Consider the following 72,089-nt stretch of genomic DNA (forward strand, 5'->3'; position numbering starts at 1 on the left):
AGCTCCAAACTGGAAGTGAGGCACAAACTCTCTCTGCCTTCGGCTTTTCCTTTGATCTAACCAGGACCTCTATTGTTTCCATATTCCTTCCTCCAAGAATTCCAAGCAGTGGCTCAACTGCTCAATTGTAGTGATACCTGTTTCAGACCTCTCAACGTTGGTACTGCTCGTGCTTTTATGTATTATCTTAGTTGCAAGAGAATTCCAATTCTGGTGTCATGTTCTGCGTTTTCTCTATAAACCTCTGAGCTGTGCTTTTGAGGCCACCTCTAAACTTGAACAAATAAATGGAATCCAACATGTATGATCTTCACTTTGGACTTCTTCTCAGTGAGTTTAGGTTATAATATCCTTAGCTGGCCATGAGCTGGTAACTGTTATTTGTTGGCATGTGGGACAGAAGAACAGGCTGAATTTATACTAGTTACTGAAGACATAATTTGGAAGAAATATTTTGACAAATTACCAACACCCACTTGTTTGGCTATGATTTACCTTTTAATTATAAAAGAAGAGTGCTGAAAAATATTGCCGGCTATATTACCAGTCTCCCATTTTAGTTGTTTGGCAACCAGTCACTCTCATTTAATTCCCCAACAACCTACAGAGTAAGTATTAGAACCTCTAGGGTCAGAGAAGTGAAAGGACTTTTCTAAGGCCACCGTAGCAAGTCTTACGCTTCCTAGCTGCAGACTTGTCACTAAGTATAGAATGCTGACCAAAAACAGTCTGAAAATGACTCTGCAGCTCATTCTGCCTGCTTGGACAATGAGCTTGCAGGGACCAGAGAAGACCTCCCAGCAGAAGGGCTGCACCGAAGCCCAGCTTTCCATGAAACCGGTGTCCTGCCCACTGCAGGACTGCAGCATCCTTTGCACCTCAAGGTCCCCAGGTACTAGGCTGCTGGCTTTCCCTGAAATTCCTATGAACAGCTGGGCCCCAAACCCAGACTTTCCGAACCAAGCAGCTTAAGTATTCCCCCACTGACAAGGCAGCCTTTTATACTTGCTTTATAGATAAAAGGGCAGAAGGGGAATATTGTTCCTCTACTAGAATATAAACCCATACTATATTTTGCAGAGCACCCTCACCTATCTTTCTGTGGAACTATGGAAGACAGAGAACTCATGTCTTCTCTAAGTGATCTGCTTTTTAGGTGTTCCTTTTCCCCCAATAAAGCCTATCCCTTAACCCAAACTGGGAGAAGTTGTAGAATTCATTCCAAAACTGATGTAAAACAGGCGACAGAGAAGAGACCTAATTTGCACAACAGGCAGACAGCTACTTCTTTTATGTAGGTGGAAGGATGTACCATTCAACTGAATCTGTGTGGAGATTCAAAAATGTCAAAAACAAAGTACAATGTAAAGTTCTGCCAAGGCCAAGTTAAAAAATCAGGGCTTGTTACCATGGGACAGTTCTGATCCCTGTTCCTCAGGTCACAGTAGCCAGAAGCTAGAAATAGGATCAAGGTCAACCATCACCCCAAAATGTTTCTCTTGCTCCAGCCTTGCTTGCACTATGGGAATGTCAGTTCCCTCAACGTCCTTCAGTTTGTGTGGGAGGCTTGAGAGGATGACTCGTGTACTTGGGAATGAATCCTTTCTCCTGCCTTGACGTGCTGAGGCTGCAAATTTCTCCTGAACATTCCATCAAAACAGGTGTCAAAAGATCTGTATGCTTGCCACAGGCTGATTTCCATTTCCACATCAACTGCAGTCTGGAAGTATGCTTGGCTCAGCCCTCCCTTTCCTCACTCCCCTCCCCTCCCCACCAGAGTGGACCCAAATGAGGAATGCCATCACCCTCTAAATCCCCATGTCTCCCTTCCCCAGAAACTTCACCAAAACCTTACTGTGTGCTTTTTACTGCAACCTCCTTGGGTCATGGATACAGATCATAGGGTCAGGGCTGGGGCCAGCTGAGGGACAGACAAGGACTGTGCTAAGGTGTACCCATCCCTATTACTAACTGAATGTCCTTGAACAATCTTGTGCCTTTCTTTTTCCTTGTGATGAGTTCCCATGTCCCTGAGTTTTTTTGGTCCTTCATACACACAGATCCATAACTATCTCCCCTTCCATTTCTTCTCAAGCAAGACTGAATACTAGAGAGATCCCAGCTGAAGCTAACTAGATGGAACCCTAGTTTCCAATAACAAATGGATGCATACTTCCATTTATGTTGCTGTTCCTTCCACCAAAAAATGGAGTCTTATCTCTTCACTTCCTTGCACACGAGCTTAGCCATGTGGTTTACTTAAGCCAATGACACATTTGAAAATGTGACAGAAACAGAGGCTTGGAAAGAGCTTGTGCATTGGCGTCTGCTCTCTTTTGCATTATTTGGAACCCAGTGGCTAGTGAAAGCCTGGGGTAACTTGCTAGATGCTGCAGACACATGATGCAGTTACCCCTGTGCAATAGCCAACCACCAGACACGTGAGTGAGGCCATCCATGTTCAATCAGCTTCTGGCTGAACTGCCAGCTGACTGTAGCCACATGAGTGATTCCAAGAAGGAGCAGCAGAACCGCCACCTGAGCTTAGTTCAAACTGTCAATATAGTGAGCTACATAGTGGTTGTTTTTTCCTAAGTCACTAAGTTTTGGGGCTCTTTGTTATGCAGCAAAAAATAACTGATACATTATTCGAAAGGTAGAAGAGGGAATGTATAATTGATCAAGTATCTATAACTGATGGATGAGATCTAATCTTCAGGCACTGAAATTCTATGATTTGATGAGAACATCCCAATGTCTACAGCAAGTGCAATGCATATAATTTAAATTTCTAATTTAAGACCATATCCTCTCTTCTCTTCTATTTTATATTGTAAATCTCAGAGATATACAATGTGTGAACATAAAGAACTATGACTGGATTATCACCATACCAATTTCATTACTTCCTGACCATACTTTGTCCTGTTGCTGCCAAGGCGGTATCTTTCTTGAATTGTGTACTATTCATAAATGTTTGTTTCACATGATTCACATCCCAATCTTGGATAAAAGTTATATGAAACAAGAGTTGAGACTTATGTATACATTTTTTAAATAAAAAGATACTGAAATCTCTTGCAGTCACATACGGCTGTAAAAGAATGCAGTTGCCATAACACTAAAGGAAATTACCTTTAGGCTTCTATCCAGTACAATGCAATTTTCAGCAACTATGACAGAGGCTTTGAAAATAAGAGGTAATAATGGAAATGCTGACAAACTCTTAACTCCGACTGCTGAATAAATGGCAGAGGAAGACCAGAATAATGACACAGTGTGAATTCCCAGTGTTTTGCAAGTGACTGAGCAGGTCTTCATAATGATATTATAATTAAATTACAAACTGTTTATTTAAATAATTTCTGAAAGGAAAAAAAAAAAGCACTTTAATTTTGGAGAAGAGTCCATTTCACTTAAGTTTTTGCTTCCCATAAACAAGTCAGAGATGTCCCAGATGGGACACCACCCTGTCCTGGTTTACAGACCTGGAGTCCACCCTCGGTCACATGGAGGGAGATGCATAAGAGAGACAGATGCATTTTTATACACAGCATTTTGCACTGAGGACTGAGGTCCTGGGGTTCTGAGAACACATCCTCTTTTAACTCACTGTTCTGTGCTTTCCCCTTTCCTGGCTTTGACATAGTTTTCCCTTTGAAGCACATGTACATCAGGAAAGAGTATGGACTGTTCTCATTTATGTTGTCCCCTGCCTCCTCTACTTGCGATCCCCAGATGGCCTCAAAGTGTCTCTCCCTTCAAATATCCAGAGCTGACCCAGCAGGAAGGGCCGATTGATTTGAAGGTGCCGCTGCCCTTATTCTTTACAGAGTGTCTTCTCTTTTTATCTTGCCTTTTTTTAGCCTGAAAGACAAAGACAGAGAGAGGAGTCTTGATTTTTCTCATTAGTCTGCTCCAGCTGGTGGCCTATCCAACTTCTGAAATTATTCGTGATGCGCCATCTATTATTTGTTTAATGCTAGCATCTCATTTTATCGGTAACAGGATAAGAATTCAGTATAGAAAACTTTTGATGAACAATCATTCACACAAATAAAAATGAGGACAAGGAGAATAACTGTGATGAGCAAAACTACAGCAACAAGAAAACAGCCTGATATGCCAAGAATGTACATGAATCATGTTTTCCAAAGGTCTCATAACTTCTCTGTCTTGTAATGACGTGGAACGCCCTCCTCACCAAGTCTCTCTTGGGCTTCTTAGTTGTCCAAGGCTTACTAACATCTCACCTGAGAACGGTGGACACATAGAGCCTCAGACTTCATTTTGGGTTATCAGCTCCATCGCTTCCCCTATTCTTATTTGGGAGTTGGAGAAACAAAGATGGAGAGTATTTATGGGTTGAATTGTGTCCTCTGAAAAGATATGTCAAAGCCCTAACCCCTAGAACCTGTGAACACAACCTAATAAAAGAGTCTTTTGCAGATGTAATCAAGTGTAAAATGAGGTCATTAAGGTACCCCTAATTTTATAACTGCTACCTTCACTATAGGAGAAGATATACTGGCACAGACACAGAAAGGGAGAAGACTAACGACAGAGGAAGAGGTTGAACTGCTGCAGCTACAAGCCAGGGATTGCCAAGGATTGCTAAGGATTACTGGTCACCAGCAGCAACAAGGAACAGGCAAGGAAGGATTCTCTCCTGCAGGTTTCGGAGGGAGCACGGCACTGCTGACATCTTGATTTTGACTTCTGGCCTCCAGAACTGAGATAGTACATTTCTGTTGTTTTAAGCTAAACAACTTGTTACAGCACCCCTAGGAAATGAATACAGAGAGTTTAGGCAGATTGTCCACAATTTCGTGGCTGGTGTCTACAGAGGACCCATCAGAACAAAACCCTTGTGAGTCTCACTGCAAAGTTTCATCCATTGTCTGGAGTTTATTCCTCTGAGGTGTCACAACTCAGTTTTGTGCATGTGTTATCTCACATCTTTTATTTTTGTAAAAAATAATAAATAGAGACACTTTAAAATGGAACTGGAGCTTCCATGCCAGAGGAATTGCCTTGCTGCAAACCTTTACAATGTTACAACAAGGCAAAATTACCTTTGGGGCAACCTTGTGCCCCAAAGAACTGTTTGCAAGGATAACAAGCAAGCAGTTATTATGACTACCATACTAATGTCTACCAGACTGAAAATTAAGAACATTCTTTAGAATAAATATTGTTATGCTATCTGCACCAATTAAAATGCCTTCCTTCTATTGATGCAATTGTTCCCCTTCTCTCTCTCATAAATACCCGTTGCTTTTGTCTCCTAATCAAAACATTGAGTTTTGACCTGAATCAGTGCTTCCAGAATAGCTATTCTTTGATCTCGAATAAACGCTGTTCTCTCACTTTGAAAGGTTTTTTATTTTTAGGTTAACATTTTCATTCCAGATTTCTATAATAAATTCCCTTGAATAGATATTCCTTGTCTCCTATCCCTTTTATTTCGAAAAATTTGAAATCTGCAGATAAGTTGAAATAATACAATGAACACACATATTCCCTTCACATAGATTCCGCAATTAACATTTTGCCATGTCTGTCTCTTCACGTATGTTTATTTTTGTCTTAAACCATTTGAAAGTTGCAGCCTTCATGACATTTTGCACCTAAAAATTTTAGCATGTATCCCCTAAGAACAAAGATATTCTCCTTTATGACAATCAGATTTAAAGAACTTAATACCAATATAAAAGGATTATCTAATAAATTAAGACTATATTAAAATTTCTCCAATTTTTCCTCAAATATGCTATGATTTTTTTTTTTTTTTTGTCTTTCACAGTATTAGTATTTTTGCAGAGTCCAAGCCAACTGCCTAACAGAATGCTCTGCAATCTGGATGTCTGCTTTTCCCCTCATGGTTAGATTCTGGTTAAACATTCTTTGGTAAGAATGTTACCAAAGTGATGTTGTGTACTTCCTTCCCATTGCATCTCGTCAGGGAGAACATAATGTCAGTCAAAAATCACCATCATGGATACTGTTAGAATCACTGGTGACAGTGGTATCTGCCAGATATTCCCACTGTAAAGGTACCATTTTTCCTGTTGTAATTAATAAATAATCTGTGTGGGATATTTCAGAGAAGACTTGCTCTTAACTACTTAATACAGTGCATCTAGAGTTAAAAATAAATGTTGACTTGGTATTAGATATCACTCCATAGCTGAAATGCAACACCTAATGTGCCCTACTTAATCTACTGAATGTTTTTTACAAGAGTTGTTGGAAAGCAGGGTTTGGGAGGTTAAGGTTAAAACTAACCCTCCTCTTTCACAAACCTCCAGCCAACAAAAATCTGAAGGTCATTCTCGAGGCTTTACCAACACATGTAATATTATCCAAGTTTTGCTTAGCCAAGATTTTGACTCATTAAAATGTACACTGAAACTTAAGAAGGCATACCAAAAAAAGTTAAATATATCAAAAAGTATAACCCTATGTAGGTAACCTCAATGCTTAAAGAACAAAATTACATTAGGTAAATCAAAGGTTTGCTTCTCAACAAGTCAGTATCACAGACAGATCAAGTATCATGGATAACAGGTAGCTTGTACTATTAAACTGTCAGAGTGGCATTTTCCTTGTTGGCTACCATGAAGGGCATAAACTTGAGAACGCAAGACAAAAATAGATCTTCAAAGTCATGTCAATCATCTTTGAGGTAAAAAATACAGCTTTAATTGGAAGTTACTAATTTTGATTAGTATAATGATAAGAAAACATACCCCTAACTCCCTGAGTGAATATTAAGCTTGGTGATTACTGTGCGTAAACCAAGCCCACACTCAGTGTTCTTGTGCCATGAGAGGGGCGGCTCAGCTGTGAATTCCTGTGGGGTGTTTTCTGTATTGTTTCTCCACTAGACTGTAAGTTCCATGAAAACAAGGACTTGGTTCTGTTTGATCACTAGTGTCCAGAACAGTGTCTGGCACACAGTGGGTGTCCAACAATTACTGACTGAATAAATTAATGACTCAAAATAGTGTTCTTCAAGGTTAGGTCAATTTAATACTTCTAAGCAAGAGATATAACACTGTGACCCCTATACTCCCTTTTAATTTAATTACAAAATTTGTTACTTGGGAGCGTGTGAGTAAAGAGGGCCTTCTTAGGTTCTCAATCTCAACCTCCAACAGTTTAGCTAGTCATTTCAGGGGAGACAGGCTTCAAGGCACACTTCTATGTGCCAGATCAGGCCATGATTCTACCCCTTGAAGCCACGTATCTTTTCCTCTAATTTTTTTTGTAAAGTAAGAACCAGGAAGGATGTCCCATCCACAGTATGTTATCTCCTCCTGATATTTTCCATTGTTGAGTTGCTAAAGGTCATGGGGAAAAGGTCTGTGCATATTGTTAACAGAATATATAATTTGCTTAACATTTTTTCTCTACACAATTTTGTCTAGAAATATTTTGATACAAGATTTTGGATAATTTGCTTAAATATATGACGGTAAACCAAAATAAATGATCTGCCCTATAAATATTAGAGGGTTTTTTTTGTTGTTGCTTTTCATGCGCAGACACTTTAGTTTCAAGGAAGCTGAAATAATCAACTAGTATGCATGTTCTCTTGAATCAGGATCCTCTAGACTCAAAGATGGTAGACAGCACACAATAGAGGAGAGATGGGGCAGGAGAGAGGCTCTCCTCCTGTTGTGGCGTGTTCAAATCTAAGACCCACGGAGCCAACTGAGATTAATAATGAGCCTTTATTAGCCAGCGGGCGACTGATTCTCCCCACTAGAGAATCAGCCCCGAGCTTCCGGAGGAGGCAGCTTATAAACCCTGAAACTATGTCTTGGTGGCCTCGGATCAAGCAAGCAAGCAAGCAGATTACAAAAAGCAGAAGATGGCTGTTAGCTTGTAGCACAAAGATATACTGTTTCAGGGGGACTCCTAAATCTTGTAGCAAAAGGGGCTTCGTAGATAGTTTTGTTATCTGCACCCCAGAGGCAATGTTGTCTTTTCTCTTGGGAGCTGACGCCTGAAGATATCACTCCCTGTCTTGTCCTTGGGACTAGTTTACTGGAGAATTTTTCACTTTTACATTCCCCACTGGTTTTCAAAGGGATTTCAAATCATTGATTTCTTAACTTGGAGTGGTTGATAGTTTGTTCTGAGGACCAAGAGTTTTACTGCCTGTACCCACCCGCTTTCTGACATAGGCAGTTATCTAATTAATTATACAGGGCCCAAACAGAAGGCCCAGGAAGTCTAGAATAAGAGGGCCTGTAATGGATGTCAGGAGTGTTGTTAACCAAGGGGTGTTATTAAAAAGTCTTTCATACCAAGATTCTCCACGCTTAAATCGTTCTTCTCTGTCTTTAACCCTCTCTCTTATTAGCATTAGGCTGTCTCGTATAAATTCAGAATGGTTAGCATAAAAACAGCAAGTCTTACCTAAAGCTATACAATTAAAGCAAGATCTATGCTTTATGAACACATTAGTCTTATATGTATGAATATACAAGATTCTTATTTCATTTTATAGATTTGACACAGTTGATGCAGTAAATGAATATATCAAAACAAACAAAAGGTCTTTTAAACATGATTTCATAAAGTGTGATCTCTTTACAGTAGGGGATGCATCATGTCCTTAACAGAGGGAAGGGAAGGAGGCTTACCCAGTTTTTGCCAGTTTCTAATTTGAACTTGGTTAAAGTTTTTTTCAATGTCACGTTCATCCTTTCTACCTGGCCTGAACTCTGAGGCCTGTAAAGGCAATGTAATTTCTAATTAATTTCTAGAACCCTGGCTAAAGATTGACTGGTCTGGGTGATGAACACCGGGTTATTGTCGGACCCCAGTGTTATGGGTAGGCCAAATCGAGGCACTATTTCTGAGACTAATTTCTTTGTTACTACCTGAGTTGTCTCCTGCTTGGTGGGGAAGGCTTTAGTCCATCCTGAAGAGGTGTCAATGAACATAAGCAAGTACTTGAAGCCGAAGATACCCAGGCTGACCGTAGTGAAATCCAATTCTCAGTGCTCCCCCGGTGCCTGTCCATGAAGTCTCGTCCCTTGTTGTACTTCCTTGGAGGGCCCTGGATTCACTTGTGTGCAGATATGGCACTGGGCCAATACCTGCTTGGCTATTTGTTGCAGCCCCAGAATGTAATAGTCTCTTTTTAACAGTTTAATTAACTTTGTACCTCCTAGGTGGGTGCTCTGATGGATGAATGAGACTAGTTCCCAACCTAGGGCACTGGGTACCAGGGTGCATCCATCTGGGAGGTGGATCCATCCAGTGGGTCTTTTTATACCCTTTAGCTTTCTGCTTAGTTCAAGCTCCCCAGGGGTATAGACAGGTGATTGAGCACGTTCTGGGGGGCAGAACTGGAAGAATGTCAATAGACCCCACTGGTTTTGGGGCGGCTTCCTTTGTGGTCGGGTCGGCAAAGGAGTTGCCCCGGGCTACCTCAGTCTTAGCTCTCTGGTGACCTGGACACTGTATGGTGGCTATTTTTTAGGCAGTTAGATGGCTTCAAGGAGAGCTAGGATTTCTTCCTGATTTCCTTTCCCCCTGAGGTGAGTAATCCTCTCTCTTTATATAGTGTCCCATGAATATGTGCAGTAGCAAAAGCATACCTGCTATCTGTATAGATGTTAACTGTCTTCTCCTTAACCCATCAGAGTGCTTGGTTCACAGCAATGAGTTCGGCTCGCTGAGCTGATGTTCTGTGGCTCAGGGCCTGAACCCAGCTGATAGTCCCTCGGTAACTTCTGTAACCCCAGGGACCTGACTCCCTCTGAGACGAAGCTGCTCCCTCCGGTATACAGTGTGGCATCCAGTTGTGGCCATGGGACATCACTCAGGTCTGGTCTGAGGCAGGTTTTATGTTATCCAAGAACTCGAGACAATCATGTAATGGCCGTTGAGGGTCATCAGGCAAAAGGGTGGCTGGGTTAAGAGCAGAAGTTTTTAGGAACCGAATGTGGGGCTTATTGTTGTAAGTAGGACTTTAGTCATTTTCTTGGTCTGGGTAATATTAACTTCCTCCCAGTCGTTGAGATGTGCAGGGCTACCTTAACTAGCTCAGCCAAATTCTTGTCCTCAAAACTTCCTATCCTTTGTTACTTCTTTTTCCTAATATCTGGGGCCGACTGACAAAAGTAAGGTTTTATTATTTGCGTCCTCTGGGTCAATGGGTGTGTATAACCAGTAAGACTCTAAGAGTTGTTTTAGAAACGCTGCCGGCGATTCATCCTTGGCCTGGATGACCTTGCTTACCTTAGAAAGGTTAGTAGGTTTTTGGCGGCAGACCAGAGGCCCTGGAGCAGAAGCTGGTGATACTGATTGAGAGCCTCTTTACCTTGTTTGGTGTTGGGGTCTTAAGGTGGACAGGTGTACAGGGGGACATGGTGGACGTGGATGGATTAGTGGTGGGCTGCCCATTTGGGTCATGCACAGTCTTGGCAGCCTCTTGGAGAATTTGTTCTCATTCTTCCAAGGCAAAAAGGACATGGAGAAGCTGTTGACAATTATCTCAGGTGGGCTGATGGGTAAAGAAAATAGTCTCTAAAGGAGAGACTAGTCCCTGTGGTTTCTTTGAGAAAGAAGGGTTTTGATGTTTCCAGTTATACAGATCTTTCCTGTTATCTGAAATTCCAATTTCAATATTAAGACCAGTCAAATCATAACTATCTAATTATTGTAATAGTTCTACTGTCATGGCCTAAATTAGAGCCATGCCCTTTGCTTCTCTATAAGTCCTTTGTTTCTGAATAGTCAGGTCTATTCTTGATATTCATGACATACAATAATTTATAATAACTGAAATTATGACCGATACCATTATACAAGGACATATGACTAGTAAAGATATTGACAAATTTTTAGGAACTTTATACAATTTCTGAAACACTTGTATTAGTAACATGTATTTATAAAAATGTAACTCAAAGAAGGTTAAGCATTATTTATTACTTGACAATGCTTCCTATATAATTTAATATATCAAACAGACTGAATTAGCTTAACATTTCTTTTTACAAAGTGACAAAACCAAACCTTTGAGATTTTTCAGGTGCGCTCTGGGATGTCCCAAAGTTATTTTGAGATAAAATAAAGGATCCCATTTAGATTTTATGTTGGGAAATTTGTCATAATATCACAAGGTTTGATCACTTGATTCAATAAGATCACAGGTCATTATGAAACAATACTTAGTTATCTATTTAATCAAAGTGATAATAAAAGATTTCAAAGGTAAATATGTCTATATAAAAAACCTTAGCACTCTTAATGTTAAGAAGACTTAGTTCTTTATTTTTAATAATCAAAGACATAATAAAGACTATAAAGCACAATAAATTATTTTGGTAAGAAATAGAATCTTTGTTTCTTAAGTGTATTGCTCACAGGTAAAGAAAAATTTTTTACAATCTCTTATTAGGACCAGACTAAAAATCCAAACTCCAGTTTTGTGTCAATACACTGTTGATATTAAAATTTATTTTAAAACCTTATAATAATTATATTTAATTTTAGCCAACTTGACTATATAAAACAAGATTTTCTCTTTTCCCCTTTCCTTTATAACTTCATATATTTACCTAATTTTTTGTCCTTTATTTTCCTCTTTTGTGCCTCAAACGACTTTTAAATAACCTGAAACTATTCTAGGATAAAACTACTCTCTTTTTTCTTAAAAACACATACTTCATATCGCAAAACACATTTTATTTTCCTTGTATACTTTCCATACAGAATTTTTCCTTCACTTGTATTATTCCTAGTAATTCATTTACATATACTAGAATTTATAACTCTTAGTAGCCTTAATTTCTAGAGAAAACAATGAAGTAGGCAATTGTAAACTGTTTTATATATCAGCGTTCAATAGATTAGCAAATTTATGAATATACCAATTTTATAAATTTTAAAGGCATATATTTTTTTATAGTACAATTTTAGGAAGACTTAATTTATCTATAAGTGCATATTTCTTTCTAAACCAACCAAAGCAGAGTTCTTTTACAAATCTACCTTTCTATAAAAATAAACTCCAACCCAAACTGAAGAACCAGTTAGAAAGGAGACTCTACTATCTAGAATTCTGCCCCACAGACATTCTGTGAACCTTCTAATCAATTTCATGTTCAGTCACTCTCTAGACTCAAAACTCCAACACAAATGCACCTCCATCTCTTTACCATCCCTCAATGACATCCCTGCTTCCAATCTCTACTTACACGACCATTTTCTTACTGCTCTTCCCTGTATTAAAGGTGGAAAATTTTCAAATGGCCAACTTCTGCTTCCATTGTTTAATGTTAAACAGAGTGTTGTTCTAGGAAATATTCTGTGCAAAGATATGCTAATGTTAAGGGTGTAGTTATCCTGTGTAAAGATGTGTTAATGGCCAGCCTCAGCTTCTGTAAACCTGCTTGCTTGCTAGAGGGGTTTTGGGGTTTTTTAAGCTATTCCTTCTAGAGGCTCTAGTGGGGAGAGTCAGTCGCCAGCCGGCTAATAAAGGCTCATAATTAATCTCAATTGGCTCCGTGGGTCTTAAATTTGATCACACCACAACACCTGCTCTAATCTAAAATATAAAGAAGGATTAGCCTAACAGGCTCTTATCAGCTTTTTTAACTCTTGTATTTTCAATATTAAAAACAAACTCACTTCCATTACTGGGTAAATTATTTAAACTTCCTGCACCTCAGTTTTTTCATCTGAAAGGCTATTTGCAGGTCGAGTGACCCCTTCGATGGCTACCCTGTTCCAAATGTGAGCCAATCTAACTGGCAGAACCTCTGGAGATCAAAGGGGGTGACGCGGGACCCATAATCTTGGGCCCGCCACCTGAAGTCTTTGAAACTATTGAGGAGACACTGTGGAGGAGTAGGTCTGGACCATGGTGCTCGGAACAGCAGAGAAAGAAAATATGATACCTGTAAAAGTTAAAAAAGTTAAAGCAAGAGCCATGTGTTCCCCCGGGGACCAGTCTGGCGGGGCAGCGACAGCTAAACAGAGGGATTAATAGGCCTATGAGGATAAGAAGGATAAAGACGTGTGACATTTAGAGAGACTACAAATCTAGAAACAGACACTGGAGTGACAGAAGTGACTGACAAACACACAATAGACAACAGGCCCCGGAGCAAACAGACCAGTTCAGAAACCAGGTCAGGATTTGACCAGACTAGGGAAGTTGTGCTGCGGTCCATCCTTCCACTAGTTCCTGGGGCCCACAGACGGACGGCTCTAAACCGAGACTTAGATATACCCTAGGGCTTACTGGCAGACAGGTCTAAGCAAGGCTCAGACACCCTAGGGCTTACAGATAGGTTTAAGCCTAGACTTAGACTGTACCACAGGCAGACAAGACTTAGACGTACTCACTAGTGAGACTGATTTAGGTTCAGGTGGCTCGTGCCCAATTCTCAGTAAAATTTATCCTCCGGCCTCCTGGGCTGAGATTGTCCAGTGTCTGGAGCTGAGGAACGTCTCTCAGGGGCCGTCCCCTGGACGGGGCAGGTCTTTGTCCAAGGTGGCCAAGATCGTGGGTCTTAGGAAATCTGCCCCCGCCCCAGAGAGATCTCGCTGGGGCCTCCAAATGCTGTGGCCTGTTCAAATCCAAGACCCATGGAGCCAATTGAGATTAATTATGAGCCTTTATTAGCCGGTGGGCGACTAATTCTCACCACTAGAGAATCAGCCCCGAGCTTCCGGAAGAGGCAGCTTATAAAACCTGAAACTATGTCTTGGTGGCCTTGATCAAGCAAGCAAGCAGATTACAAAAAGCAGAAGATGGCTGTTAGCTTTCAGCACAAAGATATATTGTTTCAGGGGGAATCCTAAATCTTGTAGCAAAAGGGGCCTGGTAGATAATTTTGTTATGTGCACCCCCGAGGCAATGTTGTCTTTTTTCTTGGGAGCTGACGCCTGAAGATATTACTTCCTGTCTTGTCCTTGGGACTAGTTTACAGGAGAATTTTTCACTTTTACACTCCTAGAAGAAAATAACAATAATAAAAATTAAAATATAAGAATAGTACTTTGTCCTTGCTGCATGCTTATTACTTTTGTTTACAACAGTTCTATGGAGTAACAACTATTATTCCCACTGTAGATAAGAGGAAACTGAGACTTAGCAAGGTTGTGATTTGATGGCAAGGTGTCAAGCAAGGAAATGAACAGAGCATATATGATCTTGGAGACCTCTTACTTTACCATTCACAGGGATAGTTTCCAAGTACACAGTAGATTGAGAGCCGGTTATTTAAAAGCATCGGTTATTTAAAAGCGTCGTCTGCCAAGTTTTCAAGGAAATCTTTGATCATTTCTTAAAGTACTTATGCTAGGAGGAACTGAGGGGAGATAACTCCTATAAGATCTCTGCCCCAGAGTTCGAATAGGAGAATTCCTTTACTGTTGTTAAACATCTTTTGATATTATTCATTTCTTATATCATCTCTCTCATTCTCCTTGAATACCTCTTCAGACATGAAACATCCCTAAATTTATGGATATAGTTCAATTCCTGAGAGGCAGAAAGAAAAAAAGCTTTGCTACTGTAGAAGAGATGTACAAGGGACACTGGGCACAGCCAGCCTTCAGTGTGGACATATTAAATATTACCACTGACTTGCTTAGACTCACAGATCCAATGGCTCACTGTTTCTTTCGTCCGCTTGAGAAAAATCAACAGTGGGGGAGGGGGAAAGACCTCCCCTCCCCTTTATTTTTTAACCTAAGGCTTAGAAAGAAGTAGGAGGTTTACATTCATCAAGCCTAATTTTATTTAAATTTTCTAAGATTTTACTGGGGGCAGGGCAGTTCTTTCTGGCAGCAGCAGCTCTCCCAAACTACAGTTCATATTCTGTACCACTACGGGCACAGGTTTTCTCTTAGATCCACCTTCCCCCACACTTCCCCAGACATATACAAAAATATTCAAAACCAGTTTTAAAAAGCAAGCATCTATTTTTTCTTTCTCGCAAATTAATTTCCCCTTAAAATAGATGTGATTAAACTGCTGACAGGCAAATAGCAGGAACTACTTTATACAGGAGCATCTCTCTTCCCACTACAGCTTAAACGCAACCATTTAAATAAGGGTGCCAAACTTTGGGATTTCAAGGACCCACAAATGAATGAAAATGCAGACTGATTGGAGGTTGACAAGTTTTACTTTGCAATTAAAAAAAAATACTAATACATATTATCATTATGACTTCTTAAGGGACAAGGTAATGTTGTGGTGTGATCAAATCCAAGACCCACGGAGCCAATCGAGATGAATTGTGAGCCTTTATTAGCCAGCTGGGGACTGACTCTCTACCAAGCAGGGTTAGAAGAGATCAGCCCCGAGCTCCCAGAAGAGGCAGTTTATATGGCCACCAGCACATCTCTGAGCAGATCGCCACAACCTGGTTAACAGAATTAGAAGTAAATATTTAATACTGGCTTACTGGAAAATTGTCCGCCCATAACAGTAACAGAAAAAAATGTAAGTACATAATTTCAGACTAAAGAATTTTTTTTTTAAGTCGTAAAGGTAGTTTCTGGAATTCAGTTTATTCATAGAAAAAAACCCATCTTGTTCTTCGCCCCCCGCCCCCAACTCTGCCACAAGTCAGTGAAAATTCTATTAGAAACTACCACTGGTCCTGGGGCCTACATCTGGAGACCACTGATCTAAGAGAAGTCTTTCTTAATATCTCCATATCTTCTGTATTCACCATGAGGCAGAAATAATCCCCTTCTCCTTTCTACTAAAGCATTTTGTAAATACTTCCGTTATAGCATTTGGTTTCATTATTATTTCTGTTAATGTTTATCTAGCAGCTAGACAACAAGTTCTTAAAGGCATAAAGATTTTCTTAACCCTTTTATCCATCCACAGAACATAGAGCAAAGCCTAGAAACACAGCAAATGTTCTAAGTGTACTTATCAAATTAATTTGTACGTGAGTCAAATGCAAAGAGTAAGTCCTATCCTGAGATAAAACTGATGATTGTATTTGTAAAATGACATACCACATTAGACAGTGGACCGTGGAGGGAGGTCCCAGACATATAAAGAAAGTTATAAAAACATTCTGAGACAGGACGTCATTTGTGAAATTCTTAATGTTTTAGCAGGAAATTAAATTGAGATGGAACATCACTTGTAAATTCTTAATCTTTTAGCAGGAAATGAAATGGGACATCTCTTACAAAGTTAATCTTTTTAGTAAACCTAGTTAAGTTTTCTTCCCCCCTTTCTTTGGAAAAAGGTTCTCTCCCTCAAATCTTGGTAATTGCCCTAGGGACTCAGATCCTCTGGCTACTGATAAGGGTCATCAACCCCTTGTTAAGCAGAAATGATGTTAAGCCAGGCAGGGCCCTTAGAGTGGGGGGCGGGGCGGACTTTAAGCCAAAAGTCTTTCTTTTTACTCTTTAAGAAACGAATTAACCAAGCCTGTTTCCCTTTACTCACTTAATAGGCAAATCAATAATAGAAATTATAGACGTATGATTTAAATAATGAGTTTCCTTGTCTAGGGACTGAGGTGGCACTTCAGCAGGAAACCCAAGACCCCAACCTGACTGAGGCAGAAAGGGAAAGAGCCCCATGAAACCCCTGTAGGCAGGGACTATGGCCATTCTCAGCAGGAACCAGATATGGAAGAGACCTCCCATCCTTCAACATCCATACTCATAATAAGGGGGTTCATGGCTCTTAGAAAAGAGGTAGACAGGAAAGTTAGGGGGTTTCGGGTCTGCCTGCAAAGACAGTGAGGTCATCCTATCTTAGAAAGGGTCCGCCCTAATTAGCCCACAATTAAGCAAGCCAGAACACATTTACTTTTACTCAAAGAAACCAGTAGGCAGAGATTTAGGTACCAGTTTAAGCCAGGCAAGACCCCAACAACCTTCAACTAGCCTAAGTTTCATTATACCATCATTATACTACGATGCATATGCCCAGAAGTTCATTAATATCATTATAACAGATTGAATTCTGGGAACAAACATGCGCAGAAAGCAAAATGATAAATCACCGAGTCTTGTCAATTTTAGTTGTCAACCAAGGAAGCTCACTCCTCTAAGAAAAGTAACCGCCCACAGAAAACAGGGATAAACACCCCTGGAGGCTTTGTTACCAAGCCTTTTGAGTCACATTTCTCTCACTCAGGCCCACTTCCACTTCTGGAAGTGTACTTTCTCTTCTAATAAAACTTTTCTTTTCTGCTGTACTTTGGTGTCTTGCTCAATTCTTTCTGCGAGACATCAAGAACCTGGACAAACATGCTGGGAGAGGACCCCACCCTCCAGTAACAATTCTAATACCACTGGCACACAGCAATGACTTGCAAATTTAAACTGAAGTTGAAATAACTAGTCAGCACCATTGTTCTCAAAAATAACCTCGGCTTAGAAACTTTTTTAGCTGAGTTGTGTTTAAACATGAACAATGACATCGATTTATACATACTCCAAATGAAAATGGGATTTCCGGATGCAGAAAAGAGTGAGAATCATCAAAAGGTAGGGAACAGCCAGCAGGAAATGAGATTCTCTGTGTTTATTTATCCAGGTGGTTTATTGGTAAGTCATGGATCTGTGATCTGATGACTGAACACTGGGCCTGCAGTTCCCTGAATCCAGGAAAACACCATGTCCTAATGTATTTCCCTGACAAAATCTGGCTATAGTTCAGCTATGTGGTAAAATATGTTTCATAAAAATATCTTTATGGATTTTCTCAATACATTGACAAATGAGGGGTGAAATCTTATGAGAACCAGAATCACAAAAAAACTTTTATCCTTTATACACATATATCTCCCATGAAGAACAGAAAAAGTAAATTGAAATTATAATTATTTTTTGCACTACCAAATTCAGAGAATGTAAATATATAGTATGGTAGCCATTATTTTAATTTCTTAGTGGTATCAAAAAGTTAATTAAATTATCTGAAAGTTAGAGTTGTCTTGTATTTACTTTTAGTAGTGATTAAATAGAGCTATGAAGCTACACAAAGTTTTTTGGATGAAACTATGGCAGCTTTGGGAATTGTTCGTGCTCATTCACTCAATCTTCAAGATGAAAGAAACAGAAACAGCTCTGGGGACTGAACTTGTGCAAGTTTGAATTCAATGCTTTTGTAAAACCATCAACATGCAGGCTCATCTACATTACTTATTGTGGTCTGCAGCCTCCAAGATGGCCTCTAATGATCCCCCACCCCTGGCATTCATGCCCTGGTGGCGTTCCCTTCCAAATTCACTAGGGTTAGTTTGTGTGACCAATAGGATAATACAGAAGTGATTACATGATACTTCTGAGATTAAGGTATAAAAGACATTGGAGCTTCCATCAGTGTCTCTCTCAGATCACGTGCTTTGAGGAAAACCAGCTCCTGTGTTGTGAGAAAACCTATAGGACACTCAGGCAGCAAGGAACTGAAATGTTCTGTCCACGGACATGGGAATGTGCTGGAAGTAGAATTTTCAGCCCCAGGGAAGCCTTCTAACAGCAGACACAGGTGACAGTTTGGCCGCAGCCTCATCAGACCTCAGCCAGAACTACCCAGCTACACTGCTTCTAGACTCCTGACTCTCAGAAACCGAGAAAATGTTTATTGTTTTAAACTGCTTATTTTGGGGGCGATTTGTTACTCAGCGATAGACAAGTAATATACCCACTGTGATCTTGCTAAATTAGAGAGAGTGAATCTCTGCTTCCTCATTTATAAGGTGGAGACTAACGTAAATAGGAACATATTTATACTTGTTCACCTTCATTCCAGAATGAATTTATGACTACTTTCAGGAATGCATAAAATATAGGACAGCATAAATTAAAAGAGGATAGAAAAACAAAGGTGGGATATAAAAAAAGAAAAAATGGGAGGAAGGCTAAAAATAATACATCACACAACCCTGTAACTATGCCACAGTTCTAGCTCTGAAACTTTTGGTAATAACTCCAACCTCCTCCACCCACACACAGACACAGTCAGTTATTTATTCAGTTCAGAGTCCAACAATTAAAAAAATAAAACCCAATTACTTAAAAGAGACATATGATTATCCTTAGTACTAACATGGAGGAGAATCTCCTTGGGCTCTGCCCTAAAGCAGATCCCATGTAGAGTACAGTTGAGGCCTTTGCACCCATAGATACATGCATGGTGTCTCATACCACAGGCCCATATTGGGCTCTCACATAATAGTACCTGCTGTTACTACTACCAGTTGAGGCACAGTATTACCAGTATTATAGCTCATCTCTAAAAATTAATTGCCCTTCCCAGGCTAATACTGTTCACTTTCCAGCCTCACAAAAATTAAGAACAGCCAATTTTCAGCCATGAACTTAATGGAAAGTTTTGGAAAATCCTAGATATTCCAAATATTTCCCCCATACTCCTTCAAAGTCGATAAGAACCCCAGTGGACATAAATGTTCACCCTCATGGTCATCCAAGCACAAAATTTGGGGCCTCTTTAATACCCCTTCCTTTTTACCCTTTCTTACTTTCCTAGTCACCAAGTCCTGATGTTTTTAGTAATGTCTTTTCTGCCTGTTCCCTTCTTTATAATATCGCTTCCATTGCCTAGCTCAGACTTGTAACTCTTCACTCCCAGATTTAGGTAACAGTCCTGTCTTAGCCAGTTCAGGCTGCCATAACAAAATACGATAGCCTGGATGGCTTAAACAAACTACCGACATTTATTTTTCTGTTTCGGAGACCAAAAAGTTGAAGAGCAAGGTACTGGTCACTTCTGTTCCCTGGTGAGGGTGCTTTTTCCTGGCTTGCAGACAGCCCCCTTCTCTTATACATCCTTGCATAAGGGGGCAGGGCAACTTTCCTGTGTCTCTTCTTATAATAGCAGTAGTCTCAACACGAGGGCCCTATTTTCAAGACTTCATCTAAACCTAATAACCTCCGAAAGGCCCTACCTCCCCATACCATCACACTGGGAATTGGGATTTCAACATAAAGAATTTGAAGAGGGACACAATTCGGCAAGGTCGACAGTCATTCCCAATCTAGCCTGATAGATATGACTGTCAGAATACTTTTTCTCTCCTTTCATAACGACTTAGTCAAGTGTCAACCTGGTCCAAACTAAAGGAAATCAAGACCCCGCCTCTTGTCTCACCCCTAACTCCCGTTCTTCATCCAACACGGCTCTTCTACTAGGATTCGTTCCTTCTCTTCTCTGGGCCTTTCTATACTGTAAAACCTAGAACGCACGACACCACCTCTGTCCTCCAAAATCCTGTAGCACAAACTCAAATGGCTCATACTGGGGCTTGTTGCATACTGTCTTGCATTGTCTGTTAATTTTTTATTTTTTATATCTAAGCTCTCTACCCATAAGTTTTCTTTGGGGTAAAGATACTTTTATTATTTGTTTTCATATTATTCATGTTATTCATATTTTCTCAAAATAAGTATATGAATGAATGAACAGTGTTAAGGCAGAAAAGCACTGTGGTAAGCAGAATGTCCCTCCCTAAAAGATATCTACACCCTAATCCCCAGAACCTGTAAATTTGCTAAATTAACAGGTGGAATTAGGGTTGCTAATCAGCTGACTTCAAAATAAAAAGGTTATCCTGGATTATCACAGCCTACCTAATGCAATCACAGGGTTCTTTAGAAAGGAAAGCAGAAGAGATCAGAGTCAGAGAGTGATCTGTTGATGCTACATTGCTAGGTTTGAATATGGAGAAAGGAGCCATGAGCAAGGAAAGTGGGCAGCTTCTCATCTGGTTAAGGCAATAAAAACCCCCAGATTCTCCCCTAAAGCCTCCAGAACAAGATGAAGCTCTGCCGACACCCTGATTTTAGCCTATTGAGACCCATGTCTGACTTCTGACCTCCAAACTGTAAGTTATGTGTATCATTTGAAGCCACTAAATTTGTGGTATTGGTATAGCGACCATTTAGGGGACTCATTTAGGTGTTACCACTTGGTACTATATGCCAGCCATCATTTGGCATTTTCATTTAATTATCATTAATCCTAATAACACATCTTCAATTTTGAAAACATTGAGGCTACTGGGTAAATCTGGAAAGATTACCCAGCTAGTAAGAAGCAGAGCTAGGATTTGAACTCAGATCTGACTCCAATTCATACTCATTTCACAAAACCATGATGCCTTAAGTAGGGATAAAATCACAACCCAGATATTGTGCCTGATTAATACTCTAAATATTCTGATTAGACATCCAGAGCTTATTGTTCCTAACAGAAACTGGATATATAACTCAGTAACTATTATTAACATTCCTCTTTAATTTTTATCTTCTTTCTCTCAAACTTTTCTCTCTTCCATTGAGACTGCTTAAAAATAAAACACTCTAAAATAAACATAATCCCTAGCTTTAAACAGATTGTTTTGTATCATACAACCAACTATAGTTTATTACTAGCACGTGAATTGACTACATCAGGTATTTATCTACAGATATTTATAATATCTGGTTTCTAAGGAAAATAAGCTTTTATAGCCAACAACTAGTTTTTCTGGAAAAAACATAACCAAACCCTGTAGGACTCTGCCAAGAGTGGTCAGTCAGTGGTGATACACTCATTGAGCTGTGCAAAATGTATTGTTGGTCACAGACACAATAAGCCTGGGTGGAAATTCTGCAATTACAAGAATATAGTTTGCCCTCAAATCCATAATGAAAATGTGAAACTTTCTTTCTACAATTCTTTAATTATCACAAAGCACTCAGCTATTGCAATATGCCCCTTTTGTCATTTGTAATGAGTTCATTCATTATTCAGTGTGTAGTAGTCACTATAACATAGTGCCTTAGGGCAAATGGTTCTTCTGCTTCCTACTTATGTGATTCTGGGGCAACTCACCCTGAGACTATTTCCTCCCCTGTGAAATGGATATAAGAATAACACCTAACTCATGAGTATTATGAGGATATACTAAGGCAATGCACTTAGAACAAGGGTGGAATAAAGCACTCACGGCCTGTTAGTCCTCTCTATATGCCAAGCCATGGGTTTATATCAGTGCACAAAAGAGACATGATTCCTGTCCTTGAGAAGCATACACAAACATACACAAACACACACACACACACACACACACACACACACACACACTAGTAGTTAAAGTGTACAGGTAAACAAGGAATGTTAGTTTTTAAGAAGTGTTTCTTTTTGATTTCATAGCATAGGGGGCCCTGCTGAAGTCTCCTGATTGGCATCACCTGCTTCAGAGGCGCCCATGACCTGGCACTTATTGTAAAAAGTGCTCTAGACCCACCCCAATAACTTGGTTTCCCTGAAGGCCTTCTTTCACCTTTTACCCTCTGCATTTGGGGGAGTCTATTTACAGAATTACACTGAAAATTAACCTTGCCAGAATACCCAATGGCTAGAAATACCACCCCCATGCATGTCTTCCTTAGCATTTGATGATACACCCCACTAGCAAGTAAATAAAGCTTATTTTTTCCCCTTGAACAAAAGTTATCTTATGAATTCTGAGAACAGATTACTTTAAAAATATTAAATGAGACAAATGTGAAAGCACTAACGCAGCCTCTGGCCCACAAGAGATGAGCTAGAATACCTATTGTTTCTTTCTTATAAATGATTTGTCATTCTCAGTGCAGGCTCCAAGTACCTTAAGTTTCAAAAAAGTAACAATCATCACTGGGATGGTAATAAAACAGGAACCTATCACTTAAATACTTTATAATTACTTGCTGATGTCGTATCCAATATCTGTTGGGAAGCAGAAGCTAAAGAGGAGTGTGGTAGGCCAGCCTCACTTCCCTCTAATTGCTAACTTTTGCAAAGGCCATAATGAAGTCACTAACCATCAGGCAGGCAGTATGTCAAATCTACATGCAGGTCTATTTTAAACTTTCTGGACCATCTCCATGTTGTCACAGCTAACAATATCCCCAAGGGTTTTATCACCTACCCACAAAAACAGCAGACAGAAATGGTTAAGCACTTGCTCATTTCCAAGTTTATTCTAGGGCAAGAAAATGACTCCGTGCTCATGGTCTTATTCAGGAACTGTCTTTGCATTTTAACACAGAAAGCACGTGTGTAGACAAAATAGGCATTTTTGCACAGTGTTTTCTTTGAACCATACTATTTTTGAAGCCCCTTTCTCTCTCCTTGCCTGCTCTTCTCTACAACAATCTTGGGATTTTTCAGTGCTACTTTTCTATACCTTCCAATGCTGAAGTGTGAACAGGTGTTCTGGGGACAGAGCAGCAAACCCAAGGTCTTGCTGCAGCCCTGGCCAGATGGCCATGTGATGACAAACAGTCCTTTTTAAGCAAGCCTATTGGGTGGTGAAACAGAGCACCAACTAAAGAGAGGAAGCCAGGCCAGAGGAAGACAAGGTTGAGATGTTAAAGAATCACACACCCCCACCCCCATCCCCAGGTGGTACAAGCAGTTATAGTCTCTGCAGAACTAGGACTTTATTTATAATATACATATTATGGAATCATACAACTTTGCAATTAAATAACAAAACTTACACCTCTAAATGAGTATTTCAAAGTTATTACTTTGGGGAGCCTTTATTCTGATTCCAGAAATACCTTGGCATTGTCTTCAATACTCATGACAAATTATTTTGACTATATTTAGTGGTAGCAAATACCAGATATTTGAGAGTGACTCTTATTTTCAGAAACAGCCAGGTCTTTCAGAACCAAGATTCTTAAGATGGAGGAATCAATACTATTTTGGTATAAAAACCAAGGTGCTAGTTATAGTAAAACAAGTTAGAGTTTCCTGTGCAGATCCAAAAATATTTGTAAAGATAATTTTAAAAGTGCTCTGAATAATGACAATGTTGGTGTGGCATAAGGTACATGTTACCAAGGTGACAACTTCAAAGAGGCCATTGACAAAGTTGCACAGTCAGCGCTCTGGATCCATGGGTTTTGCATTCGCGGATTCAACCAACAGTGTATTGAAGAGTATTTTTCATCTGCAGAATCTGTAAATGCAGAGTGCTGACTGTATGCAGTTCTCTTTATATAAGAGACTTGAGCATCCTGAGATTTTGGAATCCACAGGGGATGTAGGGTGTCTGGAATTAATCCCCTGAGGATACTGAAGGATAACTGCATACATTCTGGAGTACCATTACTCTATTTCTGCAATCATTATGAAAAAGTTTATAGACAAGAGACAAGCCTAGTATAAATAACATCATTTCTGAGTCCGCAGGCAGAAACTCTTAAAATAATAATCCATTCTTAGCTTTAGTTAACTAGTCTCCATGTCTGCAGAGTAGGGCAGTGACACTTCTTATGTAAATTAAATTGATATCATCAGGTTCTAAGACTGTCCAGTATTAATATCTGATAACAGATTTCACTTGGTGGTGTGGGTCTCCTACTCTCTAGGAGTCCTTAATCTAAGAGACACAATGACCTGGACACATGTCTATAATATTACTACCTCCTGCTTTGTACTTTCTTAGCATGACAGATATTTATATAAACTCACTTAATGAAACCCTGTTACTATTTTTATTCTTATCATCCATATGAGAGAACTGAGCCAGAAGGAAGTTGCCCAAGACCAAACAATAAACTGCAGAGATGAGGTTGGAACCATAGCAATCTGGCTCCAGCTACGCTCTAACAATATATCAACCATATACTGCCTCTATGAGACACGAGAAAGTCAGATACATAAATCAAACACTCAAGAGAAAAAAGGACAATGAAGAAGACAAATTTATGGGAAGTTCATTTGAGAAGTAGAAAGAGTAGAAAGTAGAAATGAGGTAGATGGACCCGTGTAAACTGGGATGAAGGCCACATAGAGTAGCCAGCCACAAGAGTTCAACAGAAAACCTGGGGATGGACAAAAAGGCCCTCCTCTCATTTATTTAGAGACAAGAGGAAGCTGGAAAGATCTGGGGGTCAATGAAGAACCAGTTTTTAGCACTGTTTTCTGTTCTTCCTTGAATACATAAAAATCAGATTATATAAGATTAATAAAAATAAAACTCCACAATACTGGTAAGATGAGTGTTTATACCAGACCACATCACTTTGTGAACTTCGCTGTTGGCAAATACGTTTAATAAATCAAAGTAAACTCAGTGTGTGAAGTTTCTAGAACTTAGTATCAATGACTCAGTTCACTTGAAGAGGGGAAATGTGTGGAAGGAGGCAAGTGAAAAAGCCCTTGAGATGTCTTTCCTTTAACCACAGAGTGCAAACGCCTCCCTAAATCTAACCTCATCTCACAGAAGCGGAAACTAAGTCTCATAAAGCGGAAATGACTTGGATTAAGATCTTGTGATTCCAAGTCGAGTGCTCTTCCCACTTCTGAAAGCTAATTCTACCCCCTTTTAACTATTCAGGGCAAACGACACAATACTTATTTCAAAGCCATTCGGAGAACATAAGCACACACCTACAAGGGAAAGAATTCCTTCATCACTACTTCCTCTTGCTGTAGTTTAGACACGCTCCCGCCCTCTGCTCCCCGCGCCAGGACCTGAGAGGTGTCCAAAAATATCGAATGAATGGGGCAACACTCTTGGGATGCTGTGCCTTAGATTCTACCGTGGGGCGGCAGGGAACTTAGTTTCCGGTTGGGCGGGGAGCCGCCCCCACAGCCTACCGCTAGAAGCCTGAGCACACTAGCGAGGCGCGCGGGAAGCACGGCCGGTGCCCTGCCGAGGTGCCAGGCATTCGCGAAAGCCCGCTTGGCAGGGAGCAGCTGGTGGCCGGCGCCCCACCTGCGGTGGGCTGCTGGGGCCGGCCCCGGTGCTTCCCCCTATCTGGCTCCCGACAACCCCCCACCAACCTCGTCTTTGCCTGACAGCCCCGCAGGTCCCTGAGCCACAGCGCCGCGCAGCCCCACCTTCCACCGCACCTCCGGGCTCTGTCACGTGAGGCGTGCCCTTGGAACCAATGAGTGGCTCGTGCCGAATGGAAGGGATTGTCTGACCCTTGTGACGCCACAAAGCTGGCGGGGAGCTTACAGCTCTTCCGTCCCTGCACCCCAGCAGCCAGCCGCTCTCTTCCCCGCCTCCTCGCCTCTGCGGCAGCCAATCAGGAGACAGGAAGCACCGGGCCGGAACGTGTGGGCGAGACAGGGTGGCTACCCCGCGCGGCGGGGGTGGTGAGGGGTGAGCTGGCTCGGGGCGCGGGGTCGCGCTCCAGGGAGTTGCGCGCGACAGTGCGGAAAGAGCGCGGGTGGTGCAGCCGCCGCAGCCGCCTCCTCGTTGGGAAGAAGTGGCTCCTCCCTTGCCGTGCCCGGTTCGTATTCCCTGCTCCCGGCCCCGAGCCAGCCGGTCCGAATCCTCCTCCACCCGCCTAGAGTTGTGAGGGGGCGCCGCGCCTGGGATGAGGCGGCCGCGGGCGTGCAGACAGCGGGTGGTCGGGCGGCGGCTGGGGCGCGGTGGGGACAAGCCCCCAGGCGCCAGGTGCGCGCGGGCCTGGAGGCGGCGGGCAGGGTGGCGTGGCAGCGCTAGGCTTTGATAGGAGCCACCCCATTGCGCCGGCTGTCAGCGCCTATGGGACCTGCCGGAGGGTGAGCTCCCGGAAGGTGTGGCGCAGGCGGTTTGTTGTCTCTGTCCGAGGGTTCCCCGTGACACACTCAGGAGTCTCGGGTGACCCCACAGGCAGCCCACCCTGGGCCGCCTCTGGTCTGGACCGAAGCCGTCGGCGTGTGGGGCCAGGTGGGGCCCGCAGCGGGCGGAGGATGCGGCACGCCTGTGGACTTAGCGCAGGGGCCGGATGGAGGGGATGGTTCTGGGGCGCTCCCTTGCTCGCGTCTGGGGCCCTGCTGCCTTGGGCTGTGGCTCTACTTTTCTCGGGGGGTGGGTGGGTAGGTGGGTGGGTTGGTTGGTTTGCTTTCCTTCTCCCCCACCCGTTTCTCCCTCTGTCCTCTTCCCTCCCCCCAACCCAGCCCCCATTCACTAGGCTAGTTTGAGACCTCGCCCCTCCGCTCCCGCCTTCCCCGCCGCCTCTAATGAGCATCTCTGCATTGCTTTCAATGGGCCGGTGTTGCTGTCGCCGCTGCTGGCCGCGCGGGTTGTGGATGTTGTCGGCTCCGTGTTGTGATGACAGGAGAATGTGTGTGTGTCCCGGGCCCAGACGAATTGGTAGGTATTCACATAAAGACCTGCGTTGGGTACCCAGGAAGGATGGTGACTGATTTTATGTGTGAATAGTTTCAGGTGGGTCGGCTTGGAATTAAGGGCAAAGTAGATAGAAAAAGGGGACAAAGGCTTCTTGGATGGATGCCTTGGTGAGTGCAATTTTCAGCTAGGAACAAAGGAAACTAATCAAACAAGTGTTGGCTTGGAGCTTCTGAGTCTTTGGAAGGAAACCTGTTTCTTCGTTCGTGTAAATACAATGGGAGCTGCGAAATAGGCATTTCCAGAAAATGCTGAAAAATCTTAGTCTTTATGCAGGGTATTTAATGCGGTCAGATTACCTTAACTGAGGTTCTGACCCATTTAATGACTAGTATATCATGTTTTTTTCGTTTACACCAAAAGCTTTGCAAAGCGAAAGAGCTCTAGAGTCTGTGCAGTAACAGCATCTAATAACTAATTTGTTCTATGGGTTTACCGATGAAGTGGAATCTTTTCTTGGCATAGGCTCTGAAGAGCACATCAGTGAGAATGGGTTTCACTCCCGTGTCGGGTCGCAGTGCATCTTTCTTTATTAGTCATTGGCAAAATCAGCCAAATTCTAGGATGAAGATGCTGCATATAACATGGCTCTGTCTGAATCATGGGATAGAAACTTTTCAGTGAGAACGTAGTCAAAAATAACTTGAAATTTTGACACAACTCCAGTTGACTAACAACTGCACCTTGTTGCTGTTTTTGGCCCAATCAAGAGTTTTCTACTTCCATTAATTTAGCAAGATAGTTAACAAAAGTTTTGTTTTCATGATTTTGTTGTTGAATCACAGAATATTCAGAAAGATACTCAGAGTGGTTACTGGAAACATTTGAAAGTACTTAGACAGCTAAGGGTATCTATCTGGTTAGATGGTGAGAATATATGACCTGTACTGGTGAAGATAGGATGCTTATTAATCACAGAATGTGGTTTTCACAAATTTCAGCTTTCCTAAGAATGTGTCTTTTGATGCCATGTTGAGAGTTGAGAGATTGAGATACAGTCTCAGTTCATATAATAACTGAAAGATACAGTTGATAAAATTCACTCTCTGCTTTTTGTTTTCAATTTTGAGAACTTTTGCTTTGAAGGTAAAATGTAGTATATTATTTGAACATTTAAGTGCTTTCTGTTTGCATGTATATGTTATTCAAAGCATTTGCTGTATGAATCATTAGGTTTTTTTGTTTGTTTGTTTGTTTGTTTGTTTTTGCCACACGATATTTAATTCATTTGGCAATCAACTACAGAAGCAGAAAAAATTTCAAAGCAAAAGGTTTTAAGAAAAGTGCAGATTTCCTGGCTTGTTATTTCTCGATTAGACATTATGTAAGAAAACCCTGTTATACATCTATCAAATCCCTACTTTGAAATTTATACACAAACGCACATGCGCAGACACATAGTACTTTTGATTCAAACTACACTCCAGAAGCACACTTTTTTTTCCCTATAGGATTCTTGAGTTTTAAAGTAAGCACAAATATAAACTTATGGAGAAAATTTCTTCTTCCTTTTTTTTTAAGATTGGCATCTGTTTACATTTTTAGTAATAGAAAAATCTTTGTACAGAGCATGAAATGAGTTAATGTGCTTTCTGCATGCAAACCTAACAAGATATGGTTTATGTCTGGAAGCCAGTATCATGTGGCCCAACATTTGAGCACATCTCCTGGCTCAGTCATGTACACTTAACCTCTGGATGACTTTCAGGTTCCATGTGAAGTACTGTTATTTAGGTGGTTAGTCTTGATAGCTACCTGTTCTTCTGGAATTTCTATATTTCATTACTGCATTTTAGAATAGTTATTGATCTTATTTCCAGAATTCTAATTTTACCTTTTATTGCTTATTCTTGTCTTCAATTTTGTAAAAAAAATCCCTTTTTAACTAGTACAGTTACAATAATGGTACTTTCTATCCCTTGCAAACCTGCTCCTATATAACTGCCTTATGCTGTGCTTATTACAGAAGCAAATAAGAGTCAGTTATTCTCTTTGGTTTTCTCTGCTCTCCCACATCCCACTTAGCACTTTTTCTCCAATTACTCTTTAAAAGAGGGTATGCAAAAGTAATGCAATATATAGCTAACACTCCATGATATTTATAAATTTTTTGTTCCTTAATGGGCTCAACCTTAGGAATAGCCAATACTAAGATTCAGTTGGTTTTGTTCCCTTTATTTCTTTTTGTTTACTGCATTTATTTCCTTATTTAAAGTATTTGCAAAGTCTGTTTCTTTATAGGCCAAATGAATACAATACCTCAAGAATTCAGGGAAATATTATTGAGGAAGAAAGATTATTTCTCTCGCATAAGTTATCTGCGTTACTGGTAAACATTCATTAAATTTTCAATTAAATGCCCAGCAAAATCTTTTCAGTGTCATATAATGAGTGATATGATTTAATTTTATTCATGATTATAATTCTCTACCATTTTTATCCAAGCCTTAAGATTCTTAGACTATTATTTTATCCCAAAGACAGATAGATACCTTTTTTAAATGTAAAAGAAAATATTCTCTTACATTCTAGTGGTAAATTCTACTTGGGATCCATAATACATGAAAATAATCTTCCTGTAGCTTTTCCTTTTGGCTGATAAGCAGATGAAAATGCTAACGAGTAAATTAAATTCTAGCACTGAAACTGTTTATGTTACAAATAAAGTTTTGGAACTGCTAGAATACTTAAACTTTTTTTTTTTAATCATGAAGGACACAGTAAAATTAAACAACTGGTAATGAAACCTGCATTTTATTTGAAAGCCTCACTTCAGCAAACACTTATAAAGGCATAGAATCCTAGAAGGGGCCTTAGATAGCATCTGTTCTAATGTGTTCACTTATAACTTAGGAAATTGAGGCCCAAAGAGGTGAACCAGCTTTTACAGGATTAATTGGCAATTTGGCGGCAGACCTATGTCCCTGAGTCCATCAGATTGGTGCAGTGGTCTAGAAAACATTTTTTGCAGACCATCCACTGGGGTGTATGAAGATATTATTGGAATTTTTTATTCATTATGTAAAATTTTTTGTGTATGTTATAATGAATATTATACAGTAGTAGTATATGTGTATAACTTACAAATAGTTTATGAACATACTTATGTTGAGAATGCATCCTAATACTTTTTTGGTGATAGCCCTGTGTCATCAAATGCTAACAATTGACCACAGATCTAGAAATTGGATCTTCATAAATGGGAGAAGTCCCTGAGCAATATGGGAAATCCAAGGCCTTTTTTAAGGATAGGAAGAACGAAGAGTGGCTAGCTGGACTGTCACTGCATAATGTTATATAACATTCATCTCCTCATCTATCCCTAGCCAAACCTATCATACATTCTGCATAGTTTGTGCTATACAAGAAATATCGAGGGCAGTGGGGCGGAAGTAAAGCTGAACTGCAGTTCAATCCTAGCTCCATAAAGAATTGAGAACTTGGTGCTCAGCGAATATACTCTGTAGAAATAGTATATGATATGAGTATAAAATACAGTGCCTCAGCACAGGGCTTAGTATGTAGTTTAACCTGCTAAATATTTGCTATAAAAGCAAAATAGATTAAGTAATCTGAAATATAACTTTTTGTGTGTGTATGTACCTGTGTAATTTGCGGTCTAGGAATCCCAGTCAGAAGTTCCAGCCTGCCACTGTTCTCTGATGCCATGCCAGCACCAACTCAACTGTTTTTCCCTCTGATCCGTAACTGTGAACTGAGCAGAATCTATGGCACTGCGTGTTACTGCCACCACAAACATCTCTGCTGCTCATCCCCTTACATTCCTCAGAGTCGCCTGAGATATACGCCCCATCCGGCGTATGCTACCTTTTGCAGGCCAAAGGAGAATTGGTGGCAATATACCCAAGGAAGGAGATATGCTTCTACACCACAGAAATTTTACCTCACACCTCCACAAGTCAACAGCATCCTGAAAGCAAATGAATACAGTTTCAAAGTGCCAGAATTTGATGGCAAAAATGTCAGTTCTGTCCTTGGATTTGACAGCAATCAGCTACCTGCAAATGCACCCATCGAGGACCGGAGAAGTGCAGCAACCTGCTTGCAGACCAGAGGGATGCTTTTGGGGGTGTTTGATGGCCATGCAGGCTGTGCTTGTTCCCAAGCAGTCAGTGAAAGACTCTTTTATTATATTGCTGTCTCTTTGTTACCCCATGAGACTTTGCTAGAGATTGAAAATGCAGTGGAGAGCGGTCGGGCACTGCTACCCATTCTTCAGTGGCACAAGCACCCCAATGATTACTTCAGTAAGGAGGCATCCAAATTGTACTTCAACAGCTTGAGGACTTACTGGCAAGAACTTATAGACCTCAACACTGGGGAGTCAGCTGATATTGATGTCAAGGAGGCTTTAATTAATGCTTTCAAAAGACTTGATAATGACATATCCTTGGAGGCTCAAGTCGGTGATCCCAATTCTTTCCTCAACTACCTGGTGCTTAGAGTGGCATTTTCTGGGGCCACCGCTTGTGTGGCCCATGTAGATGGTGTTGACCTTCATGTGGCCAATACTGGTGATAGTAGAGCTATGCTAGGTGTGCAGGAAGAGGATGGTTCTTGGTCAGCAGTCACTCTCTCTAATGACCACAATGCTCAGAATGAAAGAGAACTGGAACGGCTGAAATTGGAACACCCAAAGAATGAGGCCAAGAGTGTGGTGAAACAGGATCGGCTACTTGGCTTGCTGATGCCTTTTAGGGCTTTTGGAGATGTAAAATTCAAATGGAGCATTGACCTTCAAAAGAGAGTGATAGAATCTGGCCCAGACCAGTTGAATGACAATGAATATACCAAGTTTATCCCTCCTAATTACTACACACCTCCTTATCTCACTGCTGAGCCAGAGGTAACTTACCACCGATTAAGGCCACAGGATAAGTTTCTGGTGTTGGCTACTGATGGGTTGTGGGAGACAATGCATAGGCAGGATGTGGTTAGGATCGTGGGTGAGTACCTAACGGGCATGCACCACCAACAACCAATAGCTGTTGGTGGCTACAAGGTGACTCTGGGACAGATGCATGGCCTTTTAACAGAGAGGAGAGCCAAAATGTCCTCGGTATTCGAGGATCAGAATGCGGCAACCCATCTAATTCGTCATGCTGTGGGCAACAATGAGTTTGGGACTGTTGATCATGAGCGCCTCTCCAAAATGCTGAGTCTTCCTGAAGAGCTGGCTCGGATGTACAGAGATGACATTACAATCATTGTAGTTCAGTTCAATTCTCATGTTATAGGGGCATATCAAAACCAGGAATAGTGCGTTTCTTACCCCGTTGACTCTCAAATGAAGTTGATTTATAGGGTAGGTAGATTTTTTAAAGATACTAAAATAACAAGCATTTCCAGCGGGTCATTCTAAACATTTACTCAGTTCATCTTGTAGTTAGCCAAGAACTCCAGTTGAATTGGCAGCAGGGTGGCGGGATCATGAGAGTCTCATTCTGCCTGGCTCAGACCTCACACCACCTGCACTTGAGTCAAGTCAGTTTCTTATTGCAGATGTCTTGTGACACTGGCTTCTTGTATCAGTCTGAGAAAATCAGGATGACCTGGCAAGTAGGATCTCAAATAGGCCAAAAGCAAGGATTTTATTGGGCATGTTCTCTTAGTAAAAGGGAGGAAACAACAGTTCACACCTGCAAGCCCCATCTATCACTAAGATTCCAGTGTACACGAGAACATTCATTGCATGATTTCCTAGATATACAATCTGTGCATTATTTATATAAATTTAGTTTAACCTGAAGTGGTTTTCAGATCCACTTTAAACCACAGATGACTAAGAATCAGGCAATCTGAATTTGTGTTTGTGATTATTTGGAATATTTTCGAGATGGAAAAGCAAACTACTCCCTTCCCTACTCAATTACTAATGTCATTGAAACATTTTCTATTTTGCCACACTTGAAGACAAATAAAGGATTTTAGTTTTATCTACTCTTATATTGATGTTAAATAAAAAGATTTTTTTTTAGTTTGTATTAATGAAAAAGGTTATTTAGTTTGAAATAAAAAGATCCAGAATAAAAAGATTCAGAATAAAAAGAAGAGACTGATATGTTCAGCTATTGTCATTGATAGCCACCAGCATATCACTCTTATGTAATTCCCAAAGGCTTGGCATGTTATACATGTGTGCGTGTGGGGGGCGGGGCGGGGAGAGTGCTGCTGGGAAGTCGTACTTCTAATTTCATAGTGATAAGGATTTCTATCATTTGGACATTTAAGGATGACATATATAAGTTCACATGTCAATTTGGGGAGTAAGTTGCACCATTGGGTGTTGAGACAGGAGGAAGTTTTATTTTTCCCACTTAGACATAAGGCAGTTAAAATATTTGCTTTAAAAATTACTAAATGCTTTAAACATTGTAGCTTATAAATAGAAATATTAAGATATGTACATGAGAAATTTTAAAAGGTAACTATTTTGCATGTCTGATGCTTAATAGAATACTTAACAGAATCAAGTGTTATTTACAGCAGTCTCTGTAATTATTTGCAGTCTCTTCTAATGCTGTATTGAAGTAAAAAAGTAAATATGTTCAAATTGGCTTTTGGGGAACTTATCGATATGTAACAAATGGCATTTTCCTGTGTTTAATGGTGATCTGTGTATAGCTGTACATATATTTTCATCACTTACTCTAGCATCGCTGTTATAACTTTGACTATGTTCGATATTCATATAGATTTTAATAAAAAATATCAGCTTTCCCTTGTGTAATTAGTTGAGGGTTGTTTAGGAGTCTTTTCAGATTTCTGTAGAATATGAGCTATATTTTTAAGGACTCCGGACACTACAGCAATGTAGAACTGACTACAGAACTTGTTCCTGTTGAAAAATAGACTCAGGAAGATTGCAGCTCAGAACATTATGAATATTTGTTTTCTGAGATCTTCTTTTCCCTCCATTTTTTTTTTTGTTTGAGTGTTGTTTTTTTTCTTTTTGTTAGCTTGGAACTTTTCTTCCAAGCAGCATTTTGGAGGGGGAAAAGGCTGTACTATATATTTATTTCTAAATTTTTTTTTTTTGACAGAGGCTTTTTCTTTTAATGAAATAGATATAGACTGTAGTAGCAATTAAAACACATTTTCAAGCTATTTTAATTTCTTTTGATCACTATAAAGAGTTTCAGAATATATTCGTAATAAAGTCTCATCTTTATATGGTACAGTATATATAAATTTAGTTTCCTGTGGTCACGATGAACATAATTGCCATTATTACACAAGAAACTTGATCTGCAGTCTGAAAGCTGGTCTACTTTCTAGAATGAAAATGCAGTGTGGTGTTCACATTGTTGAGACAAAAATAATTGGATGTTAGATATCTGAATCTACAATCATCTGAAGGCAGTTGTGATTTTATTATAATTGGTTGTCACAGTGATCTTATCTCTAGAATTAAAGAATATGTGTAACCTTTCATCATATTTAGCCTTTCTTAAACTTTTTTAAATTAAACTTTCTAATATATATATATATATATATCAACTTCTGTATTTATATTTAACCAATGGCTGATGATATTTATAATATGCCCTTAACTACTTAAGTGAATGGTGGCATGGTACACAGCACTTGGTAGAAAAACTGTGTCTTATAAAAGGTGTATCTGCATGAAGACGTAAGAAAAGTTTATATATAATATAGAGTATGGTCAGAGAAATAGCTACAGTGAATTAAAGCTTCATATCTGCTTTCGGAAGGGCCTCTTTTTTTAAAAAAATTAAGTTTATCGGGGTAACATTGGTTAATAACATAATTTTCAGGTGTACAAGATTATAATTCAACATCTGCGTATTCTGTTGTGTGCTCACCACCTGAATGAAGTCTGATTTCCTTCTGTTATCATGTACTTGCTCTCCTTTAACCACTTTGCCCTCCTCAACCCCCATTTCCTTCTGATAACTACCATTCTGTTGGCTGTATGTATTGGTTTTTAATAATAGTAAGATTTATTAGATTCTTTCTATGGTGGTAGAGTACACTTAACTTTAGGATCCAATAACTAAGTAGTACTGTTTTAAAAAGCCGAGGTATAATTTTCATTCAATAAAGTACACATATTTTAAATGTATTATTTGAGATTTGGTAACTACAACCCTAATAAAGATATAAAACTTCCATTGCTTCGGAAAATTTTCTCATGCCCCTTTCTAATTAACCCCTCCCCACGTAACTTGTTTTGATTTTTATCGTCATAGATAAGTGTTGCTTTTTATAGAAAATCATATAAATCATATGTATGTACTCTGTGACTGACTTTTGTTCAGGTTTTTGAGATTCATTTATGTTATCGAGTGTATTCATAGTCTTATCAAATAGCATTTCATAGTATGAAAATACCACAATTTATACATTTCCATAGGCTAAAAGTTAGCTTTCAAAGGGAGAGGGAGTGGATTAACAATTCTCATGAATACTATTTGGTTGAAGTGTAGTTTTAACTTTGCAAATACATTTACAGGTGACTTTTATCTTCTATACTTTAAAGGTAAGACTCTTTTTTTCTAATGCCCTTTAAAACAAATGATGAAATTTTTTCATGGTGAAAAATTTGGAAGGATCGGAGTGTGTTCCTTTGCTATTGACCTCTTTATGTACCGAGATATTTGAGTTAATATTCCTTAAATGATTGAGCTAATGACTCCTAAAAGAAAAAGGCAAATTACACCTTGTTTTTTATGGTCTTGGTCCATCAGCCATTGCTCAATGATTGAGATGAGGAAGGAAATAACTTGAATGCTGCCTTAAATTAGGACTGAGGTGTTACAACTCACTTGAGTATTTTATTAAACAAGATTAGCACTGCTAAGAATGAGCTCTCCTATTCTCTAGTCAAATATACTGAATATGGGTTCTTGTTAGCTTTGTCCTTGGGGATAACAAAAGGGTCTAGGTAACTTATCTTTAGTCTTTAGGTTAACATATCTTAATTCTGACCTTTTTCATAAATTAATAAAACAATAGCTATTCATTATAGAATTTTTCACATCTTCAAAAGCTGAGTCCCAGACAAGCTGGGTAGATGACATCTTAATGACATGTGAATTGACTTGTTACAATACGAAGGTCATTTCCTTTATGAATTTACTTTGAAAGGCAAGCTTAATCCTATTAAATTCGGTCTGCCCAGTTCTTATGATAAAATTTATACCTTGGATTGAATCCTCACAGTATGTAAGCATTGTTTTCTGACTAGCTCTCAAATTACAAGCCTTCAAAGTGAATATATTAAGAATGATGAAATTTATGCATTTCATATGCCATGAATGATTAGCCAGTGCACATATTTTAAGGACCACAAAATTTACGCTTCATTTATTTAGGTTCATAAAATATGCACATGCTGGGTTTTAAATTGTTCTAATAATTTTTTAACTTGTTTATCAAGATTTTCAGTTTTTAAAGGGCAGGGACCTTGCATTTTGTTTTCCTCTTTGAGCTAACACAATATTGAATATAAAAATGTTCAACATTTCTTTATTTTTACATTAGAAGTATACAATCAATTTTTTTTAAAAAAAAACATGAACTTTAAGAAATTCTCTCCTTTATTTTATCAGAAGTTAACATTTCAATTTGGGTGCAGAGAAATAGCTTATTCCTGTAGCTATAGTTTTTTTTATCGTTAAGTTTCAATTATTACTGAAACTTGAACTAGTTTTCTTCTCTAATTTTCTAAGCCCTACCCAGTTAACCAACTTTATGCCTGCAGCACTGACTCATCCAAACTGCACAACCAAATTTTACTACAGTGCAGAGAGATTAGTGGTCACATTCAGCCTTTCAGAAACCTGAAAGGTTGGGTGCTGAACAACAAACAAGAAGCCAAGAAGAGTCAAAGAACCAAAGACTTTGTCTGATTAATCAGTTTGTCTCCTTGAAGGACAGGAACAGTGTGCTTGCCTGGCGGTGTTGCCTTGAAAGGCCAGCCTTCTAGTGCAAAAGTTGAGAGGACTAGGAAACAGGATAAGAGACATGAGAGAGGAAGGGAAAAATAAATAAAAGCTAGAGAAGAAAGAGAATGGTGTCAGGGAATTTCAGTGGAGATTAAAGGCAGTATTGGGAGCAGGGGATATCAGATCCTGTGATACTTTGGACCAGTGACAGAGATGAAAGCAAAGCAGAGGAGAGTAGTGAGCCGAGTGGTGATGAGGTAAAGGGTTTTTGAAAACATTTTTAAGCCCTTATGAAATTGTGTATTTTATGTTAGGGCAGCAACAGTTGGAATGCAAGACAGTTTCCACGAGCATGGCCATTTCGTCTCACCTCATTAGGAAAAAGAAAGAAAAGTCTCTGAAACTGACCATGCAGAAGGGATCTGTGGTGCTCAAATGGACAGTTTTCTGAAAAGAACTTCGCTTTGAAATCATTTTTTCTTGCTCCAAATCTGGGGACAGTTAAATCAGTCTAATTTAGCTTGATTAAAACAGAGGCTGGATCACTAAAGCCCTGGTATTAGAAGAAACTCAACTGTGAGGCTGAACAGACCAGAGAGAGCTCATTTCTAAAGCAAGGCCTTGCAAAGGTGAAGTCAGTTCCCTGGGGCTCTTGCTTAGAAGGGCTAAGATGACATCAGGTATTGTTGCCAGAAAGGTTCTTGACTTACTCCATAAGAAAGAATTAAAGGGTAAGACAAATGGTTGGAGAGCATGGGGGTCCAGTGACCAGATTCTTGTCCTATTCCTCAGGAAAGAATTCAAGGGCAAGGCAAACAGCAAGCTGGAAAGTGGCAAAAATTGTTAAAGCGAAAGTACACACACTCAAGAGCGGGGAGTGAGGGTGCAGGCTTACTAGAGAGAAAACGCGAGTGAGCAAGATGGCCCGTTATGAATTTTTTTTGTTTTCCCTGGAGGCAGAGCCCAGGCCCTCCTTTTTCTTCTTCATATGGTATTTCTGGAACTGTCATAGTGTCAGCTGCATGATGGGAGTTGCCAGTGTTTGCAATGAGGTGAGATTATACTGATATTATAATTAGCCAAATGTCTCTCTTAGCCAAAGACAGTGTCTAGGCTGGAAAAGACTGGTTTTGGTTTATCCCCCTTCCTGGGCCTAAAACGGGGAAGGAGGTCTGAGGAAAGGAAAAAATTTCCAGAGCCATATCCTGGAGTGGTAGGAGCTTTCCCTGCACTGCCTGTCCTGCCTCAGTATAACCAGAAAGTACACTGACCTCACAGCCATTGTAATACTAACAGTAACCACCACTACTTTTTCTTGAGCACTTAATTATATGCCAGGTCCTGGAAAGTACACTATATTCATTTTCTTCCTTAATCCTTGTGCTGGCTAGTTTCTGGCCCCTCAACCCCTTATCAAAGCCAGCTCTGATCTGTTGTGTGTGCCAGGAAGCTGAACCCTACAAGCTATACCTCCAAGGCTCATTTGCCTCCTGACTACCATTTCAACCAATGGCTGATGCCAGCAGGCAATGGGAGGGTAGGATCAGAGAAACACCAGGAAATGTCTTCCTCATTCCCTCCATTCTTCCAGCTGCATCTCCAGCCTTAGCTCTGTCCCTCTACACCATAGTGCCCTTCCTTCCACCCCCTCCACAATTGCCTCTTTCTCCTTCTAGTTCTCAGTGGCTCAGGGCACACTGTTCCTCCCTTTGTCCATTCAGCCTTAAGAATGATAATGGCTTCCTTCTGTTGCTTGTCTCGGAGTGCCTTAACAACCCTTTTCGTTCCCTCATCCTTGCTCCTACCTCTGTAAGTAATCTGTTCATTTGAGTCTGGGTGAAAGTAATCTGGGTGAGATCAATTTTCTGCCAGGACAATACCAATGTAATCTTCAAAACAAGCTAAAGTATTATCTTCCCTATTTTACCTGGCATACAGAGGTGAGGTCACTCATCCAGGGTCACACAACAAACACATACCTGTGTATTTCAAAGCCTGCAAGTTTAATCATATACTGCCTGTCCTTTCCATCTAACTAGAATGATCCCTTTGGAATCGAGAAGACCTGAGGACTATCAAGTGGCCAATATACCAGTGATCCCTTGAGAAGCAGAAGCAAAGATCTTCAGAAGAAGTAGCAAAGATTGATATAGCTTAGCAGTTAGTCTAGCACAAAGGGAATGAAACCACTTAGAGATGAACAGAGTGCTCCAAGTGAGGACATAAAATTGTGGTCTTATAGATTAGAACCATAGCTGTCTAGTTGAGCAGTGCATTGCTATATCCAGGTATGTAGTTTCTCAGTTCCCCAGTTCATTTGTTGAAATATTGAAAATTTACTATAGTCTTGGCACTGAGGATAGGTATTTGGAGTAAAAAGTACAGACTACCTTCAAGAAGCTCACAGTTTGGGAAGATACATGTGTAAAAAGCACCCTTAAATGATCAAGAATGGCTCAGAAATGGAAGCAAGTGTAAGTTTCAGCAGTCCTGGTGTGCCACAGGGACATGGCAGGCCCTGTCACAGGGAAGTCATGAGAATTTCAATGCTTGAGCAGAGATTTGAAAGGTGAAAAGAAGTATGCTAGGCAGAAAAGGACCTGGGAATTATATTTCTGGAAGAAGGAGAGCATGTGTGAAGGCACAGAAACATTAAACCATACTGTGTGTTTGAAGATCTCTGAGTATTTTTTCATGACTAAAACATGCATTACGAGGGAGGGAGAGCGTGGTGGGAGATGAGGTAGAAAGAAAGGAACCAGAGAAAACCTGAAATAAGTATACAGCAATTTTGAGCAAGTACTGTTGCATCCAGCATACATTTAAAGATGTAACTATTTTAGAAGGCAAAGACTAGCCAAGACAATCAATCGAAGGATATAAGAGCCGGTGGGAGCAAGGGTGGGAGGAAAAAGTACAAAACAAGGCCTGAGAGGGCTATGTCAGTCTTAGATCTGGCTTCTAGCCACTCGTAGGTGGGAGATGTGACTAATTCTAAATGAAGGATTTGTGATTAAGTGAGACAACGTCTGTATGATTTACATATTGCTATTAGTCATTTATGTACCTATATAGGCACATTTGGTAACCTCATACGTAAACCTAGTATGTTTAGTTCAAACACAGCCAGTCATATTTTCATTCCTCTCAATTTCTCATATAGTGCACCATCACTGAACTCAGGTATGAGGCAACTTGGCAACTGAACCTGGATGGCCTAACCAGTCACTCTTAAAGTCTTGGACTATTATACCTCAGTTGAATTACCAGCCACCAGTGAGTTCAGTCCAATCTAGCAAGTGTTTATTGGATTTTGTCATTGTTTTAGGTACTTGGGATATGTGGTAACCAGCCTTCAAGATGGCTTTGAATGACCCTGCCTCTTGTAATTTACTCCCAGGATTGATTTTTGTGACCAGTAGAACACAACAGATGTGATGATGAGATGTCACTCCTAAGATTAGATTATAAAAGACACTGCAGCTTCTGTTTTGGTCACTGTCACTCTCTTTCTCTTGGATGATTCACTCTGGGAGGAGCCATGTTGTAAGCAGCCTAATAGAGAGGGCCCTGTGGAAAGAGACTGTAGCTTACTGCCAACAGTCATACAAGTGAACTTTGAAGCAGATCTTGCAGTCCCAGTCTAGTCACCAAAGGCTGCAATCCTGGCGGACAGCATGACTATAACCTCATGAGAGACCCTGAAGTAGTAAAGCTGCTCCCAAATTCCAACCCTCAGAAACTGTGAGAAGTAACTATTTTAGACACTAAGTATTGAAGTAATTTGTTCTAGTCTTGAGAATATTATGTTTAGTCACACAGATATTGCTCATTTGACTGTTTCCTAAACAGGTGATATCTACAGTTTAAATATCTGCTAAACAAGATGTGCAATGACCAAAGAAGTCATATGTTTAAAAGCTATCTGGATTTTAAAAGGAAAAGAAAAAGGAGGTACATCTATATGCAGCTTTATGAAGAGATTTTTGACGTGTGAATGACAAAAAAATCAAGTTGTATAATGATTCCACTTATGTTAATTATCCTAGGCATAATTTTAGAATAGGTTTAAGACTTTGTTTATATCATATAGGCAATAAATGCTCATTGTAGAAAATTAGAAAACACACATAAACAGACATAATTATAGGTAATCTACTTCTACCTTCATCTTGTTATTCAGCAATAATTATTAACAATTTAGTGTATCTCAAGAGACAATGTAGTATAGTAGAACCAACACTGTCGTAGACACAGGTCGACCTGGATATGTTTCCCAAGTTGACTACTTCTTAGAAATTATTTTACATCTTGGTACTTCAGATTTCTTATTTGTAAAATGGAGATAACAATGGTACTTTATTCATATGCTTCTTATGAGGATTATACAGAACAATGTATATAAAGTGCTTCTGGGAGCCATTTTCACTATTATCCTTCCAGATTTTTTATATGCAAATGTATCTAAAATATTATTAGATTGTACTGTTTATATCGATTTGTAATCTGTCCACTTAATATGAGGCAAGTAACTTTTTAGATAGCCCATGTTCATGGATTGGAAGAATTAATATTGTTAAAATTTCCATGCTTTCCAATCCTTATCAAAATTCCAGTAGTATTTGTCATAGAAATAGAAAAAAAATCCTAAAATTCATATGGAATCACAAGAGATTCCAAATAGCCAAAGAAATTTTGAGCAAGAACAAAGCTGAAGGCATTGATCTCAAAGCTATAGTAATCAAAAGAATATGGTACTGGCATAAAAACATATATAGACCAATGGAACAGAACAGAGAGCCCAGAAATAAATCCATGCATATATGGTCAACTGGCCTTCGGCAGGGGTACCAAGAACACACAATACAGAAAGGATAGTCTTTTCAATAAGTGCTACTGAGAAATTGGATATTTACATGCAGAAAAATGAAGTTGGACCATTATATCATATACAAAAATCAACTAAAATGGATTAAAAACTTGCATAAGGCCTGGAACTATAAAATTCATAGAAGAAAACATGAGGAAAAAATCTTTTCTTAACTTTGGTCTGAGAAATGATTTTTTTGGATATTATCCCCAAAGCACAAAATAGAAAAATGAGTTTCACCAAACTGAAAACCTCTGTACAATAAAGGAAACAATCAACAGAATAAAGAGACAAACTACAAAATGGAAGGAAATATTTGCAAACCATACATCTGAGAAGTGTTAATACCCAAAATATATAAGGAACTTAAGCAACTCAATAGCATAAAAACAAATGACTTGATTTAAAAAATGGGCAAAAGACTCAAATAGACATTTTTCAAAAGAAGACATATAAATGACCAACAGGTGTAAGAAAGGTACTTGACATCTTAGTCCTCAGGGAAATGCAAACCAAAACTACAGTGAGATATCTCACACCTGTTAGAATAGCTTTTTTCAAAAAGACAAAAGGTAGCAAGTGTTGGTAAGATTGTAGATTGATTCAGCCTTTACAGAAAACAGAATGGAGGCGCCTCAAAAAAATTAAAAACAGAACTGTCATATGATCCAGCAATTCTACTTCTGGGTAGATATCTAAAGGAAATGAAATCGGTGGCTCAAAGAGATATCTGCACTACCATATTTATTGCAGCATTATTTACAATAGCCAATATATAGAAACAACTGCGTGTCCACCAGCAGATGAATAGATAAAGAAAACATTGTGTGTGTGTGTGTGTGTATAAAATGGAATATTATTCAGCCTTAAGAAGAGAAGCAAATTCTATTGTTTGTGACACCATAGGTGAACCTGGAGGACATTATGCTAAGGGAAATAATCCAGATGCAGAAAGACAAACAATGCATGATTTCATATGTAGAATCTAAAAAGGTCAAACTCATAAAAATAGAGTAGAATAGTGGTTGCCAAGGGCTAAGGGTGGGAAAAATAGGTAGATGTTGGTCAAAAGGTATAAAAATTCAGTTATGCAGAATGAATAAATTCTGTGGATTTAATATACAACATTATGACTATAGTTAATAATACTGTATTGTATACTTGAAATTTGCTAAGAGTATAGATCTTAAGTGTTCTCACTTCCAAAAACAATCTTAACTATGTGAGGTGATAAATATGTCAATTAGCTTGATTCTGGTGATAATTTTTCAGTGTGTATGAAGTCATAACTTTGTATACTTCAAACACATATAATTATTATTTGTCAAAAAATTAAGTCAATATGTGACAAATATCTTTTAAAAATAATCTGAGTAATCTATTTTTTGGACATGCCAAAATATATTTAACCAATATCTTAATATTTTTTCTATGAATTTGTTTCCATAGTTAAAAAAAATAATAACATGATAAAGAAGATGTAGTTCACACACACACACACACACACACACACACACAATGGAGCACTACTCAGTCATAAAAAAGGTGAAATGTTGCCATTTGCAACAACATAGATGGATTTGGAGATTATGCTAAGTGGAAATAAGTCATATGGCAAAGGACGAAACCATATAATTTCACTCATATTTGGAATATAAAACAAAACAAAAAAAGAATGAATGACAAAACAAACTCCTAAATACAGACACGTATTGGTGGTTACTAAAAGGGGTGAGAAGGAGGACAAAATGCATTAAGGGGATCAAATGTATGGTGAGGATAGAAACTAGACTTGGTGGTAAGCACACTATAGTATATACAGCTATTGAATTATAATGTCATATATCTGAACTTATATAATGTTATTAACCAATGTTACTTCAATAAAAATAAATTAAATAAGTAAGTAAGTAAAATAATGATAACAAGTGGCTCCTTTGGCTGTGTTTCATTCTCTTCACACCACTTTTGACTTGGTAGCAGAGTGTATTTTCATTCTTTAGTAATTGTCTGTATAAGATGACTAAGTGATACTAATGCTCTACAGTCTTTAAGTAGACAGGTGAATACTTTACAAAAACTACTGGCCTGAGACCCAGTCCTGTACCTTTCCCTGTTCATCTCCTACTTCTTCGCTTCCTGCCTTGTTGAGGCTCCTACAGGCACCCAACATTTGCCTTATTTCTCTAGCCCTCCTTTCTGTACTCTGGTCAGAAGAGCAACCTGATTGTATTATCACATGCCTCACAATGGTGCTAGGCTGTTATGTCACTGCCCATAGCTTTGCCAGTATTGGTTGAGTCAAGAAAGGGTCTAACTCCAGAGTGATTGGACCACAAAATCCTTAGGAGGTAGGTAGCCATGACCAAGTCCTCATTTCTTGTTGCTAGCTCCTGACCTGGCTTGAACTGTGCTTTTGCTCTGTGTTAGAATACCAGATACAAGCACCAGGGATCCAATTCTGGAATGGTGGCAGGAGGAGCACCTCAGACCTGCTCCCAATAGAATTGCTTCTTACAGACAGGTTAAACAACTATAACTGGTGAAAATTATTTTTAAAAGCCAACCATTAAAGATCTCTGGAGATTGTCTGAAGGGCATAAAACAAATGAAGAAACAATTATTCAAGAAAATTTCTAAATCTCAGTAAGTACCATGAGAGTCTGAACTATGACTTCTCCCTGCTTCTCCCTGCTTCTCCCTAATCCCAGTTCAGTGTGAAAGGCACTCCACTGCAGGTTATCATGGCCAAGAATATGGTTCTCCTATTGCTCCAGCTCCCAGACAAAGACTGGTATCTCTCCTGGAAGGCAGGCTGCCAGCATTTCTCAATTCCTCAGGTCTATGTTGCAGGGGCCAAATTCCAGGTGAGTATAGCCATGAAACTGGGGGCTCCCTTTCTTCACCTATCCCTTCTGCTAGGACAAAGGCTCTACCCTAGACATGGCAGATCAAGAATACTGGGCCCCCAATGCCCATGTCCCAGTCCGTGTAGAGGGCAAAGTTTCACTCTGAAGAGATAAGCCCAAAAGCCCTGCTCCTGCTCCTCATGCTGCTCACAAAGCAGGAGTGTCACTTTGTGAGAACTGCGCCACTATTCCCACTACCAGCTCTAAAGGTTTTCCCACAAGAAAAGGAAGGCCATAAGAACAGACAGCTCTCCCAAAAACTGACTTTATTTGAAGCGGAGTGTGGTGAAATTCATGGCTAAGGATGCTCTTGGAAACAATGACAGTTGTAGTGATAAGCAATAATAGGAAGTTGGTAGCTCCATGAGATGCACAAATTACATCATAGGTCAGCTGATTACCAGAAAAAAACAGATAGAGACAGTTAAAAGCAGCCCTTTTGGAGTTGGAATAAACCTCAAAGACTGGCCTCAAAATTACTCCTGCAAAGGGGTCTGGAGCAATTTATGTAGCAGGATATTGTTAAAAACAGTGGAGCAACCAACATGTGATTAATGCAGCCTAACAGCTGGATGTGATACCAACAGAGGCAGACAGCTTAACAGAGAAGTCAGGATAAAAGAGAACTCTGCTAAAATTACTATCTTCTCAGGGTGATTGTGGAAATACCCAAATTGTGCCCTGAACATCAACTTCAGAGGCTTCACACTGAGGAAAACAGATTTCCCTAAAATAGTCCTGCTAAATTACTAAACAAATAAATAAGCAAACAACATGACACAGCCCCAGGCTGGGGTTGGGGAGAACCAGTCTCTAGCTTTGCTAAAATATTATTAAAATGTCTAGTTTTCAATTAAAATTTTCAAGATATGCAAAGAAACAGGAAAGTGTGACCCGTGCCCAAGGCAAAAAAGAGCAGGCCACCAAAACTGCCTGAGAAGGCCCAGGTGTCAGACTTAACAAAAACTTCAAAGTAGTTATCATAAATATGTTAAAAGAACTAAAGGAAACATGCTTAAAGAAATAAAAGAAGGTATGATGACAATGTCTCATCAAATAGAGACTATCAATAAAGGGATAGAAATTACAATATACATAACGAAATAGAAAATCTAGATTTGAAATGTATAACAACCAAAAAGAAAAATTCACTTAAACTGGAAAAAGAAAGAATCAGTAAACTTGAACATAGATCAATATAAATAATACAGTCTGAATAACAGAGAGAAAAAAGAATGAAGAAAATGACCAGATACTCTGAGAAATATGGGACACTATTAAATGCATCAACATCTGCATAATCAGAATACCAGAATGAGAAGAGAAAAAGGAGCAGATAAAAGCATTCAAAGAAAAAAATAGCTGAAAGCTCTCCAAATTTGATGAAAAATGTTAATCTTGAAAAATAAACACATTTGGAGGACTCACATCTATAATCAAGAATGTGTTGTACAAAATAGTCATGGGGATGTGAAATGTAGCATGAGGAATATAGCTAATAATTTGTCATAACTATGCATGGTGTCAGATGGATGCTAGATTTATCAGGGTGATCATAAGTTATATAAATGTGTAATGACTGTTGTACACCTGAAACTAATATAATATTGTATAACTGTAATTGAAAAAAATTTAATTATTAAAAAAGACATGGTACTAGTATAGATTAGACATATAGATCAATGGAATCTAATTGAGAGTTGAGGAATAAACCATCACATTTATGGTCAATTGATTTTCAGCAAAGGTGCCAAGAAAATTCAACAGTACTATTTCAACAAATGGTACTGTTGCAACTGTCTATAGCCACATGCAATACAATGAAATTGGACACCTTCCTTATATTGTACACAAAAATTGACTCAATATGGATCAGAGATCTAAATGTAAGAGCTAAATCTATAAAACTATTAGAAGAAAAATAGGAGTAAATCTTTGTGACCTTGCATTATGCTAAGCTTTCTTAGATATGACATCAGAAGCACAAGTGACACAATAATCAATAGATTGGAATTGGTCAATACTAAAAACTTTTAGGCTTCAATGAGACACCATCGGAATGGAAGAGAATATTTACAAATCATATCTGATAAAAGACTTGTATCAAGAATATATAAAGGGCTCCTTCAACTCAGTAATAAAAGACAACTAACTGCAATTTAAAATTGGGCAGAGGATTTGAATAGATACTTCTCCAAAGGAAAGATATATAAGTGGTCAGTAAGCACATTAAAAGTGCCCAGATGATTAGCCATGAGATAAATGCAAATTAAAACCAAAATGAGATATAACTTTACATCCACCATAACCTACTAGGCTATAATCAAAAAGACAACAAAGATTGTGAGGAAATCAGAATCCCTGCACATTGCTAGTGGGAATATAAAATGGTGCAGCCAGTTTGGAAAATCATCTGGCAGTTCTTCAAAAGGTTAAAGCATACCATAGTACCCAGCAATTCCACTCCTAAGTATATAACCAAGAGAAATGAAAATATATGTCCACACAAAAACATACAGAAGTGATTATAGCAGCATTGTTTATAATAAGCCAAAAAGTGAAAATAGTCCAAATGTCCATCAACTGATTAATGGATAAATAAAATATGGTATATCCAATGAAATACCATTTGACAATAAAAAAGATGACATATATATGCTACGATATAGAAGAACCTTGAAAACATATGCTAAGTGAAAAAAGCCAAGTACAAAAGGCCACAATCATATAGAAAATTGATTAATAATTCCCTACATCTGGTGAGAAGGTTTGGGGGAACTGAAGTGTGACTGCTAATGGGTATAGCATTTTGAGGGATTGGGGGAATGATGAAAATGCCCTAAAACTGATAGTTACACAACACTGTGAACATACTAAAAACATTGTTTATTTAAATAGGTAAATTATATGGTATGTGAATCATATCTCAATAAATCTGTTGTATTTTTAAAAAAGCAGCAGTCTTGTAGAAAGAAGACAGCTAATGAACACTCTGGAATTAAAAAAGTACAGAACTGATCATTTGTCTTCCTCCTCCATCTCTGCCTTCAAACGACCTGGTTCTGTTTTCTTGGAGTCTATGGCATATATTAAAATATTAAGAAAATAGAATTTTTGTTTCTTTTACATGGCTAATACCTTTCCTCTCATTACCTACCTTGCAAATTGCATCTTTCTATCAATACTGCTGATGTGACAGGAACAACACAGGCTGATTGGTTAGTGTTCCCCTGTGTAAACACCTGAAAACTCATGTATCCCACAACATTTTGTCAAAAAACTCTGTGCTACATTAGAATGGTTTCTTGCAGATAGGTTAAAAGATCCTGTTTTGTTTGAAACTTTTTACACATTGAATTTGAGGATATTTATGTCTGCATATCAACTGCATCTTTAAGAAATGGTCTACACATGCACATCTGGTTTATGTTTATTTGTTATACAGTGTCTATTGCTTTTGACTGCCATTTTTTAAACTCTTGGAATTCAGCTCTTACGGTAAAGCTTTATATTGACTATGGTTACGTTCTTGGAAAACTGCCTTGCATAAAAGTGTTTAATTTCAATTGAATAATGAAAAGTAAAATGTATTCTGTCATAATTTATAGGTTACAAAGAATTTGGCAAATGGTTGGTCTGGATAGCAGAAAAGGTTCTTGAAATAGGCAAAGAGAATGACTCCAATTTCCTCAATATAACCTGCTCATAAAAGGCAATATGACAGCTTCATTATCTTGTTTGAGAATACCTCTAGAGTCACAACCCATGTGGTGTAGTCTTGGAATGGATTCATACTGGAAACACTTCTCAAACAGGCATTTCAGTTTTACTCCTCTTAACATTTAAAATAATCTAAGTTATAATTGTGGTTAATCTTTGAACCCTCTGCCCTCAGTGGCTTGTGTTTGCCTCACTAAAGTCCCTTATTCCACTCCTCATCTGCATCTGAGTATTATCATCACCTCTGCTTCCTCTACCACATTCATTTGTATCACTTCCCTTTAGGCCTGGCCCACCCTGGGGCACAGGCAGAGCTCACAGACTGTGGCAGCCAAGCCTCATTGGCAGGCAACAGAGCAGTTGCTTCCTCACTTTGTCCCAGCTGCTCCAGGACTTATGCCTGTTTAGAGGTGACTATGAAAGATGGGGCTTCCCTTTATATGCTGGTGTCTGTGTCTGGCACATAGTAGGAGCTCTATAAAGGTGATCTGGCTCCACATTTGTAGCTCAGAAGCAAAATTGCCCAGCTCTTCTTCACTGCTGCATCAGTAGCTCTCTTACAATAAAGTGGAGGGTAATGACGAAAGCTGGCTACCATCACAAAAACTAGGTGCAAAGTTCATATTTGTTCACTTTGTGAGACAGCTCAAACTAATTTTACTGCATCTGGCATCATTGTCCTAAATCCAGTCTATTCTTCATTCAGGGCCACCTTTGCCCATGTCCTGAAGAGGAAGTGTCCCTGTTTTGGCTCACTTAAATTTCTTCAGTTGCCACAGAAGCTTACTTTTTGCAGAAAGAAATGATTTCCTTCTCATGGAAAACTGAGCTTAACCCCCTTTAGTGACCAAGAAATTGAGCTTCATGTCTATGAGAAGCGGCAGCCAAGGCTGGGAGGCTGCTGCCAGATTCTGTCTCCACCCTTCTTTTTGATTTAATTATTGTCTAAAACCCAGAAAGAGATGGAGGGTGCTTCCCACTGTCTCTCCACAAAAGATGCTTCATTGCCTCATTAGCATTTGTGAACACCAAACACACAAACACAGCCAACCAGTTAGAGATATCAGAAAGTCCCAGGGTAGACTAGACAGTGGAGAGCAATTCAGCACAGCATGCAATTTTAAAATATGGTGTTCTCAGAAATAAATACACTAAAGGAAGATGGCATTAGGTTTAAATTGTGGTATAAAATCGATGTTACAGACATTTAAGCTCTAGAGGTCTTCACAGGTGGGATACAGGTGAATTCTTTGTTATTTAAAAGAATCTTTCAAATTTTTCTTCTAAACAAGTTCTACCGCAGAATCCAGACAGCTACAAAACAATTGCTTGTATTTGGCCAATCATTCAATATTTATTAAGTATCTACTATGCACTAGGAACAGAATTTAATTCTAAAATAAGTGACTAAAACTTCAGCTCTTAGCCAAATGTAAAAAATTGCACCATTTTCTAGATGCTATCTTATTTACCGATCAAACTGTATTTACTCAGAGTGGATAACTGCTTGATCTCCTTCCTCCCTATCCCCCATGTCACCTGGCAGGAACTAGAATCAGAGAAAGAGTCAGAGGGTGCCAGTTTGTAGCATAACCCTTTGCTTATCATCTTGTAAGTCCTTGGTCGCATCCCAAATCTATTCCCCAGAGTAGGTATTCCAAAGTGCCATCATTTCCCCAAGCATCTGCTAAGTGTTCCTCTTCCATTCCCCATCACCTCAACAGATGGCTTGTCTCATACTGAGAACATCGAGGTGATCAGGTGAAAACTGACTTAATTTTCTACTTCCCAACTAAAAACCAGCTAAAGTTATCTGTTTCTATGTCTCTCTTCCACTCCAGTTTTAAGGATTATCTCTTTACTAGTATTGTTGATCAGATCCCCTTTCAGCTTCTCTGGAGTAGAATCACATCTTGAGGTGAAGATTAGATTCTTAAGTCAGCATATATGCAAAACTCACATATAGTCAAAATTACTCTAGTAGATTTCTTAAATCACCCATAACAGTTGGTCAAATATGGCTTTGGGAATCCAGTCCTATAGAGAAATATGTGGGTGTGAGTGTATCACATAGACAATAATACAGGTGTAAAGCATATATATTTTACTAGGTATATGCTATACAATATACTATACAAGGTATACAATAATATGTAGTACAAAATTCCAAAGAGGGATTATATTGAGAAAAATTAAGTAAGCTTTTGGGAACACAAGCAAATTTACAAATATTCTGATTTTCCACTTAGTATCACAATCCTAGTTTTTGTGGATAAATTTATCAATTTCTCTCTAATCCTTAGATAGTTCTTCAGTATCTTTTTCAAGGTTGTAGTAGAGCCATCACTAGTCACTAGCATGAATAATGCATTTTACTATTTGTGTGTGGTCTAGAAACCACTAATTCATCCATACCTTCTTTGGTAGGTTTTCACTAAGAAACTTCCCTACTTGTAGGCAACCTCATTGAGAGCAATGGTCCACAGGGTTTCCAGCACTATTTAAATTATTCTTTTTTTCTCTCTCTCCCTACCTCCTTCCCTTTTAAAAGATTAGGCTTGGCGGTATGTAAGATTAATCTGAAACTGTAGTGGTTTAAGTAAGAAAAAATTTTATTTCTCTCTCATAAAAAAAGTAGGTGGCGCAGGCCTCTTTTGATGGCTCCACAGTCATCTGAGACCAGGGGCTTTCTCCTTTTCTGCCCTCCTGTTCTAGTTCATGGTGTCCATCCTTATGGCTGCTGGAGCTCCAGCCATTGCATTGACATTCCGGACAGTAGGAAGAAGGCATAAGGAAGGAAGCATTCAGGAAAGTTATCCAAAACTTTAAAATAAAGTGAAAGGATGACTGTGTATCTTGCCAATGTCATAGTAGAGCTTTGTCAACTTCTCCCAAGGGTAATCTCACTTAGAGAGTAATGTACTTTAATTACTATTGATTAGGGTTCAGATTCTAAAATTGAAAAGAGATGTTAACTTGTAAAAAACTGGCTAGATGCAAATGAATTTTTCTCAGGAGATATGGTTTTATTACCTTAAAGAACTTTGCCTCTTTTCTATTTAACCTAATATTCTTATTTTAGGATTTCATTTTTCCCTACTTGAACCAGTTTTGTCATCTTGCTGGCTCCTCTCATTAATGAATCAATTATACTTTGGCATGTGCTTGGATGATATATGGGAATTACATTTTTTAACATTTATATGTTTCAGCAGAAGGAAGGACAAGATGGCTTTCTCTTAGCTGAGTCAGTGATCTTTCTACATATCCCACCTAACATTTCTACTTATATCTCATTGGCCAGAACTTAGTCATAAGGCCACACCTAGCTGCAAGGAAGGGTCTACAATGTAGTCTTTTGCCTAGCTGCATTGGTACCCTGATGAAAATTAAGTTTCTCTTACTAAGATAGGGATGCAGAGATTAGATAGCAGAGAGTAACTGATAGTCTTTGCCACAAGAACATAGAAACATTGATTGTGCTCCCTGTAACCTGTGTTTTTGCCTCTCTCTCTATCTTGGCTTCTCTCCAGCAGCCTAAGAGCATACTCAAAGGGCTCCAATAGCTGTGACCCCTTGGACCTGATATCTTCTATAGCTATCATGACAACATTTCCTTTTTAGAATCCCAATTAAAGTTCTAGAAAGAACAATCCCACTTGGCTTTACTTTCTCACCTCCTCTTCCTTGTTCATCCGCTTTTATCAGACTTTTCTTCCTCTCACCCCACTAATCCTGCTCTCATAGGCCACTGCTGATCTTCTAAACAACAAACTCAAATCGATTGCATCTTGCATAAAGCAAATATTTAATAAATGATCACAGAATCATTTGTCTTCTTAGTTATTCTTTCTTAGAACGGTGTTATTTTCTAATCTTCTTAATTGCAAAAATAATATTTTAGTTCTATTATGGGCTAAATAAACTCTTTTGACCTGTTCATGGAAACATAGTTCTTCGACATCAGTTTGATTCTGTGAAAACATGCATTCTAATAGCACACTTTGGAAATGATCTTTTTGTAGGCTCAGGTCTGTTTATTCAGTTCTTCTCTATTGAATACAAAAAGAAATTGGATGTTTGTTGCTAATAAAAATGAATTTCACTTAGCTTGTTTCTGCAGCACAACAGAGTCAGTGGCAAGATGTTTACCTGGCTAACTCCTAAAGGAAAACTACTCATTTTGAAACTAACGAGAGAAAAACACTAATAAGATTCTTGATAATAGATTTTCCTGTTTTTGAATCTTCCTCTGATTCTTTCTCAAAACAAGGATCTAACTATTTGTAAGTTCAAATTGTCCTAAACCAGAGAACCTGGTGTCCCAAATACATACTGTCCATAAGCCTTTCCCACTTTGCCTGCTTTATGTGTCACATAGGGAGGGCTTCTCTTCAAGGATTTGGGGTGGGGACTATAGAAGTGGTTAAGGATTACCTGCTGGATGTACTTATGATTCCCCAATGTGGCAGATTCCACTCCATTTCAAATATTGCCTCATATTTTCTCTCGTGCTTTTTCGAAAAGTCAGCACACTAATGAGGAACAGTTTCTGAGTGAGTACATCATAAGACAGTAAGGGGAAAGGTGGGCTTTAGGTGGACTCAAACTTTTCTTCCACCCCCTCTTCCCAGGTTTTGGGGGACATGCCTGGAGGTAAGAATGAAAGCTTGGAACTTGAGTAAGCAACCATCATCTGCTATATCTGAAGAGTATCTCCAACAGGGAGAAAGCAAAACTCCCAGGGAAGAAGTTGGTTGGTTTTTAATCAGCTGAAATTTGTCTGATCTGCTAAACTCTAGGTTGGACATTTGGGACCCATAAGCTATATCTGGCCCTCAGACATGCTATGTTTGGCCAATAAAGTGTTTTTGTGTGTGTGTTTGGTTTTAATCTTTAAAATACAACATTTAAAAGGAAAATTTCATATAAAAATCAGAGTTCTGGCTTTTTGATGTATTTCTCAGCTGCTGCATTTGGTTGGAACTGAGTTGCTATCACCTATAGATGGAGTTTTTCCTCTGCATTTTGTCACAGTCCTCATTTCTTCCTATTATGCACCAAGCTGCTTCCCTCATTTACAACACCTACTGTGCCCCTGTAGGCATTTTAATTTAAGATTCCTATTGCAAACAGCCAAAGAAGGAGAAGGAGGAAGAGGTATAAGGGAAGACTTCACGGAAGAGAACTTAAGCTGGTCCTTGAAAACTGCATAAAATATCTTCTTGGTATAGTGGAGAAATAAGGCAATCCAGGTAGAACAGGCAGGCAGAGAAAAGACATAAAATTATACGATTATTGGGAAGGATCAAATAGAACCTCAAGAAATGCTAGAGTAATCTTTCTGCATGATCTTTCAACAGACTTTAGGTCTAATCCAGCCTCTATGTCTGTGTGACTTTAGGCAAATTATATTTCTCTGAGCCTCAATTCATTCATCTGTACAGTAGACATAATAGTAGCTTTGTTATATGGTTCTGACTACAGAATAAGGTCATATAGACTTTTATATAAAAAATATTTATTGAAGAATACTAGATATACTCCAAAATGTGCATATCATAATTATGCAAATATTGATTTTAATAAACTGAACATAATAAACAGATCTGGGTCCTGTAACCAGCACCCAGATCAAAAGCAGAAGATATAAGTACTCCAGGAATCCTCCTCATGCTCTGGTCACTGGCTACCCCTTCTGAATCACCACTCTTCTGACCTTTAACAGTATGAATTAGTTGTACCTGATTTGTACTTTATATATAAGGAATCTTACTAGCAGGTATGGTTTTTACCCCGCTTCTACTCAACATTATATTTATGAGATTTACCCATATTGTTTCATGTAGCTGTAGAATAGATAGATAATTCATTTTCATTGCCATATATTATACCTTAATACAAGTACTCTACTATTTATTTATCCATTCTTGGTTAATATACATTTAGAGAAGTTTCTGGCTTAGGCTCTAAAAAATAGTATGGGCTTCTGAGAAAAGAATGGCATAGATGATAGAGGCTCTGTTCATCCCTCCTGAGAACAAATCAAAGTTGTAACACGAAGCAAATAACAAGCAAATAGCAAGCAAAGTCACCTGGGATCTAGATGAAAGGAAGCACTACAATTAGGGAAAGAAATAATTAATCAACCTGCAATGGTAGAAGGTAGGAGTAGAAGGCAGAAGACTAGAGACTGTCCCCGTCCCTAGCAGCTGAGTGGGACAGAGGCTATGGCAGTGGTAGCTGCAGACCCCTCTTAAAGGGGTCATATTAGCGACTGGACTTTTGCAGTGACGGACTTGCTCTCTCTGAGCACCAGTGCCAGGATGGCTCCACAGAGAGTACTAGGGACTTACAGGGGAGCACTGAGATGTTGAAGTGAGGGCTGGAGGCGAGGATCTCTACCAGGCAGAAATGCTGGTGGTATACTAATTATTCCTCTGGTGAGCCTTCCCCACTCTCGGTATGGGAGCTTAGCACCAGGAAGATATTACTGTATGCCAACTATAATAAAGCTGGGGGGAAAAATTTCCAATTTCTTACGTGATAGTGTGTTTAACTTTCAGCATCTTGGATAAATACTCATAATTTACATTTTCCCAGAAAATAATCCATTAAGGTTTTCGAATTTATTGATTCTAATATTTCTCTTTTAATATTTTGTGTTTATTTTGCTTTCTTTGTCACTTATTAGATATATTAGAGGGTTTTTTTGTTGTTTTTGTACGTTTATTTTTTGCTCTTTTTTTTTCAGCAGAAAAATAGGTCTTAAACCAATATACAGTTTATCTGTTTTCTAATTCATTAACCTTGATATTTCTTTGGGTTTGTCTAGGTTAAGATATCTAATTTCTTAATTTGAATAACTTAATTGATTTGAGATTACTTTTATTGTTTAATAATGAAAATATTTAAGGTTATTTATTTATCTCTGAGCATAGCTTTGATGCTATTTCATATATTTTTTAAAATTTAATTATTTATTTACTTTTTATGGTGACATTGATTAATGAAATCCAATAAGCTTCAGGTATACATTTTAACAGTAAGGCATATTTATATTCACACTGTGTGTTCACCTCCCATAGTTAGATTTCTTTCTGTCAGCACATATTTGACCCCCTTTACCCTGGCTACCTCCCATCTCCTCTCCCTCCCCCTACCCTCTGGTAACCACTAGTCTATAGTCCATGTCCGTGAGTCTCTGTTTGTCCTATTTATTTCTCGTTTTTAGGTTTATATCACACATATAAGTGATATGTGATTTCAACTTTTCCTGCCTGGCTTATTTCGCTTACCATGATTATCTTGAGGTCCATCCATATTGTCGCAAATGTCAGTATTTCATCTCTTCTTATGACTGAGTAATATTCAACATTTTATCGTAGGACACTTTGGTTGCTTCTATGTCCTGGCCACTGTGAATAATGCTGCTATGAACATCAGTGTGCAAATATCTTTTTGGATACGGATTTTCGAATCTTTGGAGTAAATACCCAGTAGAGGGATTGCTGGATCATATGGTAGATCAATTCTTAGTTTTCTGAGAAACTTCCATACTGTTTTCCATACTCACTGAACCAAAAGGGTTCCTTTTTCTCCACGTCCTCTCCAACATTTGTTATTACTTGTCCTGTTGATTATAGCCATTCTAACAGGTGTGAGATGGTGTCTCAATGTGGTTTTGATTTGCATTTCCCTAACAGCTAGCGATGGTGAGCATCTTTCCAAATATTTGTTGGCTATTTGTACGTCCTCAGGGGAGAAGTGTCTGTTCAGGTACTCTGCCCATTTTTTGATTGGATCATTTGTTTTTTTGTTGTTATTGAGTTGTATGAGTTTTTTGTATATGTTAGATATTAGGCCCTGATCAGAGGCATTACTTACACATATGTTTTCCCATTCAGATGGTTGTCTCTTTACCTTGTTGATGATTTCTTTTGCTGAGCAGAAGCCTTTTAATTTGATATAGTCCCATTCATTTATTTTAGCTTTTACTTCCCTTGCTTTTGAGGTCAAATTCATAAAATCCTCTTTAAGTCCAAAGTCCTTGAGTTTAGTTTCTATGTTTTCTTCTCTGCATTTTATTGTTTCAGGTCTTATATTCAGGTGCTTAATCCACTTTGAATTAATTTTGGTGTGTGGTGATAGACAGCAGACTAGCGTCATTCTTTTGCAGGTGGCCTTCCAATTTTCCCAGCGCCATTTATTGAAGATGCTTTCCTTTCTCCACCGTATGTTTTTGGCTTTTTTGTTGGAAATTATTTGCCCATGTAAATATGGGTTTTCTTCTGGACTCTTGATTCTGTTCCTCTGGTCCGTGTGTCTGTTTTTCTGCCAGTACCATGCCGTTTTGATTACTGTCGCTTTGTAGGATAATTAGAAGTCAGGCAGAGTGATGCCTCCAGGCTCGTTCTTTTTTCTCAGGATGGCTTTGGCGATTCGGGGTCTTTTGTGTTTCCATAAAAATCTGATGATTTTTTTGTTCTATTTCTTTAAAAAATGTCGATGGGATTTTGATGGGGATTGCATTGAATCTGTATAATGCTTTAGGTAATATGGTCATTTTAACTATGTTGACTCTTCCAATTCAAGAACACAAAATATCTTTCCATTTCTTTGTATCTTTTTTGATTTCTTTTAATAGGGTAAGTTTTCGTTATATAGGTCCTTCACGTTTCATTTCATTTATTCCTAGGTATTCCTAGGTATTTTATTCTTTTTGTTGCAGTTGCAAAAAGAATTATTTTTTTACTTTTTTTCCTGACACTTCATTATTAGAGTACAGCTATGGATTTTTGAACATTGATCTTGTATCCAGAGGCATTACTGTGTTTGCTGATTGTTTCTAGTAGTGTTCTTGTGGAGTCTTTAGGGTTTTCTATATAAAGAATCATGTCATCCACAAACAGTGACGGTTTGACTTCTTTGTTTCTTGTTTGGATGCCTTTTATGTCATTCTCTTGCCTGATCGTATTCGCTAAGACCTCCAATGTTATAACAGTTGCGATAGTAGACTGCCTTGCCTTCTTCCTGATCTTAGACGGGAGGTTTTTAGTTTTTCACCATGAGTATAATGTTGACTGAGGGCTTGTCATATATGGCCTTTATTATGTTAAGGTACTTTCCTTCTATACCAATTTTGTTAAGTGTTTTGATCATAAGTGGATACTGTATCTCATCGAAGACTTTTTCTGCATCTACTGATATGATTATATGATTCTTATTTTTTAATTTATTTATGTGGTGTGTCACATTAATCAATTTGCATATATTGTATCATCCCCGTGCCTCTGGGATGAAGCCCACGTAATCATGGTGTATAATCTTTTTAATATGTTTCTGTATTCTGTTTACTAGTTTCTTATTAAGGCTTTTTACATCTGTGTTCATGAGAGATGTTGGTCTGTAGTTTTCTTTTTTTGTGTTTTTGTATCAGGGTGATATTGGCCTCATAAAACGAGTTGGGAGGTATTGCCTCCTCTTCGATTTTTTGGAAGGATTTGAGGAGAATAGGTATTAAGTCTTCTTTGAATGTTTGGAAGAATTCACTGATGAAGCCATGTGGTCCTGGACTTTTGCTTTTTAGGAAGTTTTTGATGATTGTTTCAATTTCCATACTGCTAATCAGTCTATTTAGATTTTTTAGTTCTTCTTGATTCAATCTAGGAAGGTTGTGTTTTTTCTAAGTACCAGTCCATATTTTTTAGGTTATTAAACTTGGTGTCATATAATTTTTCATAGTATTCTTTATGATCCTTTGTATTTCTGTGGTGTCTGTCATAATTTCCCCTCTTTCATCCTTGATTTTGTTCATTTGTGTCCTTTCTCTTTTTGTCTTAGTGAGTCTATCCAGGGGTTTGTCAATTTTATGAACCTTCTCAAAGAACCATCTCTTTGTTGCATTTCTTTCTCTTTTTTTCTTTTGTTTTCAATTTCATTTATTTCTGCTCTAATTTTCATTATTTCTTTCCTTCTGCTGACTTTAGGCCTCATTTGTTCTTCCTTTTCTAGTTTTTTTTTTTTTTTTAAGATGAAGCATTAGGTTGTTTATTTGGGCTCGTTCTTATTTTTGGAGATAGGCTTGTAATGATATGAACTTTCTTAGAATCATTTTTGCTGTGTCCCAAAAGTTACGATGTGTTGTACTATCATTACCATTCATTTCTATGTATCTCTTGATTTCTCTTTTTATTTCTTATCTGACCCTCAGTAGCATGGTGTTCAATCTCCATGCATTTGTGATTCTTCCTGATTTCTTTCTGCAGTTGATCTCTAGTTTCAAACATTATGATCAGAGAATATGGTTGGTATGATTTCAACCCTCTTATATTTGTTGAGGCTATCTCTGTGTCCCAGTATGTGGTCAACCCTTGAGAATGTTCCATGTGCACTAGAGAAGAATGAATAAGCCATTGTTTTGGGATGGAAGGCTCTGTAATGTCAATTATATCCAGTTGGTCTAATGTGTCATTTAAGGATATTATTTCCTTATTGATTTTCCATTTGGATTATCTGTCAAACTCCAACAGTGTGGTATTTATGTCCCCTACTAATATGGCGTTTTGATCTGTTTCTCCCTTTGGTTCTGTTAGTAATTGCTTTACATATTTTGGGGCTCCCTGATTGGGAGAGGTGTTATGTCTTCTTGGTGCATGATTCCCTTTTTCATTATGAAGTGTCCCTCAGTATCTTTCTTTACCTTTTTTTATTTCGAAATCTATTTCGTTCAATATTAGTACTGCTACTCCTGCTTTTCTCTGAATGACATTTGCTTAAAATATCATTTTCCACCCTTTCAGTTTGAGTCTATATTTGTCTTTGGAGCAACTCTGTGCCTTTTTATTGGTGAAGTGAGTTCAGTCCATTTACAGTTAGGATGAATATTGAAAAATGAGGTCTTCTTGTAGCCATTTTATCTTTTGCTTTCTGTTAGCTTGGTGTTTCCATTGCTTCCTTGTTCTTGTGTTCTGTTTTCTTTATTTTGTTTGAGTTGTGTGGATTTTGCCTCTGGTTTTTCTTATTTTATATTATATACTTCAGTTCTGAATCTCCGGTGTGTGGTTACCATTATGAATATGTAAAGGATAGTTATAAATATACTGTCATCCATTTTCTTCTGCTTGTGCCTTATCTCCATTTCCCTTTGCGAATGTGGATCTTTGAATCCTCCCCTTTTCAGTCATTGTTATCTCAATTTGTCCCCATGTCTGCTGAATATTCATTACTATCTTGCTATAGCAATTCTTTTCTTATTATTCAAACTTATAATACCCTGTTCTTAGTAAGGGTTATACTCCTCTGCTTCTGTTTGTCTGATAATCATCTTACTCCTAATTACGGTTTTTTTTTTTTTTTTTGGTCAATTTGTTTTAGGTGAGCTGACCTCTTTTCATATTTCCTGTAGTGTAGGCCTCATACTGTAGAATTCCCTCAATTTGTGTATGTCTGGAACAGTCTTAATTTCTCCTTCATATCTAAAGGAGAGCTTAGCTGGATACATTATTCTTGGCTGGTAGTTCCTTTCACTTAATAATTTGAATGTTTCATTACACTCTTTTCTGGCTTGTAAGGTATGTGCTGAGAAGTCCGAAGATAATCTAATGGGTTTACTTTCTAAGTCACCATTTTCTTTTCCCTGGCTGCCATGTGAATTCTGTCTTTGTCATTGATTTTTGATGATTTTAATACAACGTGTCTTGGTGAAGGCCTTTTTGGGTTGAGATAATTAGGTGTTCTGTTTACTTCTTGAATTCCAAGCTCCAGCTCATTCTTTAGATTTGGGAAATTCTCATCCACTATTGTCTGAAAATGCTTTCTAGTCCCTGCTCCTTTTCCTTGCCTTTGGTAATGCCCATTATTATAATGTTTCCTCTCTCGATGGTATCAGCTAGTTCTTATATTTCTCTTTCATTGTTTTTCATTCTTGATTTCTCTCTTCTTCCTTCTGATTTATTTCTAGATTTCTGTCTTTAATATCACGGATTCTTTCTTCCATTTGGTCGACTCTATTTACTAAGCTTGCTATTTCATTTTTTAACTCTTACAGTGTGTTTTTTATCTCCAGAAGTTCTATTTGGTTCTTTTTGAAGGTTTCAGTCTCCTTGCTCTGCTCATCTAGTTGTTTTTTCAATTCTTGAAATTGTTGATATGACTCGTTTCAGAATTCACTGAGTTTTTTCAGAAGTATCATCCTGAATTCTCTGTCATTTAAGTTGCATATTTCTATGTCTGTAAGTTTAATTCTAGAGATTTTTCTCTTTCCTTCTGAGATGCTTTGTCACCTTAGTTGTTCATGGTTTTTAATGGACTATTTATCTGCCTGGGCATTAATGTGCATGTATTCTGCTCCCCCCCACACCCCCCAGAAAAAAGATTTATTATATAAAGGTCTCTCTTTAGCCTGCTGCAAAGAAGGCACTTTTCTTTTGGTTTCCAGTAGGTGGCATCAAAGCCTCTTGGATCCCTGCTTTATATAAAGCCTTAATAGTGCTTTTTTATTTTCCTATATTTAGTCATGCTTGCTACCCTTAGTCTTAGTCCTTGTCAGTGTTATCAACAGTTTCGTTAGCGTTTGCTCAGATTCCCCTGGGTCTCTGTGGTGTTTGGTCTCGGAGGATATGGGGTGATTGGCCCTCTGTGTTGGGGTTTGGGGGCTGTGGTTCAACCTCAGTTTTGCAACTGCAGCCGGTAAAAATCAACTGCTGTTTCTCTGCCATACTGCTTCTCTATTTTCTGCCCTGTTAACTGGGTACTGCCTTGCGCTACATGGAGCTCACAAATCTCCCAAAGAATTTATCACACCTTCTTCCTTCCCCCTCCTTTTACAGGGAGCTCTGGCAGCTGCAAGAGCCAGCTTTTTATTTCTCCAGTCCACAGCCCGACACAGGGTCTGATCTGTAGTAGCTCTTATGCGTAAATCCCATGCTCAGATGTGCTGGTGTGCAGTTTGGGTGTTTTTTGTTGTGTTTTAGATGTTCAGCTTATTGTTGTTTCAAGGGAAGAGATCTGGGGATGTCTCTCACTCTGCTATGTTTCCTGAACCATTTTCATAAATTTTTAATAAGAATGTTGCATTGTCTGTAAACTATGGTTTAGCTTTAGTTTTGGTTCATGAGTTTTTTAGGAGACTTTCTTTTTTCTACTTGTCCAAGATTATTTCTCTTAAATTTTTGTTATGTTTATAGTTAGAATAATCTTTATACTTCTTTTTACTATTTAGCAGAAAATCTTATGGTGTGTCCTTGTGGAATAGTAATTCAACAAGTAAGAATGAAAACCCTCTCTCCTCCCTCACCCCTTTTAGGGTAGACAACATTTTTTTGCTCATTTTTAAGGTTTGACACTTTATCATAGATAATCCAGCTTTGCTGTAAAAGAAAGAAACATGATAAAGGTTTAATTTGAGGAGGAGAGTTTGAGAGTGTGTGATGGTGGATTAAAAAATAAGACCCCCCCAGCCCTTCGTGTGATCTCTAGGCCTGGGAATAGAGACTGATTTTAGGAAGAGAGAATGATGAAACATCCTTTTGAAAAACTCTGGAGAGAGGACTTTGGAGAAAAATGGCTGTGGATGGCATACAGGTCCAGATACAAAGAGCTGCAATACTAGGGTCCAAGTAAAGAGAGTGAACTTCACACGGAAAAAATGATTTTTTTACAGTGCTGCTCCCTTTTGAAGGGCATGATTTTTGGATACAGGGATCAGTAGTGCAGGAAAAACAGAGGAAGACCCAGACTGACAAAAGTGTCTGTGAATTAAGGGACAACTATGGCAAAGGCAACAGCAGACTTTAAGAAAATAGGATTATTTTCTGCTTGAGAATAAAAGCCTTCCAATTTTTCTTGCCTTAAAAAAACTTCTTGGATGATTGCCAAGGGCCCATGATAGATAAGAGGAAGGCTCATGAATAAAGTCCATGGCTTCCTGTCAATCTGAAATGTAGGGACTCAAACTCACATTCTAATTAATTTTAGAAATAAATAAAATGTGGTATTACTTGCATCCCTTTTGGGTGGAGCTGTTTATACATATGATATTACTTTAAAATCTTATTATGTGGTGGTCAAAGCATAGGCCTTGCATAATTTTCGTATTTAGAACTTGCCTTGTGTTCTTTATAAAATTTTGTAAATGTTTTCGTACGCTCTAAGTATTTTTCGTTATTTGTTTTAATTATAAAAGTAATCTCTATTAAAGAAAAATTCAAAAGGCAAAAGGATAAAGAAGAAATGAATCTTTTACAATGTGACTTTTAATAGCTATAAATATTATTTGTGTTGATAATACATACATCTAATGTTGTACATTTAGGTGGTTTTTAACAGTTTCTTTTTATAATTATTATTGAGATAAACAGAAAATTCTTAATTATTTATCTTGAACAAATCCTAGAAGTGGAGTTACTGAGTCAAAGTTTATATTTATTTTAAAACCTTTATTACATATTCCCAAATTGCCTTCCAAAAAATTGCATCAATTAACTATCTCAAAGGCAGCTTTTGAGAATGCCTGTTTCTTGCACCTTTACCAACATTAGGTACTATCGTTTCTTAAATGCCATTAAAAAAGAAGGGGGGAAATGGTGTAGAGGATAAGAGGCTCTGTTTATCCCTCTGGCAACCAAATCAAAGTTGTGACAGAAATAAGGATCAAACAGCAAGAAAAAAGTCATCTGGGATCTAGAGGAACAAGCCATACAACTAGGGAGAAATGTAAGAAATCACTCTGAAAAAGCAGAAAGTAGGACAGGGAGAGGACGCAGGTCTGTCCAGTGCCAAGTGGCTGAGTGAGATGAAGGATGTAGCAGTGGCAGCGCAGATGCCTCTTACAGGGGCCATATCCGCGAGTGCACTTTCACGGTGACAGACCTGTTCACTCTGAGCACCAGCATCAGTTCGGCTGCTCAGGGGGCACCAGGAACTTACGAGGGGGACACTGAGTTATCAGAGTGAGTCCCAAGGCGAGATCGAGATTTGCTCTGTACAGAAGTGCCAGTGGTATACATTGTGCCTCTGCTGAGCCCTCCCCACCCAGGCGTGGACTCAGCACTGCTACAGCTGTGACATCATGAAACTGGATAACAGAGGTCACTCTGCCCAGAGGATTCCCTGAAACCCTACCTCCCTCAACTCACTGCCCCACCCAAGCCACATCCAGGTGTATCCTTGGTGAGTCAGGTGCTCTTCGCTGAGCAGTGCCTAAGGTCACACTGGAGGCAGCTGGCCTTTGTTTCTGGTGTGGCCTTTTGAAGCAACCATAAACACAGCATCTGTGGATTGCTTGCTGAATCTTAATAGGTGGCCTAGAGATGCACAGGCTTGGGCTAAATTTGGACTGCAGCTGAATCCATCTCAGGGCTATGCTACTGGACATCTACTACATAAATCCACACTAATAAGACCAGGAGACTTAAGAGCTTTGCTTAGTATGTAGAAGCAAAGACAGAAAGGCAGCCAAAATGGGAAGACAAAGAAGCAGAAATCATATGAGAGAAAAGAACAGAGATCCTGAAATAATGGAGTCAAGCAATTTAACAAATGCAGAGTTCAAAACATTGGTTCTAAAGATTCTCAATGACCTTAGGGAGGGGGGAGAGGAATTTATTGAGAACTTCAACAAAAATAAAAAAATAAACATAAAAATGGAAATGGAAATGATAAAAGCAAACCAGTTAGAAATGAAGAACACATTGTCTGAGATGAGAAGTATATTAAATGGAATAAACAAAGTAAATAAAAAGGATCAAATGACCTATCTAGAGGATGGGAAAGCTAAAGACACACAATCAGAATGGCAAGAAAAAAGAAGCCAAGACTATAATAATAATTTAAGGAGACTATGGGACATTAGTTGTAGAAGTACCTGAAGGAAAACAAGATATTGAAGAAATAATGATGGAAAACTTCCCTAACCTGGTGAAGGAAATAGACATAAAACCCCAGGAAGCTCAGAGAGTCCCCAAAAAAGATGAACTCAAAGAGGCTCGCACTAAGACACATCATAATTAAAATGCCAAAAGCTAAATACAAGGAGAAAAATCTTAAAAGCAGCAAGAAAAAAGCAGATAGTTACCTCCCAGGAAGCACCCATAAGACTGGCAGCTGATTTCTCAAAAGAAACTATCCAGGAGAGAAGGGCTTGGCACAAAACATTAGACGTGATGAAACCCAGGGTCTACAACCAAGAATACTTTATCCAGCAAAGCTCTCATTTAGAGTTGAAGGACAGATAAAGAGCTTCCCAGACAAAAATAAGCTAAAGGAATTTATCATCACCAAGCCAGTATTATGGGAAATGTTGGAGGGACTTCTTTAAGAAAAAAAAAAAACATGTATCAAAAATAGGAATAAAAAATGATAATAACTACATTACTATCAACAATACCTAAAATGGAAAAGAATTAAGTACTCCAACCAAAAGACAGAGTGGCTGAATGGATAAGAAAACAAGACCCCTACATATGCTGCCTACAAGAGACTCACTTCATATTAAAAGACACACACAGACTAAAAGGAAAGGGATGGAAAAAGATATTGCCTTGATGGACCTAGAGGGCATTGCGCTGAATGAAATGGGTTGGATAGAGAAAGACAAATATTCCATGATTTCATGTACATGTGGAATCTAAAGAACAAAATCAACAATAACGACAAAAATAGAAATAAGCTTATAGACACAGAGAATATTTAGAGGGATAATAGGTGGGAGAGGGTTGGTGAGAAAAAAGGGCAAAGGGATTAAGAAGTACAAATTGATAGTTGCGGAATAGACATGGAGATGTAGAGTGTAGCATGGGGAATATGGTTAATTATGTTGTCATAAATATGTAAGAGGGGAGAGGAGTACTAGATTTAGTAGTGTGATCACTTTGTGAGTTATGTGGATCTCTGATCACTATGCTATATAGTTGAAACTGGTGTATTATTGTATGCCAACTATAATTGAAAAAAAAATCATTGAATTGTGCAATGTAAATACAAGCAACTAATTGTCTATTATATTTCAATAAAGATGAAAAAATTTTTTAAAAAGGAAATAGAATGTTACCCTCAATTTAATTAGGTCACCTTCAGCTCTCACCTGGATGACTTACAACAGCCCCTTTATGCTCCCCAGCTCTCACTCTCCTCATTCAAATTAATTCTTCCAGAGTGATTCTTCTAACACGATCATATTGCCTCCTTGCTAAAACCCTTTAATAGTTTCTATAGCCCACTGAAGGAATGAACCCTAAACATCCTATAGCTCATAAGGTTCTTCATGTACTGGTTTCACCTATATCCCTTCTGGGTCTTCTCAATCTTCTTATTATCTACCTCTATGTTCCAGACATGCTGAACTCATTTCTATTTTTAGGAGTCATTCACATTCTCTCTCATTATCAATCTTTCCCCTCTTAGTGTAGCTAACCGCCTCCTGTTTCCTTGAGTGCGGAGCCCTTGCGCTATATCAGGTCTGTAGTGCTCAGACTGATGTTTGCCATTAGGCAACACCGCCCCCTAGAGGACCTATGTGTGCTCTGGAATGCTTTGGGAACTTCTAACTCGACGGAATATTTATTCAGAGATCCTGACGTCAACCATATCCCAGTTATCTCTTTAAATATTGCCTCTGCCCCACTCTCTCCTTTTTCCTCTTCTGAAACTTCAAAAAAAAAAAAACTTGTTAGATCTTTTCACTGGATCCGTGAAGTCTCTTATTCTTTCCTTTGTATTTTTCTACTCTTTGTTTCTTTGTGCCATACTTCAATAGTTTCTTATCTCTCATCTTCCACTTTGCCAATTCTCTCTTCAGCCATGTATAATTTACTATTAAACCCTTCTACTGAGATATTAATTTTTCTTATTGCATTTTTAATTATAGAATTTTTATTTGGTTCTCTTCAATTCTGCCCTGCTACTTTTAAAACATAATTTCCAGATCTCTGCTAAAACTTTTGAGCCTGTGTTTGTTAATTTTTTTTTTACTTATGGTATCTGGTATCTATTTGTTCTATTTGAAAAGCTTTTTGTAGTAATAATATAACACCTAGGATGAAGACATGCTCATTCTGAGAGTATTTTCATTTATTTCTTCTGGGTGCCTAGTCCAGGACTCCATCTGTGTTCAAGTCTTGAGTTTTCCTCAACTCCCTATGTGTGGTAAAACTAGGCTGCAGGTCACTGTGAGATATTCTTCTGGTTCACCTTATTCTGAGGCTGTGGCTCCCTGCGGTCCCACATTAAAGAAGCAATGTTTTAACATAGTATATACTTTGGTGGGTTGTGGGTTTTGACTTTTGTCTTCTGAGGCTAGGAATCTGCTGGACTGTTTTTGACTGTTTCTTTTGGATCAACAAATGTTAGGACAAAGGTACTTGAGTGCTAGGCTTACTTCTCTGGGTTCTTATTTTCTGGATTTGAACTCAGAGATTCCTCACTATCTTCTTCATTCCTGGATGCTTTAGAAAAAATTTTTCCAACTTTCTTAGTTGTCCTCAGTGGGTGAATTAGTCCTAATTACCTTACCTTCAATATCTGAAGTGAGAATTCTTATTTCCTGTTTTGCATGGACCTAGGAATACCGAAGGACAGGACTTGAATTTAGCTCTGGGTTGTGGTTCAGATATGAAAAGGTCTCTCTAGACAATATATGTGAACTCCCAGACTGAAAGAGGCCAAACCAGGAGAGACCAGAGCCCCTTTTCAGCTTCTTGGCTGGTTGGTAGGGGAATGTGCATGATTTCCTGTCCGGCTATCTTTTAGCAGTTCTCTTGGCCTGAAGCAGGCTACATCCCCTTCTCTATGACGTGGCTGTCGGATACTCCTGACAGAGTTAGGACATGACAATCTATGACTCCCAGAGTGCACTTCTTCTAGGATTCTCAGCTCACTAGCCCTGCACTCAGCACTTTATTTGTAGGAACCACATCTCCCAGCATGCAGTGTGCCTCTGCTAGTCTCTGAATCCCAATCTCACTTTTCCTCTAATTGTATTCTGACAATCTCTGAATAATGAGGTTGGACAAGGGGAGGGAAAGGATGAGAAGCACTCTAGCTGCCCATTCTTCTGGTTGGTCCAGATCTTGAGTTTCTCATTAGGATAAGGCAGATCAAGGGAGAATTTCTTGTGGCAAGGTTGTTCTAGTTCTGGCATCATGTCATGGGTAGTATTGTAGGCTAAATAAGGTTTCCCACCCCCATTGGGTGTCCATGTCTTAATCCCTGGGACCTATGAATATGTTGCTTAACATGGTCAAAGAGACTTGCTGTTGTGATTAAGTTAATGATTGTTTGGGTGGTCCCAATGTAATCACAAGAGTCCTTGTAAGAGAGAGGCAGAAGGGTCAGAGTCAGAGAAATACATGTGATGACGGAAGCAAGATTTAGAGTGAATCAAGAAAGAGGACATGAGACAAGGAATGTAGGCAGCTTCTAGAAGCTGAAAAAGGCACAGAAGCTCTTCTAAAGCCTCTAGATGAAATGCAACCCTACAGATGCCTTGATTTTAGAATTTCTGACTTTCAGAACTGTAAGATAATAAATCTATGTTGTTTTAAATGATAAAGTTTGTGGTAATTTGTTACAGCAGCAATAGAAAATGAATACAGGTAGACTATCGATATAGCATCTAGTTCTACTATCTAGAACTATATTATCCTAGGTATATTCTGGATAGCATATATCGTGATATTTTATATATCATCAGTTCTAACTATGTATTTAGAGAAAATTGTTTCTGATGCTGGCGAGAGGTCAGTGCTACACTCTCAATAAAAATTGTCATAACTTTCGATGAAGGTTGAACTTTTGTCTTTTTCTACACTATTTATGCTGTTGCTTCTTCCTTTCAAGTGTCCTTTTTAAATTAGCATAGGCATTCCATTGTAATTTTGAAATTGCCCTGTCTTTTGCAGGGTTTGTAGTATCTTCTCTCTGAGCAAGAGTCACTCCCTCTTCCTGGTGACAGAGCAAGTTATTTATTCCTAACCAATGTCAATTGTATATTTTCTGTGCAAAGTTCAGTGTTAATCGCCAATCCAAATTTTTAGTGTCCTTTTGTGGAAATAAACTAAGATAGAATAAAAACACACACACACAAAATCTTAAAATGCTATAAATATTCCATCTAAGAAGAAGTCTTCATTGTTTTAGATTATGGTCTAGGTATTGAAAACATGTCGTGAAATGGTACTGGGAAAATACAGCACTATGTAGGTTACTAGCACAAGGCAAGCACCCTCACTTGCTCTGTCATGACTTGTTCAGCTCTGAGCAAGTTGCTTAATCTCCCTGTGCTCCACCTTCTCTCGTAGGAAACAGTGATTGAGTATTTTAAAATTCATGTTACATTTTACTTATTTATATAACTTTGAAGCTATAATAATAAAGAAGGCACAGTCCTTGCTCTTCAGTTCATCAGTTCATCAGTTCATCAGGGGAGACAAACAGCTCAGCAAACAATTACAGTGCAGCATGATAATTGCTATGGGATGAGGATGAAATGAGCAAGCAATGGAACCAGGAAAAAATGGTAGAGGTATTCACCAATTAATTAATTCAAACTGCTATATACAAGCACAGGGTCAGATCCCGAGAATAATAAAAAGTTGTGAAAAGAAATGTGTTGGAAACCCTAAGCCACAGACATTTCTTCTGTGTCTAAGCGAAGACTTCCTTGCTTCTGCTCCTGCAATGTCAAATTGCTCGTTTTGAAATGATGATACCTACACAGGCTAGACACACCTCCATGTGTGGGGCAGCCACAACCATGGGCTTAAGAAAGACCCTACAACTTTACCCTCTGAGGCCTTAAAATCCTCTGTTCAAAAATTGCGCCTCTTTCAAACTCTATCAAGCTTCAATGCTGAGGTTGGGTGATTGTCTATATAACATGTCACCCAGGACAGACACGGCATATGTGTCTCAGGTTCAAACAGTGCCCACCTTTTCATGCTTTTGCTTTGATTTCTCACTTCTTATCCTAAGTAGGCAGGTTCAGTTTCATAGTCACAAAGTCTGATACTTCCAGATCTATCTTGGTTTTCTTGTACTTTAACTTAGCTTAGTTCTCAAAGACCCTTTTCTTAGGCTACAGTTAAAAAAAAAAAAAAAAAAGCTAATCTTGCCAAACCCAGGTAATTTCATCCTTTCTCTAGCTCCTGGTGAAATTGAGTGGCTCCCCATGTCCATGGGATCCAGCCCCAACTCTCTCACATGGTTTATTACAGCCCTTGCCCAATTGTCTCACTTTATCTGTAGTTCCATCCCCTTCAAATTCTATTTCAACTATACTTTAGCTTAGTAAAAACAAAACAAAACAAAACACCTAAAATGTATCTATTCTCTTTGGACATAATGTTTTCTCTGTCTGGAAAACTGTTTCTACCAAATCTCCTGCACATTAACTCACACCCAAACTCCTCTTTGCCTGATTAATTCCATTTTATCACTCAGATTCAATTGTCCAGGAAGACTTCCCTAACTTTTGGGTGCTATGATCCCAGAGAATCCAGTGTTTCTGTGACATGCTCCTTTTCATAATGTATTGTAATTGTTTCTTTACTTTTTTGTAAGCTGCCTTTGACCGGGACTTTGCCCAGGTGCCTGGCACTAAGAAGGAAGTCAGTAAATATTTATAGAATAAATAAATGAACAACCTCAAAAAACAATAACAAGCCCAAATAAACAACCTAATGTTTCACCTTAAAAAAAAAAAACTAGTAAAAGAAAAACAAATGAGGCCTAAATTCAGCAGAAGGAAAGAAGTAATCAAAATTAGAGCAGAAATAAATGAAATTGAAAACAAACAAAACTAAATAGAAAAAATGAATGCAACAAAGAGCTGGTTCTTTGAGAAGGCTTATAAAATTGACAAATCCCTGGATAGACTCACTAAAGAAAAAAGAAAGGACACAAAACAACATAATCAGGGATGTAAGAGGGGAAATTATCACAGAAGTACAACGGATCATACAGGAATACTATGAAAAAGTATATAACACCAAATTTAATAACCTAAAAAGTATGGACCAGTGCTTAGAAAAATACAACCTTCCTAGACTGAATCAATAAGAACTGGAAAATCTAAATAGACTGATCAGCCGTATGGAAATTGAAACAATCAAAAACCTCCCAAAAAGTAAAAGTCCAGGACCACAAGGCATCACCAGTGAATTCTGCCAAACATTCAAAGAAGACTTAATACCTATTCTCCTCAAATCCTTCCAAAAAATCGAAGAGGAGGCAATACCTCCCAACTCGTTTTATGAGGCCAATATCACCCTGATACAAAAACACAAAAGGAGAAAACTATAGACCAATATCTCTCATGAACACAGATGTAAAAAGCCTTAATAAGAAACTAGCGAACAGAATACAGAAACATATTAAAAAGATTATACACTATGATTAAGTGGGCTTCATCCCAGAGGCACGGGGATGATACAATATATGCAAATTGATTAATGTGACCTACCACATAAATAAATTAAAAAATAAGAATCATATGATCATATCAGTAGATGCAGAAAAAGTCTTCGATGAGATACAGCATCCACTTATGATCAAAACACTTAACAAAATTGGTATAGAAGGAAAGTACCTTAACATAATAAAGGCCATATATGACAAGCGCTCAGCCAACATTATACTAATGGTGAAAAACTAAAAACCTTCTCTCTAAGAACAGGAAGAAGGCAAGGCTGTCCACTATCACCACTCCTATGTAATATAACATTGGCGGTCCTAGCAAGTCAATCAGATAAGAAAAAGATATAAAAGGCATCCAAATGACGTGTCAGAAAAAAGAAGTAAAAAAAAAAATAATTCTTTTTGCAACTGCAACAAAAAGAATAAAATACCTAGGAATAAATGTAATGAAACATGTAAGGACCTATATAATGAAAACTATAAGACCCTATTAAAAGAAATCAAAGAAGATACAAAGAAATGGAAAGATATTCTGTGTTCTTGAATTGGAAGAGTCAACATAGTTAAAATGACCAAATTACCTAAAGCATTATACAGATTCAATGCAACCCCCATCAAAATCCCATCATTTTTTTAAAGAAATAGAACAAAAAAATCATCAGATTTTTATGGAAACACAAAAGACCCCGAATCGCCAAAGCCATCCTGAGAAAAAAGAACGAGCCTGGAGGCATCACTCTGCCCGACTTCAAATTTTACTGCAAAGCGACAGTAATCAAAACGGCATGGGACTGGCAGAAAAACAGACACACGGACCAGAGGAACAGAATCAAGAGTCCAGAAGAAAACCCATATTTACATGGGCAAATAATTTCCAACAAAAAAGCCAAAAACATACAGTGGAGAAAGGAAAGTATCTTCAATAAATGGCGCTGGGAAAATTGGAAGGCCACCTGCAAAAGAATGACGCTAGACTGCTGTCTATCACCACACACCAAAATTAATTCAAAGTGGATTAAGCACCTGAATATAAGACCTGAAACAATAAAATGCAGAGAAGAAAACATAGAAACTAAACTCAAGGACT

General features: G+C 38.6%; 1 protein-coding gene and 2 long non-coding RNA genes across 7 annotated transcripts; 1 reads left to right on the forward strand and 2 right to left on the reverse strand.

Moving 5' to 3' along the window:
* Positions 1 to 3,328: 3,328 nt before the first annotated feature.
* LOC118611991 lies at positions 3,329 to 13,672 on the reverse strand. Its single transcript, XR_004954614.1, has 2 exons — positions 13,381 to 13,672; positions 3,329 to 3,867 (listed from the first exon to the last, which is right to left on the reverse strand). It is a non-coding gene; the product is annotated as an uncharacterized LOC118611991 (long non-coding RNA).
* Positions 13,673 to 13,909: 237 nt separating this feature from the next.
* On the reverse strand, positions 13,910 to 26,029 carry LOC118611992. Its single transcript, XR_004954615.1, has 2 exons — positions 25,820 to 26,029; positions 13,910 to 13,990 (listed from the first exon to the last, which is right to left on the reverse strand). It is a non-coding gene; the product is annotated as an uncharacterized LOC118611992 (long non-coding RNA).
* Positions 26,030 to 26,046: 17 nt separating this feature from the next.
* On the forward strand, positions 26,047 to 35,312 carry PDP1 (pyruvate dehyrogenase phosphatase catalytic subunit 1). 5 transcript variants are annotated; one of them, XM_016129478.2, is made up of 3 exons: positions 26,047 to 26,274; positions 27,088 to 27,122; positions 30,782 to 35,312. In XM_016129478.2, the coding sequence occupies exons 2-3, from the start codon at positions 27,092 to 27,094 to the stop codon at positions 32,437 to 32,439; spliced, it is 1,689 nt and encodes a 562-aa protein (XP_015984964.1). In that variant the 5' UTR covers positions 26,047 to 26,274; positions 27,088 to 27,091; the 3' UTR covers positions 32,440 to 35,312. The 5 variants fall into 5 exon arrangements, with proteins under 5 accessions (XP_015984964.1, XP_015984983.1, XP_015984956.1 ...); XM_016129470.2 differs by lacking the exon at positions 26,047 to 26,274 and adding an exon at positions 26,530 to 26,548; XM_016129487.2 differs by lacking the exon at positions 26,047 to 26,274 and adding an exon at positions 26,570 to 26,696.
* Positions 35,313 to 72,089: the final 36,777 nt, after the last annotated feature.

Source organism: Rousettus aegyptiacus, unplaced genomic scaffold (assembly GCF_014176215.1).
Source record: "Rousettus aegyptiacus isolate mRouAeg1 unplaced genomic scaffold, mRouAeg1.p scaffold_m13_p_15, whole genome shotgun sequence".
NCBI classification, from domain to species: Eukaryota; Metazoa; Chordata; class Mammalia; order Chiroptera; family Pteropodidae; genus Rousettus; species Rousettus aegyptiacus.

Excerpts from the sequence above, each read along its gene's own strand:
- PDP1 (XM_016129460.2), top strand. The coding sequence starts at position 26,990 with ATGAGCATCTCTGCATTGCTTTCAATGGGCCGGTGTTGCTGTCGCCGC. Across the intron at positions 27,123-30,781 it reads TCCCGGGCCCAGACGAATTG|GAATCCCAGTCAGAAGTTCC; the intron begins GTAGGTATTCAC and ends TTTGCGGTCTAG.